Here is a 72,089-nt window from a genome sequence, read left to right as displayed (position 1 = left end):
CTGGTGCCCCTCAGGAGACAGAAGCTGGAGGATGTCTGGTCATTTGTTCTGACACAAGCTGTTGGGGAATTATATAATATTTTTAACCAGTTGATGAAAGAAGATCCAAAACCAAATTTGTGTAAAGTTGCAAATAGAAATTTCCAGTTAACTCTGTCAAACGCTTTTTCTGCATCTAGAGAAAATATTGTAGTTTCAAGGTTTTTACTGTATGAGTAGTCTATCAAATTAAGTAATCTACGTGTATTTGTTGATGAGTGCCTACCTTTTATGAAACCAGTTTGGTCAGGATGAATTAAGAGGGGGGTTATTTTCTCTAGTCTCTTTGAGAGAGCTTTGCAAATTATTTTAAGGTCTACATTTATAAGGGATATTGGACGATAGCTTGAGGGATATACAGGGTCTTTGCCTGGTTTTAGCAGGAGATTAATGTTTGCAGAATTCATATTTGGTGGAAGTCTGCCATTTTCTTTGATTTCCAACAACGTTCTGTAAAAAACTGGTGCTAGAATCGTCCAGAATTCTTTGTAGAATTCTGCAGGAAAGCCGTCTGGACCTGGAGCCTTATTATTGGGCATACTTATCAGGGCTTCCTGGAGTTCACCTGGCGTCAGTGGCGAATCCAGTGCCATTGCTTGAGTGTCTAATAATTTTGGGAGAGTTATGTTGTCTAAAAACTGATCAATTTCCTTTTTAGATGGGTTTATTTGTGGTGAATACAACGTTTTATAGAAATCCCTGAAAATGTTGTTTATTTGTTTAGGTTCATATATTGTGTTCCCAGATGAATCTTGAACAGCACATATAGTTGTTTTTTCTTTATTTATTTTTAGCTGGTTTGCTAGAAATTGACCGGATTTATTACTATGTTCATAATTTTGTAAGCGTAGTCTTTGTACTAAGAATTTTGTTTTTTTATCAATTATCTCATTTAATTCTAGTTTTGTTTTGCGTATTTTGTTCAATGTTTCCTGATCTTGGTGGGACGCGTAGGCTTCTTCTAGTGATTTGATGGTTTTTTCTAATTCCTGAATATTTTTGTTTTCTTTTTTCTTTTTATGTGATGAGAAAGAAATTATTTTACCTCTCATCACGGCTTTCCCTGCTTCCCATAAAACAGAAGCTGATGTTCCGGGAGTGTCATTAAAGTCTAAATATGAAGTCCACTCTTTTTTAAAATATTTAATAAAGTCTTCATCTTTAAGCAGTGATGTATTAAATCTCCAGTTTTTACTTGGCGTAGTATTATTCTTGTGCATTAGTGTTAAAGATACAGGAGCATGATCGCTGACAGCTATAGGGTGAATCTCAGTGTCTGAAATGTCACTCAGCAGTGAGCTGCTGACCAAAAAATAATCCAGACGAGAGTAGGAGTGATGAACATGTGAGAAAAAAGTATATTCCTTACTGGTGGGGTGAAGGGAGCGCCATGCATCGCAAAGACCAAAGTCGCTCATATACTGTTTGATTATATTTGTGGACTGCCAATTACGCTGAGTTCCTGCTGTATTGAGCCTATCCATTTCTTCATTTAGTCCAAGGTTGAGGTCGCCTCCAAGAACAAGTGTGCCATCTAAGTGTTCAGAGAGTGCACTGAAAAAACTGTGAAAGAATGAGGGATCATCAACATTTGGACCATATACACTTACAATACATAGCTTTTTATCAAGTATAGATAGTTTAATGATTAAGAATCTGCCCTCTGGATCTATAACTGTATCGAGTACTGTGAAATTAATATTTTTATGTATTAAAGTTGCTACTCCCCTTTGTCTAGAATTATAACAAGCTGAGAACACATTAGGAAACTCAGGTGTTTTAAGTTCATTCGAACCTCTAAGAGGTCTGTGGGTCTCTTGTAAAAGGACAACATCTGCCTGTAGTTTTTTGAGTTGGTTAAATATTTTTAACCTCTTTTCTCTGGAGCCAGCTCCATTTACATTCCATGTAACGAATCTCAGTGCACCCATAGATGTCTGTGTATAACTAGGGGTGTGCGCTGTGTGTGTCGCTTAGACAGGTGGAGAGAATACATCACTTGTTCATAAATAAAGAGAGGGAGAGAGAGAAAAAGTGTGTGGCGGGATGCTCCCTGAGTCTGACTATGTGTTTGCATATTTACTAAGATGAGTACGCTTGGCTTAAATGTGTGTATCCTATACAACTGTGTGCGCTGTCTGAGTGATGTAAATGTGCTGCCGTTGAGCGCATGACTGTGCGTGATCGTGCTGTGCGTATGTGTCGAAATAAAGGATGTTGTTTGTGGATGAGTGTGGAAGCAGGTGATCGAAGCAGTGAAAGAAAGAAAAAAGAAAGAAACCAAGGACAAGGGTGAGCAGCATAAAAACAAGAGGGGAAAAGGAGAGAAGAAAAAACAAGAAGAGAGAAAAAAAAAAAAAAGAAAAGAAAAGAAAAACCGGAAACATTCTAATCAAACCATTGACGGAGAGTGATGGTGTTAATACTGCTATGATATCACACCTAAGATGCGATTTGATACTGGTAAGTTAAACAGATGTTAATGCAAGTTAGTGTGAGTGGGTGGGGAAAGGGTGTAGCGGATTCTTATCTGGTGTGAAGTTAATACAGAAGAGAAAGTTGAGAGACGCAAGACCCAACACTCTGGATGAGCTTAAGGCCGATATCGAAGCATCCTGGGCCTCCATAACACCTCAGCAGTGCCACAGGCTGATTGCCTCCATGCCATGCCACATTGAAGCAGGCATTTCTGCAAAAGGATTCCCAACCAAGTATTGAGTGCATAACTGAACATAATTATTTGAAGGTTGACTTTTTTTGTATTAAAAACACTTTTCTTTTATTGGTCGGATGAAATATGCTAATTTTTTGAGACAGGAATTTTGGGTTTTCATGTGTTATGTATGCCAAAATCATCAATATTAAAACAATGAAAGGCTTGAACTACTTCAGTTGTGTGTAATGAATGTAAAATATATGAAAGTCTGATGTTTATCAGTACATTACAGGAAATAATGAACTTTATCACATTATGCTAATTTTTTGAGAAGGACCTGTACAGTGGTCCACTATTTCCGTATCGACCTTGAAATGAAATAGGGATCACAGGTATCTGCTGATGATTCTGCTACATATCACCCTCAATGATGCATCCAACCACGCTACCCCGCAAAGATTGACAGCCCTTTGGTGGCCAAGATCTGGTTTGCCAGAGGTGGCCCACACGTGGGCCAGCACAAGGCCAGTTGCAGACACACTGATGGTCTTGTATTGGTCCATGCGTGGTCCACTTCTGGCAAACCTGGTCTGGGGCACCAAAGGGCTGTCATTGTTTGTGGTATGTGGGCAATGTGTAAGTTTTGTGCAGCCACGGGCCAGGTACAGACACACTGCTAGCCCAGTACAGTTTCAGCTCTGACCCCAGATGTCAGTCTAATGTGTACCTTAATCAAGCCATGTAGTAACAACATACACACTCACACTTTTGATATGCAGACTGGAGGAGCCAGGGATCGAACCATTATCGACCTGCTTTACCTCCTGAGCTACAGACACCTGGTGGCAATCATGAGTAAACCCTCACTAGGTTTTGGATAAAGTGTATACTCACAAAACTGCATTTGAAATGTTGGCTACCATAGCAGTATAACATTGCAACATGGCAGTTGGGTCTTCTAACTAAAATAGGAAAATAGAAACATAAGTGCCCTCATTGCCAGACCTGGCCCACGTCTGGCTGAGATACTCCCTGCCACGACACCAGTCAGTCAGAAGTGCCAGCTTGATGCCGGATCCGGGCCAGACCTGCTTTTTATGAGCCTGGGCCCCATAAACCAAACCACAATCACGCTAGATGTGGCATGACATCAGATAAACAGTGCCATGGACGCCAGCCCTGACCCATATCTGGATGACATGCCACTAACCATGCCAGAAGTCAACCAGCAGTGCCAGCTTGACACCAGATCTGGGCCACTCTCTCTGCTATGTGTGTGGTCACCTTCAATGCTTACAGCTGACCTTCTTGACAGACTCTTTACCATCCACCTTTCTCCAGCTGGATGCAATAAAAGGCATGCTGAAGCAGTTGTCAGTAGTTTCTGGAGAGTCTACCTAAGAGATGCAGATGGTAAATGTAATGATTTAAGTATTGTGTGTTCAATTTATAAAAAAGTGCATCTTGTTATTGAATGAGTTAAAAGTAAAAATGCTTGCTGTGTTTGTTTTTTTAATGCCATTATTGACAGTATTACTTTTCCTTTAAATCAAGAGGAAACGCAGAAACTGGGGACAATTCTTGCCTTGCCTTTTAATCAATAAATTGATAATCAAAACCCAGCCCTACTAGCAGGCAGGGCATACATGGAATGCCATAACCAAGTGGCTGGAAAACTTTACAGAAACATCTGTGCTGAATACGGCCTGGAAGTCCCAAGGTCAAATTGGGAGACTCCCACTAGGGTTTTGGAGAATGACCGAACTAAAATCTTGTGGGACTTCCAGATGCAGACGGACAAAATGGTGATGGCTTACCAACCAGACATAGTGGTGGTGGAAAAAAAGAAGAAGACAGCTGTGGTGATAGACGTAGCATTTCCGAATGACAGCAACATCAGGAAGAAAGAAACTTGAGAAATACAGAAGTCTGAGAGAAGAGATCGAGAAGAGTGGTGGGTGAAGGTAACAGTGGTACTAGTGGTAATTGGAACACTAGGTGTGCTGACTCTCAAGCTAGGGGAGTGGCTCCAGCAGACCCCAGGAACATCATCTGAGATCTCTGTCCAGAAGTGCACAATCCTAGGAACAGCTAAGATAAGATAAAATGGCCCTCAAGCTTCCGGTCTTCTGGTAGCAGACTTGAGCTTGTAGTATAGACCTCCCTTATGGGCGAGAGGGGAATTGTGTTTTGTTTTTGTTTTTTTGTTTTTTTGCCAATTTCAAATGTGATTTATGCTAAAAAGAAATTCTAGGTTCAAAATTGAAACTTGTTTTATAATATAAGTAATAAATTCAAATGAGTGATACTTCGCACTAACAATATTCCCAAAGGAAGATATGCAAATTATGTTCGTTAACTCAATTACATTATTTACATTTAAAATTCCAAACGAGTAATCCTCCATTCCAAGTACACTATTGGTAAGAAATCACATGATTAAAGCAGAGGGCATGATGGGTTGGAAGATCTGAATGCTAAGATCCCCGTAGGTTATATGCAGAGCTGTTAGTGTTTCAGTTGAAGATTGTGGAATTACATAGAGGTAAGTTGGGATAAAATTCACTAAGTCCTTCCAACTGTAAGATCCCAATCCCTAATCTCTTTTGTAACATTTAAATACTAAAATTCCAACTATTAAATATAAATCACTAATGTTTAAAAGATTTTAATTTCCCTGTTTCCCATTATTCTTATTTCGTTTTTTGTTTTTTTGTTTTTTAAATTTTTTTAGGTTTCCTTTCTTAATTCCTACGTGAATGGTGACATATTGTCAGAGTCAAGAAAGCAGTGAGTAACAAAATGTTTTTATTTTGTTTATACTTTTAAACCTTGTAGCACCACACATTAAGACCTATGTAATTGTCTGTGAGCACCCATTGAATTTATTTTAATCGTACTATCTACATATCATTTTGAGTGAAAATTTTTTTTAGGCTTCATCTGCCTACTAGGCAGATTATTTGTGTCAAATCAAAAAGGAACATAGCCCTACAGTTAATAAGTACACATATAGAAATCAGCGCATAGAGACATTGACCCTTTAAATTCTTTAACAACACTAACATCTTTTTCAACAGTTCTGCTTTGCTGAAGGGCTCTGTAATGATTAATCAAACTGAATCCATTTTTAGAAATTTGTTTAAAAATAAGTGAAATATAAATAGAGACATTGACCCTTTAAATTCTTTAACAACACAAATCTGCGATGCTTCCAAATCGTAAATAACCGTCCCTTTTAAAAGGGAGTTCTTCCTTCTTACTGCCATCAAAATGCCATCAAACTCCTGATTCTAATTCAAAGTGGTAGGCTTTTTATATATATCAAGGTTTTCTTATATTTCTCTTCTTATTTTTCAAGTATTGGGACGTATACTCCTCAATTTGAAGACTTGTGGGCAAAACATTAATTCAGCTGTTCTGATATTTATTCTTCTCTACAGGAAAAATGCCACGTCAGATGACAGAATGCCCAATATGCTTGGTTCCATATGTTGCAGTTGGGCAGCATTTTAAAAAATACCACCATGTTGTAAACAAAGAAGAATTACATTTACTGCTAAATTACTGCTCTACAGTGTAAGTCACTGTCATACAGTATATGACAAAACATTGCAACAATTTAAAGTGGTAGTTGTAAAAAACTGGATGTGATATGCAGTTACAGGGGCAGGCTGGACTGTCCAGTATGTAAAGTTAAAAGCCGTATAAGACTGGACAAGCACTTGGAAAATGTCCACTGTGAGATTGAGGTTAGTGTTTTGTATAGTTTACATTTTGTTGTAAAATTAGAATGCATTCTTATGCGACATGTTTCACTAACTTTCTCAAACATTGCTGTCCTATTGTTAATACCCTTTCAGAAATCAGATCAGAAGAAAGTAATAAGGACAGCGAAACGACTGGCTAATCTGAAAGCCCTCAAAGCTCTCAGGCGTTCAAATCCACAGCCTCCAATGGTGACCTCACTGGACATAGAGCAGCTGACTGAAAGCAGTGATCAAGAGGAGCAAAGTGATAGCAGTGATACCAGTGAAGATTGTGTGGAGATTAGAGAAGACAGCTCAGTCCATTCCCCTGTCAATCAGTCAGATGATGCTCAAGTCCAACATCAGAAGTGCAAAAACTGCAAAGAACTGTATTTGAAACTACAACAACTGAAAAGTAAACTGAAAAGACTGAAATCCACTAAGGATAAACCTGGCCTCAAACCTCTCAACCCCCCAAAGCGCCAGAAATTTGAAAGACATAAACCTGACCCAACAGCCCGGCTTCCTAAATTTGGTATGAATTATTTAGCAAAAGTGTTTTTTGTTGTGTAGTGTAATGTGAAGTTAGATAACTGGTTGTTCTATGTATTATTGTAGGCTCTATCTTAAAGTATAAAGTGCCTTGAGGCAAATGTTGTTGTGACTTGAATGGAATTTAATAGAATTCTATCGAGGAAGTCAAATCCTGCTAATTAGCAATATCTTGCTAATATGATTGTGAACCAATTCAATAAGAAGAATGTTTTCTGTACCTCATCAGTTTGTCATGACACTTCTAATTGCTATGTTGTTACTAACTTTATTTTAAACAGAGAAAGTCCTGAATGCTTGGTTTCAGCACATTTGTGGGACAAGTAAAAAGGACGTCGAAAATGCCAAACAACGGGTCCATCATGTCCGTGCCTGGGCATATTTCATGTCTCACAATCAAGTCCCTGCAATGACGTTTGCATTTCTTGACAACAGAGAAAGACTGACTGAGTACATTTTTACAAATTTCTGTGATATATTAGTCCAGTAATCTCAATAATACTAAAGTGATTACTGATTTGTGTTTTTTGTGTTTGTTAGATGGACATCTGATCTAAATAAACATGCCGTGACAACCAAAAGGATTCGGATTGGAAATGTGAGGGCGTTCTTGAAATTTCTGATTGATGCACAACTTCCAGAGGTCAGAGCCTCCCGTAAGGCTTTAAAGTGGACTTTATTTGCGCTTCAGTTGGAGATGAAAAAGAGCAGAAGGGAGTTACAAACCCACAGGCAAGACATCCAAACCAAAAAATCACGTAAGATCCAACTTTACTACTTATTCATCACTGTCGTTACCCAGCATGTGTAATAAATACATTATTTATAAATGTCATGATGTCATTACTGTGATGTAGTGAGGAAGGAGGACTCAAAATGTTATAATGTAAGGTATAAATTGTATACAAGTATATATTTTCTCTGCTATATACATACAGTGGGATGCAAAAGTTTGTGCAACCCTGATAATTTTCATGGTTTTTCTTTATGAATCATTGGTTGCTGGGATCAGCAATTTCAGTTCAACATATCATATAGCGGACGACCACAATGATATTTCAGAAGTACCACTGTTTACAATGTACAAAATAGAAACTAAACAGAAACTAGGAAATGAAAAGTTGTTAGGCTTCATTTTCTAGATTCTGTTTACTTTCTTTTTATCTACTTTCTACATGGGAAAACAGTATGTCACCACAAGGAAACAGAGGCACACCATGGATACTTATTTGTATACAAAGGTCAGGAGGAAGAAAAGAAAGCAGAGGGAATCTACCACAGATGTAGAAAACAAAATTAAGCAGGGGGTAAAAGTTAAACTAAACAACAGAAAATTGGCACCAAAAACAGGAGACGTCACCAGTAACTAACCAGTGGGAACACATAACTAAACATACAAATGCAGAAAGAAAAAACATAAAATATCTAAACAATAAGCAAGCCAGTAATCAAATTAAAGATACCTAATGATAAAATGAACTATACAGGCAAAAAACAACCACAAAGACTAAAATGGTAAAAGAAATGAGACTATCAAAATTTAAGATATTGATAGTTCTTTTTTTTCACATGAATGTGTTATATTCAGTACTAAGCTTGGTAATATGGAAAATTTAGGAAGTAGGATAAATAAATTGAAAGGGTTAGTATTCTGGATTGGAAAGTAAGATTTAAGTTCAAAATGGCAATCCAATTCATTTTCATATACTGTGAACACTGGTCGCCAGTTCTTCTTCCATACAAAATAATTTTTTGAAAAAAATTAGGTCTAAAATACAACCTGTTTTATATTTACATCATTGCGTGCAGCATGGATGAGCATGACTGGAGCTGCAGGAACATAAACACATTCTGTGTCTTTTAGAAATGCTTGTAGATCCTGCCCACATCACTGATTTTCTCAAGAAAGCCACCACACACATCCCTGAAGCACTCGGTAAGCGTTCAGTTCATTTCTCCATAAGGAAAACTCTAATAACCCCAATAAAATCTCTGTTAATGAGAAATTATATAATATTTACTTACCAGCTGTAATCTGTATGTATATATAGTTCAGAATCTCAGATTTACAGAAATATATGACAGAACTTTTTGCTTTCAATTATAACAGACTGCTCATTTATAATCACTTGTTGGACTTTTGATTTTTGTTCAAATATATAATACATATACAAACAGTAGCATTTGTGATGTTTATATAGGATTATATTAGGGGGAGTATATAGCAATATAAGGGATATACTCCCCTATCCCTTGTGTCTTACCGTGCAACCTCTATGTTACTCAATAGTCGAGCTTGAGAAAAGTCCCACAACTGAGAACCTAGACTGGTTCTATGGTCTTCTGGCTGGATTTGTCATCTGCACAACTGGGCACAGAAGAGGCGTCATATCAAATATGACAGTTGAGGAAGTTGGCACTGCTGAAGCGGATGGTGATGGCCGGCGGATAATCAGAGTAAAATCATTAAGAAATTTTTTCTCTCCCTGATTAAAGATTTTTTCTTACCAGCGACATCAATGACTGTGTGCAACATAATTTAGTTGCTGATTCTTTTACAGGTAAAAGAACACAAGACCAAAGAAACATTTGGCCATGCACTTGTTCCCCTAACGAAAGACGAATACATATGGTTTCACCGCTTTGTGTACCACCGCCACAGATACCCTGGTGGATCATCACAATTGATTTTTGCCAACACCAATGGAGGGCCTTATTCTAAGATGCTGACATCATTTCAAGATGCATGGAGGAAGTTTGGTATCCCAGGAAAACCAACCTTCTCTATGATTAGGAGCAGCATCAGCACTTTTGTGAGTAGTTTCCACTTTATGGTGATTCAGTGTTTTTTCCTTCCTATCCTTTTAATAGTAATAATAATGATAATAATGGATTGCATTTATATAGCGCTTTTCATGGCCCTCAAAACACTTTACAATTCCACTATTCATTCACTCTCACATTCACACACTGGTGAAGTGTCACGGCTGGGGAGCAGTCGTGTGGAGTATTGAAAAAAGGATCCAAAATGCAGGTACTGGCTGGGGTGCGAGCGAGTGTTTATTTACAGTGGTGATAAGCATAAGAAAACACAAAACACTGAGCCGGCAGGCTCAGGACCATGACAGTACCCCCCCCCCCCCCTCAAGGGCTGGCCCCAGACAGCCCAACAGAAACACAAAAACTGTCCAAAAGAAAAACTCCCCCAAAAACCAAAAAACAGAAAACGACCCGACCAGGGCGGGCGGTGGGGGTCGAGGACGGAGGGACAGAGTCCGAAAGGCCCAGATGGCCAAGTTCAGGGGGCCGACCCGGAGGCCGACAGCGCCGGAGGCCAAAACAGTTCAGTTCCGGAGGCCGACCATGCGAAAAGCAGCGGTAGCGGGGCAGGTCCGAAGGCGAGCCACGCAGTAGGCAGTGGCGAGGAGACAGTTCTGGGGGCCGACCGTGCGGACGGCAACGGCGGCGGCGAGAAAGCAGTTCAGGGGGCCGACCGTGCGGATGGCAACGGCGGCGGCAATACAAGTCCGGAGGCCGGCCACGCGGAAGGCAGTGGCGGCGCTCAGGAGGTCGTCCACAGCGGAGAAGAGGCCCAACAAACGGCCTGACAGATGACCGACGATGTGGAGGCGGCAGTTGGGGACCTGAAGGCGGCGGGACCCCCGCAGCATCAGGCAAGGCGGAGGTTGGACCAGACGAGGCAGAGGCTGCAGGCAACGCTGGAGCTGATGTGGGAGCTGGACCAGACGAGGATGAGGCAGCTGAAGCTGGGCCAGGCGTGGAAGAAGACACAGAGGCGGAACCTGACGGCAGCGGGACGGCTGCGGGCGGTGATATGGATGTTGCAGGAGATGATGCTATGGATGCTGCACGCGGTGATTTGGATGTTGCAGGAGATGATGCTATGGATGCTGCAGGCGGTGATGTAGATGCTGCAGGCGAAGCGGATGCGGAGGCTGGACCAGGCGTGGCTGAAGCCGATGCGGAGGCTGGACCAGGCGAGGATGAAGCCGGAACTGGATCAGGCGACGCTGAAGGCGAAGACACGGAGGCTGCAGCTGGCGAGGATGAAGACACGGAGGCTGCAGCTGGCGAGGATGAAGACACGGAGGCTGCAGCTGGCGAGGATGAAGACACGGCGGCTGCTGCCGGCGACGCTGGTGAGGCGGCTGCTGCCGGCGGTGTGGATGAAGCTGCTGCTGCTGCCGGCGGCGTGGATGAAGCTGCTGCTGCTGCCGGCGGCGTGGATGAAGCTGCTGCTGCTGCCGGCGGCGTGGATGAAGCTGCTGTTGCCGGCGGCGCTGAAGCAGATGAGGAGGCTGCTGCAGGCGGCGTGGATGAAGCTGTTGCTGCTGCTGCTGCAGGCGGCGCTGAAGCAGATGAGGAGGCTGCTGCAGGCGGCGTGGATGAAGCTGGTGGTGGAGCAGCTGGTGGCTGGACGGGCTCCTCGAGCCCCCCAGCTGACGAGGAAGGTTGCTGGACGGGCTCCTCGGGCCCTCCAGCCGACGAAGCAGGAAGCTGGCTAGGTTCTCCTGAACCCCCAGCTGACGAGTCTTGGGGCTGGACAGGCTCCTCGGGCCCTCCAGCTAACGAGGCAGAAGGCTGGATGGGCTCCTCAGGCCCTCCAGCTGACGAGGCAGGAAGCTGGCTAGGTTCTCCTGAACCTCCAGCTGACGAGTCTTGGGACTGGACGGGCTCCTCGGGCCCTCCAGCTGACGAGTCTTGGGGCTAGACGGGCTCCTCGGGCCCCCCAGCGAAAACAGCCTCAGAACCAGTGGGCACCGGGGCCCCTGGCACACACAGGACAGCACGAGCAGGTGCGGGGACCTCTGGCAGAGACAGAACTGAACCAGCAGGTGCGGGGACCTCTGGCAGGCACAGAACAGAACCAGCAGGTGCGGGGACCTCTGGCAGGCACAGAACAGAACCAGCAGGTGCGGAGACCTCTGGCAGAGACAGAACAGAACCAGCAGGTGCGGAGACCTCTGGCAGAGACAGAACAGAACCAGCAGGTGCGGAGACCTCTGGTAGGCACAGAACAGAACCAGCAGGTGCGGAGACCTCTGGCAGAGACAGAACAGAACCAGCAGGTGCGGGGACCTCTGGCAGAAACGGATCAGGACCAGCAGGCACACGGGCCTCTGGCAGTGACAGAACAGGACCAGCAGGCACACGGGCCTCTGGCAGTGACAGAACAGGACCAGCAGGCACACGGGCCTCTGGCAGTAACACCGGTAACTGAAACTGCGCAGGGCACTGGCTTTGCCCAGGCAGCGCTGGCACGGTGCAGTTCTTAGCTGGCGTCTTGGCCTCCAGGGGTCCAGAGTCGGCTGAAGGCAGAAACTCAGGCTCTGGGGAGGCCCTGGGGCGAGTAACAGTCTCTAAATTAGCCAGTTTCTGAGAAACTAGAGTGGTTTTAATGGGTTTGTCTCTCCGCTTAAACTGGGTGCTAGGAACGGGATTCAAAATGGGTGGCACAGACACAGCCTCCAGTATGGAGGGAGCGGGTGACCGGGCTAACGGAATAGATGCAGGCTGGGCTAATGAACTGGCTAAAGGCTGATGTACTGGTTGAAGTGAGACTGGAGTTGGTGGTGTAATGGATGAAACACAGTCCGTTACTGTTATGGATGTTTTGAAAATGCCAACTTGTGAGAGGTCAGTTACCACGAAGGTAGGTAAGCGCCGTGTACTGTCTCTACTCTCACCATGAACAGCCCCAGAAAACACAGTCTCAGAAGCACCAGCGTCCTTTAAACTCACCACAGCTGGTCGCACAGTAGTCCCTGAATCCGGCTGTGGGGTAAAGCGCCGGCAGCGCGAACGTTGCCTCCCCACCGCTGACGGCTCCGACAGGCAGGGAAAAACCTCTGGGGGGTCGGGCCGTGAAACCTCCGGTGGGTGAAGCTGAGACTGCTGCTTCGTGACGGTCGTGGTCCGCTGTTGCTGGGCAGAATCCACTACTTCCCGAGCTTGCACCGCCTCCCGGGCTTTATGCAGCTCAGCGATTAAGTCTGTAAATCCCCGGACCTGGTGGAGATAGGGATTTCCGGCCAGGATAGCCTCAATGGCATTTATCCCCACAACCTTCGCTCGTGTGTTGGAGGTGTGGGTTACCCAGTCCACCAGGCGTAGGGCGCGTGTGAGGTCGCCCTCCCCGGGCAAGTCCGCTGGATTCATCTTGTGGTCGCGTCGTACTGTCACGGCTGGGGAGCAGTCGTGTGGAGTATTGAAAAAAGGATCCAAAATGCAGGTACTGGCTGGGGTGCGAGCGAGTGTTTATTTACAGTGGTGATAAGGTGACAAAAACAGGAAGAGCAGAACGGGGAGTAAACAAACCTAAACTGGGAAAACTAAAGAACAAAACGTAAACCAAACACTCACAGGAGGAGGAACAAAATGCACAAAGAAAGATGGCGGAGAGACGCAGAATGAACACCGGGCTACACCGAGTAATGCAGACGGACATGGAGTTAAACAGACGACGCGACAGAGAGCACAGGAAAACACAGGGCTTAAATACACAGGGGAATAATCAGGGAATGGGCAACAGGAGGAAGACACAGCTGGGAGAAATTAAGGCTGACGGGACAGGGGAAACGTAAACTGAACACACTCACATGAGACAGAGACCTTCAGAATAAAACAGGAAACTCACAGACACAGAACTGGACAAGACACTGAACTAAGCAGACTGATTCACAAACAGACAGTGTGACACCATGGACAAACAGAGGGAACACAGAAGTGGGAGCAGGCAGGCAAAGAACAGAAACCTAACACATGGCAAATCACAACAGAATACATACTCGGAATGAACAAAAGCATAAGAAAACACAAAACACTGAGCCGGCAGGCTCAGGACCATGACATGAAGGCAAGCTACAGTTGTAGCCACAGCTTCCCTGGGGCAGACTGACAGGGGTTTTAGAGGGATGATATAAAACAGTCACCCTTCCTTTAAAAAAAGGGTTCTACTCCCAGTGTTTAATGTTGAAAAGACATTTCTTTTTCTTTATATTGTCTTCTGTTGTATTTCTTTTGTGGTTCTGTCCTTAGCTCTGCAAATCTTGAAAATTTCAAATGTTAGTGCAATTAATAACATTATTTAATGTTTACATTTGTAGAGTGGGCGATCCTTGGGAACCCAAAGCAAGGTACAAGTCCACCGGATGATGTGCTATTCTGACGCAACTGCGGCGAGATTTTATGAGGCAGATTTAAACTTTGACGAAGCCTTCAAGTGCCGCAACAATGCTGCAAAGGCACTTGCTGTGAACAATAGAAGCAGAGACTCTGAGGAATCTACAACCTCAGAAGACAATGAAGATGTGTTGCAGAGAAGATATGCTGGACTGAAGAAAAGAAAGTCTAGTCAAAATGCCACAAGAGGAGAAATTGTGAAAAAGAAGACAAAACTGCATGCAAACACCAATGACACAGACAGCAGCAAAGATGAAAGTAACAATGAAGTCAGGAAAGTCATTGACCCGGCAGCAAGAAACACATCTGGAAAACACCCACATAAACAGAGTGGCAGGGGAAGAGCAGGAGTGAGGGTAGAAGAAGACACAACAGGTGATGAAGATATGCCAGGGATGGTGACTACAGAGCGTAGTGAAGGTGAAGATTATGATGATAACTCTGAACACATTGACCTTACAGCAGCAGGTACATTGGGATCCACCAAAGGTAAAGATAATGCTAAAGAAAAAGAAAAAGCCACAAAGGACACAGGAAACTTGTATAGTCGTACTCAATTTCTTAAAAAGAAGTTTAAATGTTGGGAATATCCTAAAATTATCTTAGAAAGAATTGCAATCCAAACACAAATACAAAACGTTGTTATACCAAACGAAACAACTGAGGGTGTGAACCAAACACAGACAGAGACAAGAGATGAAGACAATGAAGCCTTGAGGCCAGAAAGCTTGAGTGAAAATGAAAACAGTATACAAAAAGTGACTACAGATAATGAAGAAGACAAAGCTGAAGATGAAAATGGTCCCTTGGTGAACACAACAGACAGAGACCAAGACGTTTCCAGTGGACTAGTGAGAAAAAGTACAGAAAAAATAAAAGGAATGAGCACAGAGGACATAGGCAGAGATAAACATGGACCACAGACAAAGACGACAACCGAGGAAAACTGCAATTTGAGATCAGAGGGAACAACAGAGGAAGGAATGAGAACACAGACAGAGACTACAGAAAAAGAGAAAGGATTGAGCACAAATGGCATAGCTGAAGATGAAAATGGGCAACACACAGTGACTACAGATAAAGACAAAGCACTGAGCACAGAGGACACAGACATAAAGGAACAGGGACCACAGATGGAGACCATGGGTAAAGAAAAAAATGATTTGAGAGCAGAAGGAACAACTGAAAACAAAGACACAGTTAGAGTAAAAGAAGATGGCCCTGGGACTAGTTATGAGTCGGCAGTGGCACATCCAAAAAAGTGGAAAAAGTCTCCAATGAAGAAAAGCTCTTTGGCAAAGTGTGATGAAAGCAAAGAAACAAAGCAAAAGGGCAACAAGCAAGAAAGAAAAAGACCAAAGAGCCTGACTGCAAGACAGTTGTTAAGTCCAAAGATGCTCAGAAGTCACAAGACTAAAGAGGCACCTAAAGATACCAACAAAAGACAAAAAGTCATCCAAAGACTCAGAGAAGTTACAAGAAAAAATACGGAAAAGAACAAAGGATTGAGCACAAATGACATAGCTGAAGATGAAAATGGGCAACATACAGCGACTACAGACAAAGACAAAGCACTGAGCACAGAGGACACAGACATAAAGGAACATGGACCACAGATGAAGACCACGGTTAAAGAAAAAAATGATTTGAGATCAGAAGGAACAACAGAGGAAGGAATGAGAACACAGACAGAAACTACAGACAAAGACAGAGCACTCAGCACAGAGGACACAGACATAAAGGAAGAGGGACCAATGATGGAGACCATGGGTAAAGAAAAAAATGATTTGAGAGCAGGATTTACAACAGAGGAAGGAATGAGGACACAGACAGAGACTACAGAAAAAGAGAAAGGATTGAGCACAAATGACATAGCTGAAGATGAAAATGGGCAACACACAGTGACTACAGGGGAAGACAAAGCACTGAGCACAGGGGACACAGACATAAAGGAACTGGGACCACAGATGGAGACCATGGGTAAAGAAAAAAATGATTTGAGAGCAGGAGTTACAACAGAGGAAAGAATGAGGACACAGACAGAGACTACAGAAAAAGAGAAAGGATTGAGCACAAATGACATAGCTGAAGATGAAAATGGGCAACACACAGTGACTACAGATAAAGACAAAGCACTGAGCACAGAGGACACAGACATAAAGGAACTGGGACCACAGATGGAGACCATGGGTAAAGAAAAAAATGATTTGAGATCAGAAGGAACAACTGAAAACAAAGACACAGTTAGAGTAAAAGAAGATGGCCCTGGGACTAGCTATGAGTCGGCAGTGGCACATCCAAAAAAGAGGAAAAGGTCTCTAATGAAGAAAAGCTCTTTGGCGAAGTGTGATGAAAGCAAAGAAACAAAGCAAAAGGGCAACAAGCAAGAAAGAAAAAGACCAAAGAGCCTGACTGCAAGACAGTTGTTAAGTCCAAAGATGCTCAGAAGTCACAAGACTAAAGAGGCACCTAAAGATACCAACAAAAGACAAAAAGTCATCCAAAGACTCAGAGAAGTTACAAGAAAAAATACGGAAAAGAACAAAGGATTGAGCACAAATGACATAGCTGAAGATGAAAATGGGCAACATACAGCGACTACAGACAAAGACAAAGCACTGAGCACAGAGGACACAGACATAAAGGAACATGGACCACAGATGAAGACCACGGTTAAAGAAAAAAATGATTTGAGATCAGAAGGAACAACAGAGGAAGGAATGAGAACACAGACAGAAACTACAGACAAAGACAGAGCACTCAGTACAGAGGACACAGACATAAAGGAAGAGGGACCAATGATGGAGACCACAGCTAAAGAAAAAAATGATTTGAGAGCAGGATTTACAACAGAGGAAGGAATGAGAACACAGTGACAACACAAGGTGGTCATGTCCAGAGTGAGAATGTGAATGTTAGATCCTGTTGATCTCAGAGTTCTTTGGTTGCTATTTTGGAATTATACTAAATTTTCAAGACCTTTGTGATCATGTGAGTTTTTCTGTTACTGATTTTACACAATTGCACTGTTTTTTGTTTTTTGATTTTTTTTTGTTTGTTTTTTGTTTTTACATTTTGCTCACTTTGATCATGCAGGTTTTTTTGTTCAGTTTAAGTATTGTTTTTATTTTTTTACTTCTAAAATAATAGTTTGTTTGTTTTTTTAAAAAAAGACAAATATTGATATACATATGTTGTTGATAACAAATGGCAAATGGAGAAAAATAAAATCAATAAAGATTTTTCTGTTCAATTTGAAAATGATGTGTCTTTGTTCTACAATCATTAGTCATGGATTTCATTTCCAAGCTGTAAATCCAAATAACTCACATTTTATATAGGCATGATATGCAGATGTTATTAATAACATTAGCTGAATTAACACAAATAAAAGTCCTCACAAATTATACCTGATTCCAATTAACAACATTGTGATGCGTTTAATGGTAAGCCCAATTACAATTTCTTCTATCTAAATAACTAATTATTAAGTTTTTTTCAATCTAATTTTGGCAAAGGAATATTGTCAGGAGTTTTCCTGTAAAGCAACACAGATCAGAATAAGTGACACTCAAACAAGTTTGCAGATTCTCGTGTACACGGGTGAGAGCTCCAAGAGACCCACACCCCTGCAACGGTTGTCATCTTTTATTTATACTCAAGCATAACACGTTTCTCAGAACTGTACAGGAAAGGAAAAGCAGAACTGTGCTGCGTCTCAGAAATAAAGATAGGCCTGTACTGCGTACAGCCTTCTCGTTGAACTCTGCACAACGTAACTTCTTTATTAAAGCTGAATACAAAAAGAGCCACCACATCTAGATAATAACATGTACTCTTAAGCATAAACATAATAAAATCTCTTGACAAATATCTAATTATTTCATTTCCCCCATCCTATTTCCTAAATCAACCCATAGAAAAGAAATCTTAATCAATTATTCAAAGATATTAAGGGATTTTTTTTTAACTTTTTTCTGTATGCAGTGTGTCTTTGGAAATCGATCCCCCCCCCAAATAAGAATAAAGTTATGTTGAAACCAAGCACACCATTGTTTTTCTTGTGACATTACCAATAAGTTTGATGTGTCACATGGCCCTCTTCCTATTGAAAAAACAAAAGTTGTATCCAAGATGGCCGACTTCTAAATGGCCACCATGGTCACCACCCATCTTGAGCAGTTTGCCCCCTCACATATACTAATGTGCCACAAACAGGACTTTAATATCACCAACCATTCCCATTTTATTACGGTGTATCCATATAAATGGCCCACCCTGTAGATTGTCTGATTGGCTGAAAGACTGTCTCGTCATTAACTTGGGTGGGAGGAACAATGATGTCAGAGTGTGATGAGAGTCCAGCAAACTGGCAACGATTTGTTTTAAGGTAAGTCAATACAAATCCCTAATTTTTTCATTTTTTATCACCCCAATCCCTCGTCCTCCCAATTATGTAATAAAAATAGCTAAACTTCCATAATTTTCATCCTTGTCCCTAGACACTCCAGTATTATAATATAAATCACTAATGCTTTGAACATTGTGCTGATGTCCCCTGTTTGACTGAGAAACATGCCACTCTATGTGCACCAAACATCTGAACTTAATTTTATGTATTTGTTTATATTTTATGTATTTGATTGTATTTTATCTGTTTTTAAAAATAATTTCAACACGGGGGTCAACTGGATTCATTTTTATAGGTTGTTCAGTAAGTAGTAAAACTCTCTGATCCTGATTAATAATATATTTTATTATTACCGCTAATAATAATAATAATAATAATAGCAACATAGACAACACCTTCGTTTATGTGGACATTTGTACAGCACTTTATTTAATAGCACAGAATCAAAGTTTATTGATTTCATTTACAAGGTATAATTTCAAATTAAAAGATGCCTAATGGTAGCTGTGCAAATCTTATTGTATTAGTTACACATAAAATTCTGTTTTCCAAGATCCAGTATCCTATTAAAGACAGCAGAATTCATTTGTCTAAATGCCTGAACAATCATTGTGAGTACAACAGCAAACTTTGAAGGAGTGGCAGTGAAAACAGGCTTGAATTAGGAGTCCATGTTGTTACCTTTTAGCAGAAGATGGAGAAGAGGGGTTTATTTGAATGCTGGTTCAACCAGAATTCCATCAATCCAAATGAATAACTCTTTCATTTTTTTCATCATATCCCCTAAATCTTCCATTTATACAATACAAATGACTGATGCTTTAATTTTTTCATCCCAATCCCTTGATCTTTGAATACAGAACTACATTACATGAACCACATTTAATCTGACTGTTAATTTTTGCATGTGATGTTTTACAACAGAGCACCACATGCCCTCAACCAGGTGGCTTCTTCACAAGAACAAGACGATGGAAAAAGAGGAGAATACTTCGGATCCCAGGGACTCAGTGTATGCCTTGCCTGTGAGAGGAAGATGGCGTTTTGAAATATTAAATGCAGTGAACAATGCACTGGAGTTACTGGAACAAGATGGAATTAGTGAGGTTTTTGCAGTTCTTCAGGGGTCTCAGTCTCAGAGCAATGATGTGCCAGCCACTGTAAGTTCATGTAGTAACACAAAAAGTCATTAATAATTGAAAAGGCTTTTCTTTGACTGTTAGTGTTAATCACCTACCTTGTTGCCACATCACACTGATCAGATGGAGATTCCTATCGCCTTGGTCTTTCACTGACATCAGTATCATCAGATTTTTTTTTTATTAAATTGCTACATACCTTTAGATGTTCAATAGCCAGATAGGAAATTAGCCAAACTCTAAGTTGCAATGTATAAATTATAAAAATACTATGCGATGTTCCTGCAATTGTTGCTTTCTTTCTTAAGATTGATTCAGCTGTTAAAGAGCCTCAGTCCAGCAATTATGATGTGCCCACCAATGTAAGTTATACAGAAACACGACTATGAAGAAATGAAATATCAGCTGAAATGAGTTACTGCAACAAATACTAAGAATCCCCTCTCTTCATTTATCTTTGCAGGCAGATGATGTTACTGATGGGAAAGGAAAATGACTGCCAATAAAGACACATAAACATAGCTACACACACACAAGCATACATGCACCTGCACACAGATGTTCATATACAACAATGCTAAGATAAAGTTCAATAAAGTTCTTGTTGTTCAATGGCAAAATCCTGTGTTTTCTTTCTCACACTGATGGAAGATGGGAAAAGTCAACAGTCATGGTATTTAAAAAGAATATAATGCAAGGATTTGCAGCTGAATCATAACGTGAGGAGCAGCATTGTAATGTATTCCTTCTTATATAATACTATTTTAGACCTACTGACTACTCGAAGGACTTGAAATGATAAATTAAGAGTGTGAACAGACTCCTCCAACACATCCTCTTTGATGCTGCTATTGATCATCTATGTGCAATATTTCAGTCTTTCCATGTTCTGTACAATATTTTTGGCTCATGTGCAATATTTTGGTCTTATTGGAATCACCATCCCCACCTCAAATGACCATAGCCCCTCCTCCCTTATTTTATTTATTCAATTTTGCTCTTGTATACAGCCCCACAATGTTTCTGTTTCAATGTTTACTACGCATGCACCATGTATATTACGCATATCCCATGTGTATAGTCCACTCACACATATATGTATACATATATATTTATTTTTATTCATTTTTCCGCTCATTGTATATTGTTTTCCCTTCTTTAATTTTGTACCTTGTGTTCCAGCTAGCCAATTTTGCTGTGAAAGTAACGGCACAATGACCATAAAACTCTCTAAGTCTAAGAAATTAAAAATCCTATTTTAACTGTAAATTAAAATCCTTATTTAAAACAAGTTAATTAATTTCTTTGACAATGTGTAATTCCGAATTAAAATTATACTAAACTTCGCAAAACAGATTAATTGAATGTTATTTATTATAACTACAGAAAAGACTCCAAGTGAATCATCTTCAATTCCAAGTACTAGTTCCTTGTAATATAGGCTAAATTAATCATGTGATTGGCATTAAGGTCTGTGTAGCCATGAGTTTGGGGGGGAGGTCAGTGATGTCAGTGTAGTGAGAGTACAGCAGACTGGAAAAGATTTGTTTCAAGGTAAGTCCAATCAAAATCACTAATGCTTTCATTTTTTATAATAATAATAATAATAATAATAATAATGATGGATTGCATTTATATAGCGCTTTTTGGGAACATCAAAGCACTTTACAATTCCACTATTCATTCACTCTCACATTCACACACTGGTGAAGGCAAGCTACAGTTGTAGCCACAGCTGCCCTGGGGCAGACTGAGAGAAGCGAGGCTGCCATATCTCACCATCGGCCCCCCTCTGGCCATCACCAGTAGGTGGTGGGCGAAGTGTCTTGCCCAAGGACACAACGACCAAGACTGTCCGAGCCGGGGCTCGAACCGGCAGCCTTCCAATTACAAGATAAACTGCCAACTCTTGAGCCTCGATCACATCAAAATCCCTCGTCCTTCCAATTATAGAACACAAACAGATAATCCTTTGATCATTTTTAGTCCAGTCCCTAGACATTCCAATTATACATTCTAAATCACTGATGCCTCCAATATGGATTGTCTGAATTGCTTATAGACAATGGTGTTAGAGGGTGATGTCAGCAGAGGACAGAGAAGAGTGACTGGGTAACTGATAAGTATAATGGCCATTCCTTCTATCCAAATGACTAATTCTCCTGGCTTTTTAAAAAATCTTAATCCCTACAGCTTCGAATTTTAGAAACCAAATCAATAACTCTTCCATTTTTTCACTCTAAGTCCTAGATCTTCCACTTATAGTATAGAAATTACTAATCCTTCCAGTTTCCCTGGCAGTGTGTCGTGGAGTGGAGTGGGCAAGAGTGCTGAAGACAAATGTGAAAGGAGCAAACGAGCGGAGCATGTTTGGACTCTCTTTTCTTTTCCCCCTGGACCACTAAAAGGCCCTGTCCCCGTAAACTGTATATAATTTCATGTGGTGTGTTTATAAATAAACTTGTGACTGTAATTCTACTTCAGCTAGTCTGCGCCTTAGTTGGTTTCCAACTGCATGACCGAAGGAGCGAAAGAGTCCATGTTAGGGGTGTAGCGGGTCAAGCACAATGCCTGAGGCCTTACTGATGCAGCGGTTTTGAAAGATGTCCTGTAGCAGAGGGAGAGATGCTCCGAAAATCTTGGCAGCTGCTTTAACAATCCGTTATTTTGCTGAGATCACCAACACTGCAGTTTCCAAACCACACGGAGATGCAGCTGGTCAGAACACTTTCTATGGTGCCCCTGTAGAACGTGGTGAAGGAGGCAGGACGGAGGTTTGCCCGTTTCAGGCATCTCAGGAACTGGAGGCGCTGCTGGGCCTTTTTGGTGATGGAGGTGGTAATGGTGATCCAGGTAAGGTCATCTGAGATGTGAACTCCCAGGAACCTGATGCTGTTGACAGTCTCTACCATGGAACCGTGGATGCTGAGTGGTCTTGATGCATTTTCAATCATCCAGGAAAGTAAATCTCCAAAAGTTGAATATGTTCATCTGGACGTAGGGTTTTGTGGGAGAAACGTTTCATCACTCATCCAAGTGACTTCTTAAGTCTCAGCTGACTGCAGGTTTCCCCAAACCTTATAAATAGTACATTTGCATAATGACTGAAACCAGCCCACTGAAGGAACAATGGGCTGGGAGGTCAGTTCCTTTATCATAATTATGCAAATTCCCATGACCATTGATCAACAATCACTGACCAAAACCCACTGATCAAAGCCTCACAGCCCATTGTTCCTTCAGTGGGCTGGTTTCAGTCATTATGCAAATGTACTGTTTATAAGGTTTGGGGAAACCTGCAGTCAGCTGAGACTTAAGAAGTCACTTGGATGAGTGATGAAACGTTTCTCCCACAAAACGCTACGTCCAGATGAACAGATTCAACTTTTGGAGATCCTGAGTGGTGTGTAAGTGGAGCAAGTCTTCCTGAAGTCAACGATCCTCTCCTGGGTGACAGATTGTTTTCACTGCACCAGAACGTCAACTGCTGAACCTCTGTATGCTGACTCATCATTGCTGCTGATGAGTGCAACCACGGTTGTGTCGTCAGCGAACTTGATGATGTGGTTAGAGCTATGTAGGGCAGGGCAGTCATGTGTCAGAAGGGTGAACAACAGAGGGCATACAGAAATCAACACACAGAGACATTGACCCTTTAAATGCCTTAACAACCAACAGCATCTTTTTCAAACAGTTGTTCTTTGCTGAAGAGCTCTGTAATCATTATACAAACTGAATCCATTACAAGGTGACATAAATTTCTTTCACAAAATTACATAAACCACTGAATAACTGTAAATTGTAGTTGAAGATGCTTTGGGTGTCAGTACAAAGACTCTATATCATTTTATCTACTTTATTTAGTCTTAGCCACAACACTGGCCATAATTTAACTAAATCGGCTTGACCTAGTCGATCCACTGATGGTCCTGGATTGTTGATTACCTGACAAAGCGACCACAATGAATGCATCTTCAACACAAGGTGTCTGACAAGGTGATGGGCAACACAGGGGCATCACAAGGAACGGTCCCCTCCCCTTTCCTCTTCACTCACTACACCTCAAACTTCAGCCACTGCACTAAGACCTGACATCTTCAGAAGATGGTTGAATGCATCATTGAGGGTGATGAGATGGAGTGCTGGGTGCCGGTGCACACTTTTGTCACATTGAACTGCAGATGATTCTGCTGTTCAATTTAAGAAAGACCAAAGAATTGGCTGAAGACCAGGAAACTTGTGATCCCTGTTTCTATCCAAGGGGTGGAGCACTGTAAATATGGCAGCACAGGAACAAGCACGGAGCACAAGATCCATAGAGGCTGGGGTCTATCACACCAGGCAAGACCCCAGGTGCAGGCTGTGTAAAGATGCCCCTGGGACAATCCAGCACATAACAGCAGGGTGCAAGATGCTAGCAGGCAAGGCATACATGGAACGCCATAACCAAGTGGCCGGCATAGTGTACAGGAACATCTGTGCTGAGTATAACCTGGAAGTCCCGAGGTCAAAATGGGAGATGCCCCCAAGGGTGATGGAGAATGACAGAGCTAAGATCCTGTGGGACTTCCAGATACAGACGGACAAAATGGTGGTGGCTAACCAACCGGACATAGTGGTGGTAGACAAACAGAAGAAGATCGATGAAGCGGAGGGTCCCAGTGGTAATCGGAGCACTAGGTGCAGTGACTCCCAAGCTAGACGAGTGACCCTCAAGCTCCCAGGCCTTTGGTAGAGGACCCGAACTTGAAGGATTGACCGCCCACAGAGGCGAGTGGGGAATTTTTTATACATATGTATGTATATATATGTGTATATATATATATATATATATATATATATATATATATATATATATATATATATATATATATATATATATATATATATGCAAAGGATCGACTGCCCTTACGGGTGGAAGAGGAATTTTATTCATTTATTCTTTGCCAATTTACAAAAGCGATAAATGGTAAATTCTAGGTTCGAAGTTTAACCTTGTTTTATCATATAATTTATTAATCCAAATGAGGGATACTTTGCACTAAGAACATTCCCGAAGAAGGATATGCAAATGATGTTTGCCATGTCAATTACATTAATTACATTTAAAATTCCAAACGAATCATCCTCCATTCCAAGTTCAGATATACGCTATTGGTAAGAAATCACATGACAAAAGCAGACGGCATGATAGGTTTGACAATCTGAAAGCTAAGCTCCCCATAGGTTATATGCAGAGCTGTTAGTGCTGTCAGTTGAAGATGGTGGAATTACACAGAGGTAAGTTGAGATAAAATTCACTAATTCCTTCCAACTGTAAGATCCCAGTTCCTAATGTCTTTTGTAACATTTAAATACTATTAATTCAACTATTAAATATAAATCACTAATGTTTAAAAAAAAATTACATTTCCCTGTTTCCCATTATTCATATTTCTTCTAGGTTTCCTATTTGTTCTAGGTTTCCTTTCATAATTCCTCAGTGAACGGTAAAATATTGTCACAGTCAAGAAAGAAGTGAGTAACAAAATGTTTTTTATTTTATTTTTGTTCACACTTTTACACCTTGTAGCACCACACATTAAGACCCATGTAATTGTCTGTGAGCATTTATTGAATTTATTTTAATCGTACTATCTGCATAACATTTTGATTGAAAAATGTTTTTTAGGCTTTGGCAGCCTGCCAGGCAGATTATTTTTGTCAAATTAAAAAGGAACAAACGCCCTACAGTAAATAAGTACACATACAGAAATCAGCGCATAGAGACATTGACCCTTTAAATTCTTTAAGAACACTAACATCTTTTTCCAACAGTTCTTCTTGCTGAAGGGCTCTCTAGTGATTAATCAAACTGAATAAATTTTTGGAAATTTGTTTCAAAATAAGTAAAATTTAAATCAATTATTAATCCATCCAAATCTCCAATTCTTCCAATCCTATCATTCCCCAATTCTTCAAAGTCTTGTATCCAAAGTAATAACTGTTCCAAGAATTAAATACATAACACTAAAAGTATAAACAAGACATTTCGCCAATTAAACTAATTTTTTTAAATTATTTTGTAATTATATCCTGAATCCTAAGTATAGTTTAGTTAGTTTCGTTTAATTATTTATATAGCACATTTAATTACAACAGGAGCGTTGACCAAAGTGCTGTACAAGAATACAACATACATAATAAAATAACTGTACAAGAATACAACATACCTTATAAAATAACTTGGAGTATTAAAAGCAAACACCAAATATGAATTAACAAATAACTCTCATGCTGTATTAAAAGCCAGTAAATAAAAATGTGTTTTAAGATAAGATTGAAAAAGATTGACAGTAGGAGCCTGTCTAATGTGTAGGGGTAAATTATTCCACAGTTTAGGCGCTACAACTGCAAATGCTCGATCACCTCTATGAACCAGCCTCAACCTTGGTACAGCTAAAAGCAAAAGATCACTTGATCTAAGAGATCTAAGGGGGGTATAAGTCTGCAAGAGGTCAGACAAATACCCAGGAGCCTGTCCATTCAGGGTTTTGTAAGTCAACAATAAAATTTTAAAAATAATTCTGAAGCGGACAGGGAGCCAATGAAGGGAGGCAGCACCGGGGAAATGTGTTCACGTCTTTTAGTACGTGTCAGAAGACAAGCTGCAGCATTCTGGACCAACTGCAGCCTTGCCAGGCAGGTCTGGCTAACTCCAGCATATAAGGAGTTACAGTAGTCCAGCTGGGATATAATGAAAGCATGAATCGCCTGTTCAAAGTTTTTTAAAAGATAAAAATCATCTCAACTTAGATAAAAGCCTCAGTTTGAAGAAAGGCCGCTGTGCGACTGAGCTAATCTGTTTTTCAAAGGTGAAATTGCTGTCAAATATAACCCCCAAATTTTTGGCATGCGATTTGACAAAAGGCTCAAGACTGTGCAGGTTAAAATTAGAGGTGCTGGGATTGCCGCTTGGTCCAAAAATTATCACTTCGGTTTTGTTCTCATTGAAGTTAAGGAAATTAGAGGCCATCCAGGATTTAACTTCACCGAGACACTGAAGTAAGGGTTCTAGTGAGGCAGGACTGTTTCCCTTCAGTTGAAGATAGATCTGAGTATCATCGGCATATGAATGAAAACAAATGTTATATTTTCTAAAAATTAGACCTAGAGGCAGCATATAAATGGAGAATAAAATTCGCCCCAGTATAGATCCCTGGGGAACACCACAAGTAAGGGGAGCTGAGGAAGAGATAAAATCGCCAAAGCTCACAGAGAAGGTCCTGTCAGACAGGTATGACCTGAACCACTCTAATGGGGTGCCCTTTACGCCACAATGCTCCAACCATGTGATTAAGATGCTGTGGTCAACAATATCGAAAGCAGAAGTCAGATCTAAAAGCAGAAGCACAGCTGAGTCACCTGAGTCAGTGGCTAATAAAAGATCATTAAGAACTTTTAAAAGTGCAGTTTCTGTGCTGTGAAGAGTTTTAAAACCAGACTGAAAACTTTCAAGAACATGGTGTCCATTTACAAAAGATTGCAGCTGAACAAACACAATCTTTTCCAAAATTTTCAACAGGAAGGGGAGCTTTGAAATAGGCCTGAAGTTAGTGAGGACAGAGGAGTCAAGATTAGGTTTTTTAAGTACAGGCTGTACAACAGCATGTTTAAAACAGGCTGGCACAACACCTGAGCTAAGGCTGCTATTAAAAATAGCTAAAATGTCAGAACTGACAACCTTAAAAATCTTTTTTAGAAGATGTGTTGGAATAATGTCATTTGGACACGATGATGTCTTTGTGCCACTACATACTTCCTACACCTGATCAAGACACACAGGCTCAAACTGATCAAAAATCACAGCAGAGCAGGTGAATATTTTAGAAACGTCATGTGAAGGCAGGGTGATCATAGATCGAAGCTGTTTTATCTTATTGATAAAAAACTGCAAGAACCTTTCACAGGTGTCTGAGAAACTATTAATACAAGAAGCTGGGGAAATATTCAGGCAAGGTCAATAATTGAAAAAAGAACCCGAGAATTATTGGAGCTATTCTCAATAACATTAGAAAAAAACCTTGACTTTTCTGCTTTTACAATGTCCTGATACCTGTACAGACTGTCTCTCAACATGAGAAAGGACACCTGCAGCCCATCTTTTTTCCACTTACGTTCAGCCTTCCTGCACTCTCGTCTGGCTGAACGAGTGGCCTTATTTATCCATGGGTCTGGTCGTGGTTTCGAGTTTATAGTTTTAAAAGGAGCGACCTCATTAAGGACAGTTTTGCATTTATCATAAAAATTAACTGTCATTTCCTCGGTACCAAAGCCAAGGGGAGATCTTAATTTTTTTTAAAAGCAATAGAAAATTGTTCTGTTGTAGACTGGTTAAAGACACGACAACGACGTGTTGAAATAAGAGGTGTAAAATTCTTTCTGCTGTGTTACATTACTATGCTTGGGCACAAATACTATGATTTGGCAGAAATACTATAACATAGCAGAAATACTAAGATTTAGCACAAATACTAGAATATAGCAGAAATGCTGTGTTTGGGCACAAACAGTATGATTTGATACAAATACTATGCTTTGGCACTAATACCATAATTGGGTACAATTCCTATAACATAGCAGAAATACTATGATTTTGCAGAAATACTGTTTTAGCGGAAATACTAACTTTAGAAATATAATACCTGATCAAAACTTTAAAAACACTTGCTATAGAATTTAAAAAATTTTAATCACCTATTAAAAGTGGCAGTCTTTTTATTATGTCAAGGTTTTCTTTTCATTCCTTTAATATTTGGTCAAGTATTGAGAAGTGTACACCTCAATTTGAAGACTTGTGGGCAAATAATTATAAATAATTCAACAAATAATTCACCTATTCTGATGTGTATTCTTCTCTACAGGGAAAAATGCCACGTCAGATGACAGAATGCCCAATATGCTTGATTCCATATGTTGCAGTTGGGCAGCATTTTAAAAAATACCACCATGTTGTAAACAAAGAAGAATTACATTTACTGCTAAATTACTGCTCTACAGTGTAAGTCACTGTCATACAGTATATGACAAAACATTGCAACACTTTAAAGTGGTAGTTGCAGTTACACTTGTCAAACTGGATGTGATATGCAGTTACAGGGGCAGGCTGGACTGTCCAGTATGTAAAGCTAAAAGCCGTATAAGACTGGACAAGCACTTGGAAAATGTCCACTGTGAGATTGAGGTTAGTGTTTTGTATAGTTTACTTTTTTTGTGAAATTAGAATGCATTCTTATGTGACATGTTTCACTAACTTTCTCAAACATTGCTGTCCTATTGTTTATACCCTTTCAGAAATCAGATCAGAAGAAAGTAATAAGGACAGCGAAACGATTGGCTAATCTGAAAGCCCTCAAAGCTCTCAGGCGTTCAAATCCACAGCCTCCAATGGTGACCTCACTGGACATAGAGCAGCTGACTGAAAGCAGTGATCAAGAGGAGCGAAGTGATAGCAGTGATACCAGTGAAGATTGTGTGGAGATTAGAGAAGATAGCTCAGTCCATTCCCCTGTCCATCAGTCAGATGATGCTCAAGTCCAACATCAGAATTGCAAAAAGTGCAAAGAACAGGATTTGTTACTTCAACTCCTGAAAAGGAATCTGAAAAGTCTGAAATCCACTAAGGATAAACTTGGCTTCAAACCTCTCAGCCCCCCAAAGCGCCAGAAATTTGAAAGAAGTAGACCTGACCCAACAGCCCGGCTTCCTAAATTTGGTATGAATTATTTAGCAAGAATATTGTTTCTTCTGTAGTGTAATGTGAATTTGTATATCTGGTTGTTCTATTTAGCAACTCACATCCCGCTAATTAAACAGATACTACTAATTAGCAATATCTTCCAAATATCCTTGTCAACCAATTGAATTAGAAGAATGTTTTCTGTACTTCATCAGTTTGTCATGACACTTCTAATTGCTATTTTGTTACTACACTTTATTTTAAACAGAGAAAGTCCTGAATGCTTGGTTTCAGCACATTTGTGGAACAAGTACAAAGGACGTTGAAAATGCCAAACAACGGGTCCAATATGTCCGTGCCTGGGCATATTTCATGTCTCACAATCAAGTCCCTGCAATGACATTTGCATTTCTGGACAACAGAGAAAGACTGACTGAGTACATTTTTACCAATATCTGTGATATATTAGTCCAGTAATCTCTATAATACTAAAGTGATTACTGATTTGTGTTTGTTTGTGGGCCTTTTTTAGATGGACAACTGATCTGAATAAACATGCCGTGACAACGAAAAGGATTCGGATTGGAAATGTGAGGGCGTTCTTGAAATTTCTGATTGATGCACAACTGCCAAAGGTCAGAGCCTCCCGTAAGGCTTTAAAGTGGACTTTATTTGCACTTCAGTTGGAGATGAAGAAGAGCAGAAGGGAGTTACAAACCCACAGACAAGACATCCAAACCAAAAAATCAAGTAAGATCCAAATTTACTACTTATTCATCACGGTCGTTACCTAGCATGTGTAATAAATACAGTATTTATAAATGTCATGATGTCATTACTGTGATGTACTGAGAAAGGAGGGCTCAAAATGTGATAATGTAAGGTATAAATTGTATACAAGTATATATTTTGTACACTGCAAAGGTATACATTGTACAAAATAGAAAGTAAACAGAATGGATAGGAAATGCAGAGTAACACAAGAGGAAACAGGCGGGCAGCAAAACAGTTTGTCACCACAAGGAAACAGTGGTACACCAAAGCTACTAATTCAAAAGTAAGAAGGAAGTAAAGACAGCTGAGAGAACCTACCAGAGATGTAGACAACAAAATTGTCTACATCTCTGGTAGGTTGAAAGTGAGGGGTAAAAGTTAAACTAAACAAGAGAAAAATGTCACCAAAAACAGGAGACGTGACCCGTAACTAACCAGTGGGAACACATAACTAAACATACAAATTCAGAAAGAGAAAACATAAAATATCTAAACAATAAGCAAGCCAGTAATCAAATTAAAGATACCTAATGATAAAATTAACTATACAGTCAAAAAAAACCCCACAAAGACTAAAATGGTAAAAGAAATGAGACTATCGAAATTTAGGATATTGATTTTTTTTCACATGAATGTGTTATATTCAGTACTAAGCTTGGTAATCTTGAAAATTTAGGAAGTAGGATAAATAAATTGAAAGGGTTAGTATTCTGGATTGTAAAGTAAGATTTAAGTTCAAAATGGCAATCCAATTCATTTTCATATACTGTGAACACTGGTCGCCAGTTCTTCTTCCATACAAAATAATTTTTTTGAAAAAAATTAGGTCTAAAATACAACCTGTTTTATATTTACATCATTGCGTGCAGCATGAATGAGCATGACTGGAGCTGCAGGAACATAAACACATTCTGTGTTTTTTAGAAATGCTTGTAGATCCTGCCCACATCACTGATTTTCTCAAGAAAGCCACCACACACATCCCTGAAGCACTCGGTAAGCGTTCAGTTCATTTCTCCGTTAGGACAACTCTAATAACCCCAATAATATCTCTGTTAATGAGAAATTATATAATATTTACTTACCAGCTGTAATCTGTATGTATATGTAGTTCAGAATCTCAGATTTACAGAAATATATGACAGAACTTTTTGCTTTCAATTATAACAGACTGCTCATTTATAATCACTTGTTGGACTTTTGGTTTTTGTTCAAATATATAATACATATACAAACAGTAGCATTTGTGATGTTTATGTAGGATTGTATTAGGGGGGAATAAGTATAAGGGATATACTTCCCTATCCCTTGTGTCTTACCATGCAACCTCTATGTTACTCAATAGTCGTTCTTGAGAAAAATCCCACAACTGAGAACCTAGACTGGTTCTATGGTCTTCTGGCTGGATTTGTCATCTGCACAACTGGGCACAGAAGAGGCGTCATATCAAATATGACAGTTGAGGAAGTTGGCACTGCTGAAGTGGATGATGATGGCCGGCGGATAATCAGAGTAAAATCATTAAGAAATTATTTTTTCTCTCTGATTAAAGATTCTTTCTTACCAGCGACATCAATGACTGTATGCAATGTAATTTAGTTGCTGATTCTTTTACAGGTAAAAGAACACAAGACCAAAGAAACATTTGGCCATGCACTTGTTCCCCTAACGAAAGACGAATACATATGGTTTCACCGCTTTGCGTACCACCGCCACAGATACCCTGGTGGATCATCACAATTGATTTTTGCCAACACCAATGGACAGCCTTATTGTAGGATGTTGACTTCATTTCAAGATGCATGGAGGAAGTTTGGTATTCCAGGAAAACCAACCTTCTCTATGATTAGGAGCAGCATCAGCACTTTTGTGAGTAGTTTCCACTTTATGGTGATTCAGTGTTTTTTCCTTCCTATCCTTTTAGAGGGATGATATGAAACAGTCACCCTTAGTTTAAAAAAAAGGGTTCTACTCCCAGTGTTTTAATGTTGAAAGGACATTTCTTTTTCTTTATATTGTCTTCTGTTGTATTTCTTTTTGTGGTTCTGTCCTTAGCTCTGCAAATCTTGAAAATTTCAAATGTTAGTGCAATTAATAACATTATTTAATGTTTACATTTGTAGAGTGGGAGATCCTTGGGAACCCAAAGCAAGGTACAAGTCCACCGGATGATGTGCCATTCTGATGCAACTGCGGCGAGATTTTATGGGGCAGATTTAAACTTTGACGAAGCCTTCAAGTGCCGCAACAATGTTGCAAAGGCACTTGCTGTGAACAATAGAAGCAGAGACTCTGAGGAATCTACAACCTCAGAAGACAATGAAGATGTGTTGGAGAGAAGATATGCTGGACTGAAGAAAAGAAAGTCTAGTCAAAATGCCACAAGAGGAGAAATTGTGAAAAAGAAGACCAAACTGCATGCAAACACCAATGACACAGACAGCAGCAAAGATGAAAGTAACAATGAAGTCAGGAAAGTCATTGACCCGGCAGCAAGAAAAACATCTGGAAAACACCCACATAAACAGAGTGGCAGGGGAAGAGCAGGAGTGAGGGTAGAAGAAGACACAACAGGTGATGAAGATATGCCAGGGATGGTGACTACAGAGAGTAGTGAAGGTGAAGATTATGATGATAACTCTGAACACATTGACCTTACAGCAGCAGGTACATTGGGATCCACCAAAGGTAAAGATAATGCTAAAGAAAAAGAAAAAGCCACAAAGGACACAGGAAACTTGTATAGTCGTACTCAATTTCTTAAAAAGAAGTTTAAATGTTGGGAATATCCTAAAATTATCTTAGAAAGAATTGCAATCCAAACACAAATACAAAACGTTGTTATACCAAACGAAACAACTGAGGGTGTGAACCAAACACAGACAGAGACAAGAGATGAAGACAATGAAGCCTTGAGGCCAGAAAGCTTGAGTGAAAATGAAAACAGTATACAAACAGTGACTACAGATAATGAAGAAGACAAACCTGAAGATGAAAATGGTCCCTTGGTGAACACAACAGACAGAGACCAAGACGTTTCCAGTGGACTAGTGAGAAAAACTACAGAAAAAATCAAAGCTTTGAGCAGAGAGGACATAGGCAGAGATAAAAATGAACCACAGACAAAGACGACAACCAAGGAAAAAGGCCATTTGAGAGCAGAAAGAACAACAGAGGAAGGAATGAGAACACAGACAGACACTACAGAAAAAGACAAAGCAGTCAGCACAGAGGACACAGACATAAAGGAACAGGGACCACAGATGGAGACCACGGTTAAAGAAAAAAACCTTTTGAGAGCAGAAGGAACAACTGAAAACAAAGACACAGTTAGAGTAAAAGAAGATGGCCCTGGGACTAGCTATGAGTCTCTGGTGACACACCCAAAAAAGAGGAAAAAGTCTCTAAGGCGGAAAAGCTGTTTGGCAAAGTGTGATAAAAGCAAAGAAACAAAGAAAAAAGGCAACAAGCAAGAAAGAAAAAGACCAAAGAGCCTGACTGCAAGACAGTTGTTAAGTCCAAAGATGCTCAGAAGTCACAAGACTAAAGAGGCACCTAAAGATACCAACAAAAGACAAAAAGCCATTCAAAGACTCAGAAGAAAAGATACGAAAATGATTTTTGGTTGTTGTTGATTTTACTCTGTTCTTCTGACAGTTTGTGTTCCTACATTTTGAAAACTATGTTATCATGTGAGGTTTTGGTTACTTATTTTACACAGTTTTTTACACAGGTTTTTTTTTTCTAGATTTTACTCACTTTGGTCATGTGAGAGTCTTCTTTTTTGTTAAGGTAAGTTATTGTTCTTATTTTCTACTTTTAAAATAAAACTCATTAAAAACGGACAAATGCTGATATATATAAGTTTTTGACAACAAATGTCAAATGCAATTATAAAGATTTTTCAGTTCAATTTGAAAATCATGTGTCTTTGTTCTACAATCATTGGTCATGGATTTCATTTCCAAGCTGTAATTCCAAATAACTTACATATTATTCAGGCAAGGTTGCTAAAGGATGATATGCAGATGTTACTTTTTTTTGCTTTTTTGTGTATGTAGTGTGTCTTTGGAAATCAATGTTCTCCACAAACAGAATAAGAACATCCAACAATGTTAGATGTGTTTTAGTGTGTATCCTCTATGTTATTGGTTTTATGTGATCCTGTAGATCTCTTTTTTGTACACTGTTATGACCTGAGTCAAAGTTCATCACACATAACACAGAACTTTATTCCAAACAAACTATGTTTTTTCTTTCACAATGTGGATTTCCAAATGAGTCACATTTCACACTAATGCGGTTCTTAAGGAATAAAATGCAAATTAGTAGATTTGATTACACAGTTACTATAATGACACATGCAATTCCTCACAAATCATCCTCAATTAAAAGTTACCGTGTCTTATAACAGACAGCATAAATCGATCGTCTGATTTACTGGTAGATAGTGATTTCAGAGTGATGTCAGCTGAAGTCTGGAGAAGAAAAATTTGTTAAGTGGTGAGTCCAGTCTGGATTCTTTCTATCCTAATTACTATTGATTCTTCTTTTTTTTCATCCCAATCACTAGGGCTACCAATTTTCCCATACAATCAACAATTCTTCCAATTTTTCCACCCTAATCTTTAGATCTTCCACTTATTCAAGATACATTGGCTGAACCTCAGGAGCAGGACCACGCCTCCAAACATACCCCTTCTGGGTCTTATCTATATGGCCCCCCTCTTGTACAAGCTGTTCGTTCTTGTTTTCGTGCCCCACCTTCCCGTTTGCTTTTTTCAATTCTTTCAATTCTTCATGTCTCATTAGTACATTGGAATCTACCACGCTGGGGAGCTGCCTCCAGTCCCCTTCGAGGTTATCCCCGAAAAGCAGCTCAATTCATATCCAAAACATTCACCGTTACATAACGCTGTGAAACGCTTGACAGAGGCGGTTGCACTTTCTCCTTCTCCCTCTCACTTATCTTACCTGCTTGGCTTCTCATGTCTTTTGTATGGTCTTGCTCATTCTCTAACCCTAAGAGAGTCTCCCAGACTTGTTCTCTAAAAACCTAAAGAAGAATTATGGATTTGATCAACTGATCCCTTAACGAAACTGACAACTCCTGGGCTTGGGAGAGCTCGATTGTCCTGTGGAGACATTTGCTGCTGGATACTCGATGGTCGGTTGAGTCGGGTGACTGGCGACACTCTCAGTGGAGGACATTGAATGACATCTACCAATTCGGAACCATGATAACAGAGTTTTGGCTGATTGGAGCTAGCTTGGACCTGGCTTATAGAAGAACAAGAAGCGGCTACAGCTGTTCAAAATCCCACAAGGCTGGCCGACAAGACAGACGATGGGCAGGGCTGTGAGTACTCAGACTGTGTTTTTTTAAATGCAATATGGATAAGATCTTGGAGAAGCTCATGGCTCTGCAATATGAATAACATCCTGAATAAGAACAACGAGAATTTAGAGACCTGATGACCAGTGACGGACATTAGACCTAATGTAAAATTGGAAGCAATCTTAATGCTCACAGGGGTCAATTGGTTAACTTTCTTGATTATTCATTTTAAATTCTGACAATAGGTTGTGTGAATAAGCAGAAAAAAATGCAATTTTTTGGGATTAACAAAGTTATCTGACTCTGATCATTAATATAAAATACTACAACAACTAATAATAGCAACTCAGATAAAAAGCCATTGTTTATGTGAACATTCATACAGCACTTTAATCAATACTACAGAGTCAAAGTTTATTGATTTCTTTTACGAGGTATAATTTCAAATAAAAATATTTCTAATGGTAGCTGTGCAAATCCTGTTAATTAAGTTAAGTTATATTAGTTACACATAAAATTTCTAATCGGTATTTCTACTTTCCAAGGTCCAGTACCCTATAAAAGACAGCAGAATTCAGTTCTCTGATTGGCTGGAAGATTGTTGTGAGTATAACAGCAAACTTTGGGGGAATGGCAGTGCTCGGCCCCTTGCCAGCCCAGTTGTGGGTCTGCAGTGCCCACTATCCTGGGTTTTGGCACCACTGTAACAAACCACTGCAGGCCCAGTGACATTTTCAAGCTTTTCAGCATGGTTTATTCCACATCTCCGCAACATCCCTTGATACAGGACCCTGCACAGCTTTTAAGGTGGTGAGGCTAGATCGTAGATGCAGCACAGGTGCGTCAATCTCACGTACTGTGGTACTGCAAGCCACGACCACATGAGATTTTAACCATACATTTGGGCAGCACTTTATATTTTTTTCTTCATTTAAACCATTTTCTATCCATGGCTGGTTAGGAATCACCAGTAAGCCTAACACGAAACTCTTCTGTACTGTTGGAGGAAACCCAAGTATCCACATGGACAACATTCACTCAAAAGCAAGTGAGCAAGTCAAAAAGACACTTAGATCCACTGGATAATGATAACAGGAAACGTGTGAGATCAATTTATTGATTTAACATTTCCTTTTTTCTATCACTGTTAATGTGGTTCATTCCACCTACCTTGTCCTAATCTCCAAATCACACTGATCAGATAGAGATGTCTATCCCTTTGATTTATATCTTACATCACAGCATTCACTCTTTTCCTGTCATGCTTTCCTGCATTGCAAAATAACTTCATATGTCCAATAGTCAGATAAGAAATTAGTCAAAATATAGGTTGTAATCTACAAATTATATTAAACTGTGTTACATTCCTAAAATTCTTATTTTCTTTCTTAGATGTAGTTAGTGTACCAGTGAGTTCATAAACACGTCTGTTTGAAGTTATTTTATTGGAGTATCTACCAGCAAGAATTTTGAGAATCAAAGATCATTTTAACTAGGTGTGATTTCAAAAGAGTTGCACTAACCAAATTCCTAAAAGCTGTTAAGATATTAATTTAATTTCATTTAATTTTCATCTATTTCAATTACAAAAAAGAATCCAAATGAGTCATCTTCCATTCCAAGTATTGGTACCCTCAACTATGTTGGCAAATTAGATCATGTGATTGGCTGAAGGATCTGATTCGTCATGAACTTTGGGGGGAGGAGCATTAACGTCAGCGTGTGGTGAGAGTACAGCAGACTGGCAAAGATTTGTTTCAAGGTAAGTGCAATCCTAACCACTAACTCTTTCATTTTGTTATGATCCTAATCCTTAGTCCTTCCAATGATACAATACAAATAGCTAAACTTCCATAATTTTCATACCTGTCCCTGGACATTCCAGTTATATAATATACATCACTAATGCTTCCAACATTGTGCTGATGTCCTCTGTATGCAGTGTGTCTTTGGAAACATGCCACGCTATGTCCACCAAACATATGAATTGTATTTAATATTTTTGTTTATTTTTTATGTATTTTCTAAAAAAATATTTTCTCATTCAACACAGTATTGCAAGTCCTTAGTCAAGTGGGCTCCTTACAAGAAGAGGAAAATGGATAGAAGACCGAGGACTCCAATTCCTGAGGACCCTGTGAAAAGCAATAAACCACCACTGGTGGAAAAAGATGACCTAAAGTCACAGGATGAAACTAAGAAGTTGGAGATTTCTGAAGCCATTAAAGAGCCTCAGTCCAGCAATGATGGTGTGCCAGTGAATGTAAGTTAACAGAGTAACACAGCCAACAAGAAATGAAATATCAGATGAAATGAGTTACTACAACAAATACTAAGAATCTCCTCTCTTCATTTGTCCTTGCAGGCAGACGATGTTGCTGATGGGAAAGGAAAATGACTGCCAATAAAGACACACAAACATAGCTACACACAGACAAGCATGCATGCACCTGCACACAGATGTTCATATACAACAATGTTCAGATAAAGTTCAATAAAGTTCTTGTTCTTCAACGGCAAAATCCTGTGTTTTCTTTCTCACACTGATGGAGGATGGGAAAAGTCAACGGTCATGGTATTCAAAAAGAATATAAAGATTTGCAGCTGAATCAAAACATGAGGAGCAGCACTGTAATGTAATCCTTCTTATATAATACTGTTTTATACCTACTGACTACTTGAATCACTTTAGATTAAATGTCCAATTTTAACTGTAGATTAGAACAACACTTAAAAAAAAGAAGTTTATTCATTTCTTTTAAAAGGTGTAATTCCAGATTAAAGTTACAGTACACTAATAAGATTCACAAAACAGATTCACTGAATATTATCTATTATAATTACAGAAAAGACTCCAAGTGAATCATCTTCAATTCCAAGTACTAGTACCTGGTAATATAGGCAAAATTAATAATATGATTGGCTCAAAGGTCTGTGTAGTCATGAGTTTGGGTGGGAGGGGCAGTGATGTCGAGGGTGGTAAGAATACAGCAGACTGGAAAAGATTTGCTTCAAGGTAAGGCCAATCAAAATCACTAATGCTTTCATTTTTACGATATTAATCTCTAGTCCTTCAAATTTTTAGAATACAGATCCATAATTCTTCCAAAATTTTCCATTCTAATATTCAGATCTTCCACTTATAGAATAAAAATCACTAATTCTTCCAAGATAGTAATGATTATTTCCTCTGTATGGGGTTTATCTTTGGAAACTTGGCTTCATCAAATGCAGAAGAAGGAAGAACAATGTCAGGTATGTGCAAATGTTAGTTCTACATATGTTTGATTCCTGAGATTCAGTGGTCCCACATGGTATTCCGAAGATTTTCATTTGTGTTTCATGCAGTGGAAATACAGCTGCAAAATGCAGACAATGAAGCACGCATTGGTCTGAGCCTACAAGATGAGAATCCTACAGGAGAACTTTGCAGGCAAGAGCAGTTTGTCTTTGTTATACAGAGATACTTACCACAATAAAAGAATACATCCACTAACATCTTATCCTCATAAACGTTTTAGGTGTACATGTGGGCAACTATTGGATCCATTGACCTGGTGGATACTACTTGCAGTTGCTGCTGCAACCATATTATTCTATATGGTGGTGTTGCTCCTGCTCCATTCCAACAAATACATCTAAGTAAATAAATGCAGATTAAAAGGAAGTTCAGTAAAGTTTATTTCTTTACAAATATCAAATTGTGTGTCTTCATTCTCACACTGGGTTAATGCGGGATGTCAAAGTTTGTGTAACATCAAGATTTATGGTGGTTCAAACTGCAGACAAGAAAAGAAAACCAAAGGTGAATCAAAATGTGATGCTCATTGTTGTTCGCAAGACTAAGTAAAAGATGCAATGTAATATATTTGTACTAATCTTTAGCTGTTAGAGAACTAAATGCTGACAGGGGTCGTTTGGATTCATATTTGTGGTTATTAATTTTTATAGGTTGTGTGAATGAGCAGACAAAAATGGCCCTATTTGGGATTAATAAAATTATCTGATCATGATTAATAATATAAATACTACTAATAATAATAATATTAGCAGCTTAGTGAGAAAAAAATTGGGCAGTTGTGCAACATTTTATTTAATAGTACAGAGTCAAAGTTTATTGATTTCTTTTACAAGGTATAATTTCAAATAAAATGATTCCTAATGGTAGCTGTGCAAATCTTGTTATTAAGTTAGTTGTATTAGTTACACATAAAATTCCTAATGGGTATTCCTATTTTCCAAGATCCAGTATCCTATAAAAGACAGCAGAATTCAGTGCCCTTATTTGCTGAACGGTTGTTGTATAACAGCAAACTTTGGGGGAGTGGCAGTGGAAACAGGCTTGAATTAGGAGTCCATGTTGTTACCTTTTAAGAGAAGATGGAGAAGATGGATTTATTTGAAGGTTCTCCAATCAGAGTTAGTGGATCAAGCTGGAACCAGGGAGGTTGTTGCAGCTCTTCAGGGGTCTCAGTTTCAGAGCAATGATGTTCCATCCACTGTAAATTCATGGAGCACAGGAAAAAAACAAAACATTAATAAAAATAAAAAAAAGATTGCAAAAGACACTTAGAATCGCCGCTATGAATTTGTCTTTGCAGCCGAGGAGTTCTAATTATGGGAAAGAAAAATAAATGCTAGGCAAGACATACAAACATGACCACCACACACACACACACACACACACACACACACACACACACACACACACACAAAGATCAAAAGCTATGGCGACAGCGCCAAGGAAAACCTCCCTTTTAACAGGAAGAAACCTCCAGAACTACCAGGCTCACGGAGGGGCTGCCATGTGCTGTGACCGGCTGGGATTCTGTCTGCATATCAGAGATTCAAAATGTTCTATTCATAATACTATTTCATTTGTAGTATTTTCTTTTCTATGTCTATTTTAAATGTCATTGTTTTCCTGTCACACTTAGTGTGGTTCATTCTACCTACTTTCTCCTAATCTCCACATCACACTGATCAGATGGTGATGCCTTTCACCATGGTTTATCTCTGACATCAGCACCAACTATTCTGTTGTTCTTATAATTTTTTTCCTACATTGCAACATAACTTTGTATGTCCAATAGCCAGATAAGTAATTAGTCTAACTATAAATTGTTATCTACAAATTCTATTAAACTGTTACGTTCCTGCAGTTGTTAATTTTTACTTACATGTAGTTAGTGTACTGCTGCCAATAAGTTCATAAACACGTCTGTTGGAAGTTATTTTATTGGAGTATCTACCAGCAAGAATTTCGAGAATCAAAGATCATTTTAACAAGGTGTGATTTCAAAAGAGTTAAACATTGCACTAACAAAATTCCTAAAAGCTGTTAAGATATTAATTTAATTATATTCAGTTTATTTTAATTGCAGAAAAGAATCCAAATGAGTCATCTTCCATTCCAAGTATTGGTACCCTCAACTATGTTGGCAAATTAGATCGTGTGATTGGCTGAAGGATCTGATTCGTCATGAACTTTGGGGGGAGGAGCAATAACGTCAGCGTGTGGTGAGAGTACAGCAGACTGGCAAAGATTTGTTTCAAGGTAAGTGCAATCCTAACCACTAACTCTTTCATTTTGTTATGATCCTAATCCTTAGTCCTTTCAATGATACAATACAAATAGCTAAACTTCCATAATTTTCATCCCTGTCCCTGGACATTCCAGTTATATAATATACATCACTAATGCTTCCAACATTGTGCTGATGTCCTCTGTATGCAGTGTGTCTTTGGAAACATGCCACGCTATGTCCACCAAACATCTGAACTGCATTTAATGTTTTTGTTTATATTTTATGTATTTTCTAAAAAAAATATTTTCTCATTCAACACAGTATTGCAAGTCCTTAGTCAAGTGGGCTCCTTACAAGAAGAGGAAAATGGATAGAAGACCGAGGACTCCAATTCCTGAGGACCCTGTGAAAAGCAATAAACCACCACTGGTGGAAAAAGATGACCTAAAGTCACAGGATGAAACTAGGAAGTTGGAGATTTCTGAAGCCATTAAAGAGCCTCAGTCCAGCAATGATGGTGTGCCAGTGAATGTAAGTTAACAGAGTAACACAGCCAACAAGAAATGAAATATCAGATGAAATGAGTTACTACAACAAATACTAAGAATCTCCTCTCTTCATTTGCCTTTGCAGGCAGACGATGTTGCTGATGGGAAAGGAAAATGACTGCCAATAAAGACACTCAAACATAGCTACACACACACAAGCATGCATGCACCTGCACACAGATGTTCATATACAACAATGTTCAGATAAAGTTCAATAAAGTTCTTGTTGTTCAACGGTATACAACAATGTTCAGATAAAGTTCAATAAAGTTCTTGTTGTTCAACGGCAAAATCCTGTGTTTTCTTTCTCACACTGATGGAGGATGGGAAAAAACAACAGTCATGGTAGTTTATTCAAGTTTATTCATTTCTTTGAAAATGTGTAATTCCAGATTAAAGTTATATTGGAGCGATCATGGCTCAAGAGTTGGCAGCTCATCCTGTAATCGGAAGGTTGCGGTTCGACCCCCGGCTCGGACTGTTTTGGTCGTTGTGTCTTGGGGCAAGACTACTGGTGGTGGTCAGAGGGCCTGGTGGGGCCAGTGTCCGGCAGCTTCGCCTCTGTCAGTGCACCCCAGGGACTACGTAAAGCGCTATACGAATACAGACCATTTAATAAGATTCACAAAACACATTAATTGACTGTTATTTATTATAATTACAGAAAAGACTCCAAGTGAATCATCTTCAATTCCAAGTACTAGTACCTTGTATTATAGGCAAAATTAATAACGTGATTGGCTGAAAGATCTGTGTAGTCATGAGTTTGGGTGGGAGGGGCAGTGGTGTCAGAGTATGGTAAGAGTACAGCAGACTGGAAAAGATTTGTTTCAAGGTAAGTTCAATCAAAATCACTAATGCTTTCATTTTTATGATATTAATCTCTTGTCCATCCAGTTATAGAATATAAATCACTAATGCTTCCAACATTGTGCTCATGTTCTTTTTGTACTGATAGCCCTGCAGATTACTTGAAGGAGTTTAGATTAAAAATCCAATTTCTAACTATATATTAAAACAACACTTTATAAATATAGTTCATTGATATCTTTGACAAAGTGTAATTCCAGATTAAAATGGAGGTACACTAACAACATACCTAAAGGATGATATGTAAATGCCATTAATTAGGTTTGTGAGATTAATTACATATAAAATTCCAAACAAACCATCCTTGATTTCAAGTTAGTTTAGTAATGGATTATTTGATTTGCTAATCAACACTGATGTGAGCAGAAGTCCTGAGAAGTGTGATTTTGGTCCTATCCAAATGACTCTGTTATTTTTTTTTTTAAACAAAGTCTCTAAAGCTTCCAATTTTAGAATACAAACCAATAATTCTTCCAATTTTTCCACTTTAATTTATAGATCTTGAATAGCAATTACTAATCCTTCCAGGATACTAATGTATATTTCCTCTGTATGCAGGTTATCTTTGGAAACGTAGGGTCTTTTGTTCCTTCTTAATCTGACTTTGAGAATGTCAGGTATGTTCCAGTGTGTGAGATCTACACCTGTTGATTTCTCAGATTCAGTGGTCTGAACTAAAATGTCTTTTGCCCTTCATGCAGTGGAAATACGGCTGCAAAGTGTTGCTCACAATCACTCAACCTTTGCTCAACTTCAGAGCCCACAAGATGAGTTTCCTACAAGAGAACCCTGCAGGCAAGTGCAGTTTGCCTCTTCTTAATCCACCAATGTTTTCCATAATATATAAAATTTATTTGAGTAATCTATGTGCACTTTCTTTTCATAAACTTACTTTTAGGTGCACATGTTGGAGATTAATTGATTCATGGACCTGTTGTATGCTTCTCATCACTGCTGCTGCAATCACTTTATTCTTTGTGGTGGTCTTGCTACTGCTCCATTTCAAGAAATGCATATAATTACACACACACACACACACACACACACACACATTAAAACGAAGCCTAATAAAGTTTTTTTTTCTTTAACAGTGTTAATGTGCTGTGTCTTCATTATTACACTTGGGTTGGGTTAGGATAAGATAAGATAAGATAAGATAAGATAAGATAAGATAAGATAACCTTTAGTAGTCCCAGACATCGGAAAATGTGTTTAGTTACAACAGAAAGTGGACAGTGAGAATATACAAAGCAATAATTAGAAAAACACTTAAATAGGATAAGAATAAGATACTGTACACAATAGAGGTAAATAAAATACTATATACACTAGAATAACATGGAATACAAATGCTATATACAACTGAGTATAATACAACAATGCCAGAAAAGAGTATTGCACTTAACGTTATTGCTATTGCACATGTGTGAATGTGTGTGTTTTATCAGATGAAGTCTTTGTTCTGGAGTCTGACAGCAGTAGGGAGGAAAGACCTGTTAAATCTCTCCATCCCACACCGTGGGTGTCGCAGCCACTGAAGGAGCTGTTCAGTACTGTCAGCGTCTCCTGCATGGTGTGGCAGATGTTGTCCAACAGGGATGACAGTTCTGCAGCACTATATACATATGAACAGTATTAACAGAGAAAAAATATATAAAATGCACAAATATACAAACCGGTGGGTGAGGAGGTGAATGACAGTATCATCCGCTGAAGTGGGTCCAGTGATGAGCTTACCAGGTGACGAAACTGAGCCAGGACCAGAGGCTCCAGGGTCTTCATTAGGTGGGATGTCAGAGCCACCAGCCTGTAGCTGTTGAGGTCCTTGGGGCGTGAAGTCTTTGGCACTGGTACAACACAGGAGATTTTCCAGAACTGTGGGACTCTCCCCAGCCTCAGGGTCAGGTTAGAGATGTTCTCCATCACCCAACACAGTTGGTCTGATGCCAACTTGGTTTTAATCCTCCTCATTTCCCTCCTAACCTGGGTGGTTGAGAGAGACAGGCTGGAGCCTTGTGTTAATGTGTGCTGGATGCTTTTGTTGGGGGTAGGTAGTAGTGAGCAGGGTGAGTTGAGGAGGTATGAAGTGTCTGAGGTGTCAGAGGTGGAACAGCAGCAGTGGTGGTGGGTGAGTCTGCAGCCGATGTTGAAAACTGCCTCATAGAGGAATCAAATCTGTTAAAGAAATGATTCAGTTCATTTACATTCCCCCTGATCAGAGAATTCTGATCTTTGTGGCCCAAGATGGTTCTGAGGCCTCTCCAGACTTCGCAAACTTTGTTTTGCTGAAGCTGGTTCCCCATCTTCTGCCTGTAGCTGTCCTTCCCATTTCTTATCAGTCCTCTCAGCTCCTCCTTGTCTCTGGATTTGAAGAGATTTGTCTCTTCAGCTTGAGGACAGCTTTAGGCTACGTCCACACTAGCCCAGATAGATTTAAAAACTGCGTTTTCGTCTGAAAATGCTCAAAGTCAAAGTCAAAGTCAGTTTTATTTGTCAATTTCTTCAGATGTACTTGCCATACAAAGGAATTGAAATTACGTTTCACACTGTCCCATGCGTAGACATAGACAACAATAAAGTGCAGATGCACAACATTTAGGTAACATACAGGATATAACAAGACAGGACCTACACATAACATATAATAAAGTGTTCCACAGTGCGCCCTGGAAAGTAGTGTACTAGTCTACTTGACGTAGTCCCAGGTTGTGGTTGGTAAGTGTTTTTGTTTTAATGCAGCATAAGACTGTAGCAGCAGTAATAGTAATATAAATAATATAAATAGTGCTAAAGAAAATACTAAAAATACTAAAAATATATAGCAGCAGGTGTGTGCAATTGTAATGCAGAGGTAGTCGTTTCCAGTCAGGAATGTGGAGAGTGTTTCCTTGTTGTGGAGTGTGTGTGTGTGTGTGTGTGTGTGGGGGGGGGGGGGGGGGGGGGGGGTCCAGTCTGTCTTCCTATACTCCTGTCAGTCTGGTGGTTCTGCTGGCTGGGAGCCGGGAGGGGAGAGAGTTCAGCAGTCTCACAGCCTGGTGGATGAAGCTGTTGGTGAGCCTGGTAGTGCGGGAGCGGAGACTTCTGTATCTTTTTCCGGAGGGCAGGAGGCTGAACAGACAGTGCGCGGGGTGGGTTGCATCGTTGACAATTGTGATGGCTTTGCGGGTAAGGCGGGTGGTGTAGATGTCTTGCAGGGAGGGGAGTGGTACACCAACTATCCTCTCAGCTGTTCTCACAATGCGTCCAATACGTCCAAACTAGCGTTTTCAGTGGTTTTCACAGAGTTGCGCATCCACATTGAAATGGCAGAAAATGCTTACATTCCAGTACTGCTCATGCATGAAATGCAAGAAGATTCGACCTGCCTCATTTCTGTCTGCTGCTTATTTACTTTCTGGCTTTTTGAAACGTTGCGGCAAAATGTTGAGGAAAAGCACCACTTTTTTTAAATGGACTAAGAATGAGGTGGAGTTGTTGCTGCGAGTAACACAAAAATACAAAGTTGCAAAAGCGAATGACAGTTAAAGAATTTGAAGAAAAGCTATCTGGAGCATGTACAGACTGATATAAATCTTGAATAGGGCTGTCAAAACTGATTTAGTTTAATTGGTCACATGACTGCATCATATGACTAACATGCATCATCATTTTAGAAAGTCTCAGTTTTCACTGTCTGCACTGAGACGTTAAAGCACCGTTTTCAAATGTAGCGTTTTCAAAATATTACATTGATGTTGATGTCCTCACCATGGTCGTCACAGATCACCTCCCACAAAGTAGACACAAAACAGTCCTTAAGAGCCTCCTCGCTCTCCTCCAACCATCTATGCACTGTGCGGGTGGCTGGTGGCTCCCTGTGCACTAAGGGCTCATACACAGGGACAAGGTGCACCAGGTTGTGATCAGATCTTCCCAAGGGAGGGAGAGGTGCTGAACTGTATGCCTCTTCTAGCTGGCATACAGTAAGTCCAGTGTTTCATTGTTGGCTTCATTGTTGGATCAAATAATAGGCATGTACTATTAACACTGAAAACAAGGCCATTTTGAGTTGTGGGCATGTGCCATAACAGCCGGAAGTAAGAGAATGAGAAAAATCATCTTTGCGCCAGCTACAAGATTGATGGGATTCAAACTGTATATATTGGAATAAAATATAGGTGAATCAAAATACGATCAGAATGGCAATAATACTTTATTCATCCCTAAGGAATTTATGTTCACAGTCACTCCAAGACAGTAAGAACAGTAGCTGACCAAATTAAATAAATACAATATTTTATAAGGTTATAAAATCATTCTAATAGATATAAATAGTTCTGATTTTAAATACCCCAGTATATTGCACAGATTAAATATATGTGATTGACATTGGGGTGATGTAAAAGTATAAAACTTCACTTTCTGTGTAGAGAATGTGCAGATAATAAGGCTGTATAACTATGGCAGTGTGTACTATGCTTTAGTTGGAGAAGTTGCACAGAGATATCCACAGGCAGATTTCTTATGTCGTTCAGTGGTGCATTATGGGTAATCTCAGCCTCTCACTGAGCATACTCCTGTCACCAGCACGTCATGGGGTGGCTGGCATTGTCCAGCATTGTCCTTGTTTCAGACTGTCCCACAACATTATCGGCCTTGTGGACCAGTTTATTGAGCCAGTTGGCATCTGCAAACTCCAACCTGCTGCCCCAGCATGCAATAGCAAAGAGGATGGCACTGGCCACAACAAACTCATAGAAAATCGTCAACCACCTCAGAAAATTACTTGGGCCCTCTCGAGTGCAGTGGTGTTTTTTGCCCAGTCCAGTTTATTTTCAGTGTGTACTTATATTTACAGTGCTCCACTATGTCTGCATTGACCCCTTTGATTAAAACAGGGGTCACAGGTTTCCTGGTCTTCCTAAAGTACAAAATCAATTTTTTGGTCTTTTTCACTTTAAACTGCAGAGGATTTTGCTCAGACTACATGACAAAGGGGTGCGCCACAGCCTGGCACTCATCACCCTCAGTGATGCATCCAACCACCACAGAGTCATCAGAAAACGCCTGATGATGGCAGGTCTCTGTGCAGTAGCTGAAGTTTGTGATGTAGAGGGTGAAGAGAAAGGGGAGAGGACCGTCTCTTGTGATGCCACTGTGTTGCTGATCACCTTGTCAGACACCTTGTGTTGAAGATGCATTTATTGTGGTTGTCCTGTCAGGTAATCAACAATCCAGGACCAAGAGTGACCTGACTATGTTGAGAGTGATTTAGGAAAATTATGGCCAGTGTTGTGGCTAAGAATAAATAAAGCAGGCAAAAATAATGCTTTACATAAAGCATGTGTAGTCTTACCCACACTAAACGACTAATTACATTTATTCACTGATTTATTTGATGTATTAAAGGGTGTAATTCCAAATGAACATTTTTCTCATGTTTATGTTATGGATATTTATATATACTAATGTATGCTGAAAAGACATTCTAAGTTATAAATCCAAATGAGTGATACTTCACACTATCAAAATTCCTAGAGGAAGATGTGGAAATCAATCAAATTATTGGTAAGAAATCACATGACCAAAGCAGAGAGCATGATTGGTTGAAAGATCTGAATGCTAAGATCCCCATAGAGTATATCCAGAGCTGTTAGTGTTCATTAAATTGAAGATGGTGGAATTACATAAAGGTAAGTTTAGATAAAATTAACTAATTCTTTCCAACTGGAACATCCAAATCCCTAATCTCTTGTGTCCCATTTAAATACTATAATTCCAAGTATTGTATATAAATCACTAATGTGATTTATATTATCATTCTTGTGTGTGTGTGTGTGTGTGTGGGGGGGGGGGGGGGGGGGGGGGGGAGCCTTTCATAATTAAAGTCTACAGTCAAGGAAGAAGTGAGTAACAAAATGCAATACTTGTTCATACCTTTATACCTTGTAGCACCACACGTTAAGACATATGTAATTCTCTGTGAGCACTTATTGAATTTATTTTAATAGCCATTCAACCACACTAACATCTTTTTTCAACAGCTCTTCTTTGCTGAAGGACTCTGTAATGATTAGTCAAACTGAATCCATTTTTAGAAATTTGTTTCAAAGTAAGTGAAATTTAAATCAATTATTCATCCACTCAAATCTCCAATTCTTCTAATCCTTAAGTATTATTCCCCAATTCTTCCAAGTCTTGTATCCAAAGTAACAACTATTCCAACAAATAAATACATATCACTAAAAGTTTAAACAACATATTTCCCCATTCAAAGTAATTATTTTAGTTATTTTGTAATTATATCATGAATTTAGAGGTATACATCTTAACCTTTAAGAATTTAAGATTAGACACATAATGAATTTGTTTTAAACATACTGTCTGCAAATTGTTTTACAAGTCAAACATTATTTTGTAGAGAGACTATAGATTTGTCCTTTGGACGTGAAGGGGAGTTAAGCTCAACAGTGAGTAAACATTCATATACACATTAGTGGAACTGCATATTTACACATATATTTCTTTATCAAAACTTATACTTATTTATTTTTTGAAAGAGACAGCTTTTAAAAAAAAAAAAAACAACTGTCAGGAAAAATACTGCTTTAAAAAATTGGAATCACCTTATTTAAGTTCAATATAAATTCACGGAAGTGTTATGAAAGCTCTAAGTCAAATGAAGCCATTTTAAATGGTTCAGCATTGGCTGCATCTGCTGAGGATTCATGTGTACATGTATTTTAAAATAATGATGTCAAGCGCCTTGATGGAATTGAAAAATCAATAAATGTTTTTCACCTTTTAGTGTCTTAATTACAATCATTAATTCAGAGAAAATGTAGCAAATTAACCTACCATTCTGAATTACACCAACCCCTGAACAGGCTCTTCTGGGACAATTTGAGGCCAAAGGGTCGAAGGGATCTAAGGGTTCTTTTATTTTGAGAATGAGAAGTTGTAATGAGACAATTCAGAGGTTATAATATTTTCAAAAATAAGATCAAAGATTGGGTTAATTTTACCAATTTAAAAGACTAATTCATTCACTAGTATCGCATTCCATAGGTATTCCAGGTGGGTTCTCCAAATAACTGGTCCATAACTTAAGAAAAAATACAAAAGACTTGAAACTTATTTTAATCACCTATTAAAAGTGGCAGGCTTTTTATTATGTCAAGGTTTTCTTTTAATTCCTTTAATATTTGGTCAAGTATTGAGAAGTGTACACCTCAATTTGAAGACTTGCGGGCAAATAACTATAAATAATTCAACAAATAATTCACCTGTTCTGATGTGTATTCATCTCTACAGGAAAAATGCCACGTCAGATGACAGAATGCCCAATATGCTTGATTCCATATGTTGCAGTTGGGCAGCATTTTAAAACATACCACCATGTTGTAAACAAAGAAGAATTACATTTACTGCTAAATTACTGCTCTACAGTGTAAGTCACTGTCATAAAGTATATGACAAAACATTGCAACAATTTAAAGTGGTAGTTGTAAAAAACTGGATGTGATATGCAGTTACAGGGGCAGGCTGGACTGTCCAGTATGTAAAGCTAAAAGCCGTATAAGACTGGACAAGCACTTGCAAAATGTCCACTGTGATATTGAGGTTAGTGTTTTGTATAGTTTACATTTTGTTGTGAAATTAGAATGTATTTTTTGCAACATGTTTCACAAACTTTCTCAAACATTGCTTGTCCTATTGTTTATACCCTTTCAGAAATCAGATCAGAAGAAAGTAATAAGGACAGCGAAACGATTGGCTAATCTGAAAGCCCTCAAAGCTCTCAGACGTTCAAATCCACAGCCTCCAATGGTGACCTCACTGGACATAGAGCAGCTGACTGAAAGCAGTGATCAAGAAGAGCGAATAGATAGCAGTGATACCAATGAAGATCGTGCAGAGATTAGACAAGACAGCTCAGTCCATTCCCCTGTCAATCAGTCAGATGATGCTCAAGTCCAACATCAGAAGTGCAAAAAGTGCAAAGAACAGGATTTGTTACTTCAACTCCTGAAAAGGAAACTGAAAAGACTGAAATCCACTAAGGATAAACTTGGCCTTAAACCTCTCAACCCCCCAAAGCGCCAGAAATTTGAAAGAAGAAAACCTGACCCAACAGCCCGGCTTCCTAAATTTGGTATGAATTATTTAGCAAAAATGTTTTTTTCTTCTGTAGTATAATGTGAATTTTTGGAACTGGTTGTTCTATGTACGAACTCACTTCCTGCTAATTAAACAGATACTACTAATTAGCAATATCTTCCAAATATCCTTGTCAACCAACTGAATTAGAAGAATGTTTTCTGTACTTCATCAGTTTGTCATGACACTTCTAATTGCTATTTTGTTACTACACTGTATTTTAAACAGAGAAAGTCCTGAATGCTTGGTTTCAGCACATTTGTGGGACAAGTAAAAAGGACATCGACAATGCCAAACAACGGGTCTATCATGTCCGTACCTGGGCATATTTCCTGTCTCACAATCAAGTCCCTGCAATGACGTTTGCATTTATGGACAACAGAGAAAGACTGACTGAGTACATTTTTTAAAATTTCTGTGATATATCAATATGGTCTTTAAATGATGCAGCAGTATACTATTGACTAACCTCATATTGTGGATGGATCTCGGTGGTTCTCCTGACTGAAGTTTGGTCCGTTTACAGCAACCTGCCATGCGATTGCATTTGTCCCTAGGGCACTGGGCACTCTTACATTAACTTTTATCTAGTGAAAAAAAGTCCTCCATTCGTTAGCGTTTGTCCGCCAGCTTTACTGTTTATGTTATGCTAACATAGCTTTGTCGCACTAGCGATCATGTAGCACATCTTTATATACCAGCTAGTCCAACTTCAGAACCCTAAAAAACTCGCTGCTTTTACTTTCTTATCTTCATTTACGCTGGAAGTGATTGCAGTACGTTTTAATTTGTTTCATAAATCTCTCAGTCAGAACATGGTATATTATATTTAGATGGAAGCTAGCAAGCTAACTCCCTGCTAACTTTTAACTCCGTTGAATATCATAAATTCTGTTTTCATGGACGCCTGGATGTTAAACTTACTTGTTACACCTGGTAGAGCATCCACACTGATCATTTTATTACAGATTAAAGAACTTAGACAGTTTTTCAACTCTCTGTAATGCTGCAGTGATCATTTGACTTAGGGACCTGCAGCGGAGTTTGGGCCCAGACATGGCTTATGATGTCAGACTTAAAGACCAGATACAGTGATCTCAATAATATAAAAGAACTGATTACTGATTTGTGTTTGTTTGTGGGCCTTTTTTAGATGGACAACTGATCTGAATAAATATGCTGTAACAACCAAAAGGATCTGGATTGGAAATGTGAGGGCGTTCTTGCAATTTCTGATTGATGCACAACTGCCAGAGGTCAGAGTCTCCCGTAAGGCTTTAAAGGGGACTTTATTTGCACTTCAGTCAGAAATGAAGAAGAGCAGAAGGGAGTTACAAACCCACAGGCAAGACATCCGGATCAAAAAATCACGTAAGATCCAACTTTACTACTTAGTTGTTACCTAGAATGTGCAGTAAATAAATTATTTATAAATGTCATGATATCATGACTGTGATGTAGTGAGGAACAAGGACTCAAAATGTTATAATCTATAAGTATAAATCTAAGTATAAATTGTATATAAGTATATGTTTTGTGCATTGTATACGTACAGTGGTATGCAAAAGTTTGTGCACCCCTGATGTTTTTCAGGATTTTTCTTTATAAATCATTGGTTGCTTGGATTAGCAATTTCAATTCAATACATCATAAAAATCTGTATTAGGTCTAAAATACAACTTGTTTTATATTTACAACATTGCGTGCAGCATGAATGAGCATGACTGGAGCTGCAAGAACATAAACACATTCTGTGTCTTTTAGAAATGCTTGTAGATCCTGCCCACATCACTGATTTTCTCAAGACGGCCACCACACTCATCCCTGAAGCACTCGGTAAGTGTTTAGTTCATTTGTTCATAAAGACAACTCTAATAACCCCAATAATGTCTTTACTTACCAGCTGTAATCTGTATGTATATGTAGTTCAGAATCTCAGATTTACAGAAATATATGACAGAACTTTTTGCTTTCAATTATAACAGACTGCTCATTTATAATCACTTGTTGGACTTTTGATTTTTGTTCAAATATATAATACATATACAAACAGTAGCATTTGTGATGTTTATATAGGATTATATTAGGGGGAATATTTACCAGTATAAGGGATATACTCCCCTATCCCTTGTGTCTTACCGTGCAACCTCTATGTTACTCAATAGTCGTTCTTGAGAAAAATCCCACAACTAAGAACCTAGACTGGTTCTATGGTCTTCTGGCTGGATTTGTCATCTGCACAACTGGGCACAGAAGAGGCGTCATATCAAATATGACAGTTGAGGAAGTTGGCACTGCTGAAGTGGATGATGATGGCCGGCGGATAATCAGAGTAAAATCATTAAGAAATTATTTTTTCTCTCTGATTAAAGATTCTTTCTTACCAGCGACATCAATGACTGTGTGCAATGTTATTTAGTTGCTGATTCTTTTACAGGTAAAAGAACACAAGACCAAAGAAACATTTGGCCATGCACTTGTTCCCCTAACGAAAGACGAATACATATGGTTTCACCGCTTTGCGTACCACCGCCACAGATACCCTGGTGGATCATCACAATTGATTTTTGCCAACACTCATGGAGGGCCTTATTGTAGGATGTTGACTTCATTTCAAGATGCATGGAGGAAGTTTGGTATTCCAGGAAAACCAACCTTCTCTATGATTAGGAGCAGCATCAGCACTTTTGTGAGTAGTTTCCACTTTATGGTGATTCAGTGTTTTTTCCTTCCTATCCTTTTAGAGGGATGATATGAAACAGTCACCCTTAGTTTAAAAAAAGGGTTCTACTCCCAGTGTTTTAATGTTGAAAGGACATTTCTTTTTCTTTATATTGTCTTCTGTTGTATTTCTTTTTGTGGTTCTGTCCTTAGCTCTGCAAATCTTGAAAATGTCAAATGTTAATAACATTATTTAATGTTTACATTTGTAGAGTGGGAGATCCTTGGGAACCCAAAGCAAGGTACAAGTCCACCGGATGATGTGCCATTCTGATGCAACTGCGGCGAGATTTTATGAGGCAGATTTAAACTTTGACGAAGCCTTCAAGTGCCGCAACAATGCTGCAAAGGCACTTGCTGTGAACAATAGAAGCAGAGACTCTGAGGAATCTACAACCTCAGAAGACAATGAAGATGTGTTGGAGAGAAGATATGCTGGACTGAAGAAAAGAAAGTCTAGTCAAAATGCCACAAGAGGAGAAATTGTGAAAAAGAAGACAAAACTGCATGCAAACACCAATGACACAGACAGCAGCAAAGATGAAAGTAACAATGAAGTCAGGAAAGTCATTGACCCGGCAGCAAGAAACACATCTGGAAAACACCCACAAAAACAGAGTGGCAGGGGAAGAGCAGGAGTGAGGGTAGAAGAAGACACAACAGGTGATGAAGATATGCCAGGGATGGTGACTACAGAGAGTAGTGAAGGTGAAGATTATGATGATAACTCTGAACACATTGACCTTACAGCAGCAGGTACATTGGGATCCACCAAAGGTAAAGATAATGCTAAAGAAAAAGGAAAAGCCACAAAGGACACAGGACATTTCTATAGTCGTACTCAATTTCTTAAAAAGAAGAATACATGTTGGGAATCTCCTAAAATTATGTCAGAAAGAATTGCAATCCAAAGAAAAATGCAAAAAGCTGTAAGACCAAACGAAACAACAGAGGGTGTGAACCAAACACAGACAGAGACAAGAGATGAAGACAATGAAGCCTTGAGGCCAGAAAGCTTGAGTGAAAATGAAAACAGTATACAAACAGTGACTACAGATAATGAAGACAAAGCTGAAGATGAAAATGGTCCCTTGGTGAACACAACAGACAGAGACCAAGACGTTTCCAGTGGACTAGTGAGAAAAACTACAGAAAAAAATCAAAGCTTTGAACAGAGAGGACATAGGCAAAAATAAAAATGAACCACAGACAAAGACGACTACCAAGGAAAAAGGCCATTTGAGAGCAGAAGGAACAATTAAAAACAAAGACACAGTTAGAGTAAAAGAAGATGGCCCTTGGACTAGCTATGAGTCTCCATTGGCACACCCAAAAAAGAGGAAAAAGTCTCTAACGCAGAAAAGGTCTTTGACAAAGTGTGATGAAAGCAAAGAAAGAAAGCAAGAAGGCAACAAGCAAGAAAGAAAAAGAGCAAAGAGCCTGACTGCAAGACAGCTGTTAAGTCCAAAGATGCTCAGAAGTAACAAGAACAATGACCCACCTAAAGATACCAACAAAAGACAAAAAGCCATACAAAGACTCAGAGGAAAAGAGTTTTTCGGTTGTTTTTGATTTTACTTTGATGTTTGTTTTACTACATTTTTGAAAACGTTGTGATCATGTGAGGTTTTTTGTTGTTTACTTATTTTATACAGACACTCTGACTGTTTCTTTTTTTATATATTTATTTTAATCATTTTGGTCATGTGAGGTCTTTTTGTTATGTTTAACAATTGGTTTTATTTTTTACTTTTAACTTAAAAAAAAAAGAGAAATACTGATATACATAAGTTCTTGACAACAAATGCCAAATGCAATAATAAAAACTTTTCTGTTCAATTTGAAAATTGTGTGTCTTTGTTTGCTTGCCAATCATTATTCATGGATTTCCTTGTAATTCCAAATAACTCACATTTTATACAGACAAGGCTGCTAAAGGATGATATGTAGATGTCATTAATAACATTAGCTGGATTAACACAAAAGAAAAGAAGAAAAGGATGAAGAAGATTGAGAAGCAACAAGAGAAGCTAGAAAGTTTTGCTGAGGATTGTATATCGCTGCCATTGCCCAAACTGAGCAGTCATATTTCACCTCAGTTGAACGCCTCCACAACCTCTGAACTGCCTGCCATAACCACGCCACCATCACTTCACCTGCCTGTTGCTGATACATCACCGCCAAATCTACCGGCAGTCTGCTCCACCACCATCTCCCCCGCCTGCAGCTGCTACACCATCATCACCATTGGATAAACTGTCTGCAGCTGCGGCGCTACCAGAGGGGCCCGCTCTGCCCAAGAGGGTCAGCATGCAGGAATGGCCCGCAAAGTCGGAGCTGGAGGTCAGCACGCCCCAGTGACCTGCTCAGTCGGAGCTGGAGGTCAGAGCACAGGAGGGACATCCACGTCCAGCATGGCCTGCTCATCACAAACCACCTGCCGTGCTTCGCCATTGCCCATCGGAACTGCTACATGGCAGTCCACCATAGCTCCTTCGCTACCACCAGACACGTGGTCGGACACCAGAATTGCAGCGACACTGCTACCAGGTCCTGACCGTGAAAAAGTTAGTCAGAAAAAGACATCTAATTAGTTGGTGATTGAGTATTCATTGTCAGATGTGAATGCAATTCAATTCAATTTTGTTTATATAGTGACAAATCACACCAACAGATGTCTCAAGCTGCTTAATTTCAGGTTAAGACCCGAAAATAATATTAAGAAAACAGGAAAAAACTGATGATGGCCATCAAGAGCAAAGGCTTTGAGGACAGTGGAAAGGAAAACCTCCCTTTTAACAGGTGAGATCAATTTATTCACTTCCATTAACAGACACTCCAATAACTGGATAAAAATTCTTTTTTCTGTCATTGTTAGTGTCGATCATTCCACCTACGTTCTCCACCACATCACACTGATCAGATGGTAATGCCTTTCACCCTAGTTTATCTCTGACATCAGCACCAACTATTATTTTATGTTTTTTGTTGGAAGTTATATATCTACCAGCAAGAATTTTGAGAATCAAATATCACTTTAACAAGCTGTGATTTCAAATGAGTTAAATGTTGCACTAATAAGATTCCCAAAAGCTGTTAATATATTAATTTAATTACATTTAGTTTTTTAATTATAGAAAAGATTCCAAAGGAGTCATCTTCCATTCCAAATACTGGTACCCTCAACTATGTTGGCAAATTAGATCGTGTGATTGGCTGAAGGATCTGTCTTGTCATGAACTTTGGGGGGAGGAGCAATAACGTCAGCGTGTGGTGAGAGTACAGCAAACTGGCAAAGATTTGTTTCAAGGTAAGTGCAATCCACTAACTCTTTCATTTTGTTATGATCCTAATCCTTAGTCCTTCCAATGGTACAATACAAATAGCTAAACTTCCATAATTTTCATCCCTGTCCCTGGACATTCCAGTTATATAATATACATCACTAATGCTTCCAACATTGTGCTGATGTCCTCTGTATGCAGTGTGTCTTTGGAAACATGCCACGCTATGTGCACCAAACACCTTAACTGTATTTAAGGTTTTTGTTTATATTTTATATATTTTTAAAAATATTTTCTCTTTCAACACAATATTGCAAGTTCTTAGTCAAGTGGGCTCCTTACAAGAAGAGGAAAATGGATAGAAGACCGAGGACTCTAATTCCTGAGCACCCTGTGAAAAGCAATAAACCACCACTGGTGGAAAAAGATGACCTAAAGTCACAGGATGAAACTAGGAAGTTGGAGATTTCTGAAGCCGTTAAAGAGCCTCAGTCCAGCAATGATGGTGTGCCAGTGAATGTAAGTTAACAGAGTAACACAGCCAACAAGAAATGAAATATCAGATGAAATGAGTTACTACAACAAATACTAAGAAACTCCTCTCTTCATTTGTCTTTGCAGGCAGACGATGTTGCAGATGGGAAAGGAAAATGACTGCCATTAAAGACACACAAACATAGCTACACACACACAAGCATGCATGCACCTGCACACAGATGTTCATATACAACAATGTTCAGATAAAGTTCAATAAAGTTCTTGTTGTTCAACGGCAAAATCCTGTGTTTTCTTTCTCACACTGATGGAGGATGGGAAAAGTCAACAGTCATGGTATTCAAAAAGAATATAATGCAAAGATTTGCAGCTGAATCACAACTTGAGGAGCAGCATTGTAATGTACTTCTTATATAATACTATTGTATACCTACTGACTACCTGAAGCACTATAGATAAAAAGTCCCATTTTAACTGTGGATTCAAACAATCCTTTATTCAAAAAAATGTTTATTCTTTTCTTTGTAATTCCAGATTAAAGTTATAGTACACTAATAAGATTCCTAAAGGATGATAACCAAAAGCAATTCATTAGGTTTGTTGAATTAATTACACAAAATTCCTAAGAAATCATCCCTGATTCCAAGTTACAGTGTCCTGCAATGTGTTGCAGAAATGGATTGTCTGATTTGCTAATCAAGAGTGATGTCAGAGTGATGTCACCAGAAGTCCCGAGAGGTGTGATTTGGTAAACGGTAAGTCTAATCACAATTCCTTCTATCCAAATGACTAATTCTACTTTTTTTTAAAAAATCCTTATCCCTATAGCTTCCAATTTTAGAATACAAATCAATAATAATTCTTTCAATTCCAATTTTTTCACTTTAATTCATAGATCTTCCACTTATTGAATAGAAATTACTAATCCTTCCAAGATACTAATGCATATTTCCTCTGTGTGCAGCTTATCTTTGGAAATTGGGTCTTTTGTTCCTTCTTATTACTCCTGTGAAAATCTCAGGTATGTGCTAGTGTGTTAGATCTACACCTCTTTGATTTCTGAGATTGAGTGGTCCCAACTGATGCTCCTGGAATGTCATTTGTAATTCCTGCAGTGGAAATGCAGATGCAATGCGTTGCTCCCAATATAGCACCTGTTGGTCAGATCCAGAGCCACCAGGCTGAACATCCTGTAGCAGAACGTTGCAGGCAAGAGCAATTTCTCTTATACACTGATATTTTACACATTATAATAAATCCAATGATGTTTACATTTTGTTTGTATAAACTGATAACTTTCAGGTGCAGATGCGGACATTTGGACAAACTGTTCATGTGGATAATCCTCATTGCTGTTTTTGCGATCATTGCACTCTACGTGATCATTTTGCTACTGCTTTATTACAACAACAACTTTTCATGAGTTCATCCACAAACCACTGAGCAAAAGACAATAAAGATTTTGTTGTTCAATGTCAAAATACGTAGTCTTCATTCTCACACTGGGTTAATGCGGGATGTCAAAGTTTGTGTAACATCAAGATTTATGGTGGTTCAAACTGCAGACAAGAAAAGAAAACTAAAGGTGAATCCAAATGTGATGCTCATTGTTGTTCCCAAGACTAAGTAAAAGATGCAATGTAATATATTTGTACTAATCTTTAGCTGTTAGAGTACTAAATGCTGACAGGGGTTGTTTGGATTCATATTTATGATTATTAATTTTTATAGGTTGTGTGAATGAGCAGACAAAAATGGCCCTTTTTGGGATTAATAAAGTTATCTGATCATGATTAATAATATAAATACTACTAATAATAATATTAGCAGCTTAGTTTAAAAAAAACTTTGGGGCATTTGTGCAACATTTTATTTAATAGTACAGAGTCAAAGTTTATTGATTTCTTTTACAAGGTATAATTTCAAATAAAATGATTCCTAATGGTAGCTGTGCAAATCTTGTTATTAAGTTAGTTGTATTAGTTACACATAAAATTCCTAATGGGTATTCCTATTTTCCAAGATCCAGTATCCTATAAAAGACAGCAGAATTCAGTGCCCTTATTTGCTGAACGGTTGTTGTATAACAGCAAACTTTGGGGGAGTGGCAGTGGAAACAGGCTTGAATTAGGAGTCCATGTTGTTACCTTTTAGGAGAAGATGGAGAAGATGGATTTATTTGAAGGTTCTCCAATCAGAGTTAGTGGATCAAGCTGGAACCAGGGAGGTTGTTGCAGCTCTTCAGGGGTCTCAGTTTCTGAGCAATGATGTTCCATCCACTGTAAATTCAGGGAGCAGAAACACAACAAATCATTAATAAAAAAAAAAAAAGATTGCAAAAGACACTTAGAATCGCCACCATAAATTTGTCTTTGCTGCCGAGGAGTTCTAATTATGGGAAAGAAAAATAAATGCTAGGCAAGACATACAAACATGACCACCACACACACACACACACACACACACACACACACACACACACACACACACACACACACACACACACACACACACACACACACACACACAAACAGTTAAGAGGTCAAGATTAGTCAGAAATATATATCTAATTGGTTGGTGATTGATTATTCATTGCAGGATGTGAACTCAATTCAATTCACTTTTGTTTAATGCCATATAGTGCCAAATTCCACCAACAGTTTCTTCAAGCTGCTTTGAAAGGTAACGACCCTTACAACAATATCAAGAAAACAGAACAAAATGACTATGGCCTTTGTGAGCAACACCTATGGTAACAGTCGTAATGAAAACCTCCCTATTAACAGGAAGAAACCTCCACCACTACCAGGCTCACAGAGGGGCTGCCATGTGCTGTGACCGGCTGGGATTCTGTCTGCATATCAATTCAATTCAATAAAACTTTATTGATACCAAAGGTTGACCCCGAAGGAAATTGGTTTAAGGCTGCCGACCTTTTGCCAGCGCCATCTTACCCTTCCGAACATACATACATTACACAAACATAACATGGGGAAGACAGGACAGAGACGCATAACAATGGAAAATCCACAACACGAGGAAAGACGAGGAGAAAAAAGAACTCCCCCCAGTCTGAGCTCACACAGGGAGATCAGTTTGAGAACAGAAAGAAACACCTCAGTACATGAATCATCACATCTCACAACATAGAAGACATAAGCTTCGAAGGCATTTGGAGGGGGTGGGGGGGTGGGGGGAAGTGTAGGTCTGTGTGAGTGTGAGTGTGTGTGTGTCCTGCCGAGAGAAAGTTTCCCTTCACTTGGTTAGGTAAAAGTCAACAATCTTCGGTTGACGCGGGTGGTCTTGAATGAGGAGGGAGATACAATAAACGGTCTTGTTATCAAAGGAGAATTGTTATTCCCGTCAGCTTTTGCCTTAAGCATCCAGTCGGTGACAAGGGGGCGGCATGAGGTGAAGATGGTAGTTGTTTTGGTTAGTGCGAACAAACTGCTTCCAATTTATAGATGCTCTAATATCCGTCACTGGTCACCAGGTTTCTCAATTCCTGTTGTTCTTCTCCAAAATCTTATCCATGTAGCAGAGCCATGAGCTTTTCCAAGATCTTATCCATATTGTGTCAAAAAAACACAGTCTGAGTACTCACAGCCCTGCCCATCGTCTATCTTGTCGGCCAGCCTTGTGGGATTTTGAACAGCTGTAGCCGCTTCTTGTTCTTCTATAAGCCAGGTCCGAGCCAGCTCCAACCAGGAGTTTGTCAGTCTCGTTAAGGGACCAGTTGATAAAATCCATAATTCTTCTTTAGGTTTACAGAAAACAAGTCTGGGAGACTCTCTCAGGGTTAGAGAATAAGAAAGACCATACAAAAGACATGAGAAGCCAAACAGGAAAGATAAGGGAGAGGGAGAAGGAGAAAGTGCAACCACCTCCGTCAAACGCCAAGAGATTCAAAGTGTTCTATTCATAATACTATTTCCTTTGTAGTATTGTCTTTTCTATTTCTATTTTAAATGTCATTGTTTTCCTGTCTCCTAATCTCCACATCACACTGATCAGATGGCAATGCCTTTCACCATGGTTTATCTCTGACATCAGCACCAACTATTATGCTGTACTTATAATTTTTTCCTACATTGCAACATAACTTTGTATGTCCAATAGCCAGATAAGTAATTAGTCTAATTATAAATTGTTATCTACAAATTCTATTAAACTGTTACGTTCCTGCAGTTGTTAATTTTTACTTACATGTAGTTAGTGTACTGCTGCCAATAAGTTCATAAACACGTCTGTTTGAAGTTATTTTATTGGAGTATCTACCAGCAAGAATTTCGAGAATCAAAGATCATTTTAACAAGGTGTGATTTCAAAAGAGTTAAACATTGCACTAATAAGATTCCTAAAAGCTGTTAAGATATTAATTTAATTTAATATAATTTAATTTTAGTCTATTTCAATTACAGAAAAGATTCCAAACGAGTCGTCTTCCATTCCAAGTATTGGTACCCTCAACTATGTTGGCAAATTAGATCGTGTGATTGGCTGAAAGATCTTTCTCGTCATGAACTTTGGGGGGAGGAGCATTAACGTCAGCGTGTGGTGAGAGTACAGCAGACTGGCAAAGATTTGTTTCAAGGTAAGTGCAATCCTAACCACTAACTCTTTCATTTTGTTATGATCCTAATCCTTAGTCCTTCCAATGATACAATACAAATAGCTAAACTTCCATAATTTTCATCCCTGTCCCTGGACATTCCAGTTATATAATATACATCACTAATGCTTCCAACATTGTGCTGATGTCCTCTGTATGCAGTGTGTCTTTGGAAACATGCCACGCTATGTCCACCAAACATCTGAACTGCATTTAATGTTTTTGTTTATATTTTATGTATTTTTAAAAATATTTTCTCTTTCAACACAGTATTGCAAGTCCTTAGTCAAGTGGGCTCCTTACAAGAAGAGGAAAATGGATAGAAGACCGAGGACTCTAATTCCTGAGCACCCTGTGAAAAGCAATAAACCACCACTGGTGGAAAAAGATGACCTAAAGTCACAGGATGAAACTAGGAAGTTGGAGATTTCTGAAGCCGTTAAAGAGCCTCAGTCCAGCAATGATGGTGTGCCAGTGAATGTAAGTTAACAGAGTAACACAGCCAACAAGAAATGAAATATCAGATGAAATGAGTTACTACAACAAATACTAAGAAACTCCTCTCTTCATTTGTCTTTGCAGGCAGACGATGTTGCAGATGGGAAAGGAAAATGACTGCCATTAAAGACACACAAACATAGCTACACACAGACAAGCATGCATGCACCTGCACACAGATGTTCATATACAACAATGTTCAGATAAAGTTCAATAAAGTTCTTGTTCTTCAACGGCAAAATCCTGTGCATGCATGCACCTGCACACAGATGTTCATATACAACAATGTTCAGATAAAGTTCAATAAAGTTCTTGTTCTTCAACGGCAAAATCCTGTGTTTTCTTTCTCACACTGATGGAGGATGGGAAAAGTCAACAGTCATGGTATTCAAAAAGAATATAATGCAAAGATTTGCAGCTGAATCTAAACATGAGGAGCAGCACTGTAATGTACTTCTTATATAATACTATTGTATACCTACTGACTACCTGAAGCACTTTAGATTAAAAGTCCCATTTTAACTGTAGATTAAAACAACACTCAAAAAAACAACACAAGTTTAATCATCTCTTTGAAAAGGTGTAATTCCAGATTAAGGTTACAGTACACTAATAAGATTCACAAAACTGATTCACTGAATGTTAGGTAGGCCAATCAAAATCACTAATGCTTTCATTTTTATGATATTAATCTCTTGTCCTTCCACTCTTAGAATATAAATCACTAATGCTTCCAACATTGTGCTCATTTTCTCTTTGTACTGATTGCCCAGCAGATTACTTGAAGGATTTTAGATTAAAAATCCAATTTTTTAACTGTAGATTAAAACAACACTTTATTTAAATAGTTCATTAATTTCTTTGAGAAGGTGTAATTCCAGATTAAAGTTGCAGTACACTAACAAGGATGATATGCAAATGCCATTAATTAGGTTTGTCGCATTAATTACAGAAAAAAATCCTAACAAATCATCCTTGATTTCACTACTCTAAGTGATAGATCTTCCACTTATAGAATAGAAATTACTAATCCTTGCAAGATGATAATGATAATTCCATCTGTATGCATCTTATCTTTAGAAATTGGTTTCTTTTGTTCTTATTCCTACTTTGAGAATGTCAGGTATGTGCCAGTGTGTTAGATCTACACCTGTTTGATTTCTCAGATATAGTAGTATGAACTAAAATGTCATTTGTGCTTCATGCAGTGGAAATGCCAATGCAAAATGCTGACCATGAAGCACGCATTGGTCTGAGCCTACAAGATGAGAATCCTACAGGACAACTTTGCAGGTATGAAAAAGTTTTTCTTTGTTTTATAGAGATATTTTCCACAATGATACAATAAAATCAGTAACATGTACATCTTCTTATTCCCATAAACTTTGTAGGTGGACATCTGAGCGATTAATGGATCCATTCACCTGGTGGATACTATTTGCAACAGTTGCTTTAGCCATATTATTCTATTTGTTGGTCTTGCTCCTGCTCCATTTCAACAAATACATCTAATCAAATAAATGCACATTAAAACGAAGTTTAATAAAGTTATTTTTTTCTCTTTAAAAAAGTCAAAATGGAGGGTTTTCATTCTCACACTGGGTTAATGCAGGATGGCAAAGTTCAGTTTGTGTAACATCAAGATGGTGGTTCAAACTACACAAGAAAAGAAAACTACAGGTGAATCCAAATGTGATTCTCATTTTTGTTCCCAAGACTAAGTAAAAAATGCAACGTAATGTATTTCTACTAATATTCAGCTGTCAGACTATTTAATTCTGACAAGGGTCAAATCGATAAAGTTCAATAAAGTTCTTGTTGTTCAATGGCAAAATCCTGTGTTTTCTTTCTCACACTGTTGGAGGATGGGAAAAGTCAAATCTGGGAACACCATCAACAGCCATGGTATTCAGAGCAATATAATGCAAGGATTTGCAGCTGAATCATAACATGAGGAGCAGCATTGTAATATACTATCATATACCTACTGACTACTTGAAGCACTTTAGATTAAATGTCCAATTTTAACTGTGGATTCAAACAACACTTTATTCAATAAAAGTTCATTCATTTCTTCGAAAAGGTATAATTCCAGATTAAAGTTACAGTACACTAATAAGATTCACAAAACAGATTAACTGGATGTTATTTATTGTAATTACAGAAAAGGCTCCAAGTGAATCGTCTTCAATTCCAAGTACTAGTACCTTGTATTATAGGCAGAAATAATCATGTGATTGGCGTAAAGGTCTGTGTAGTCATGAGTTTGGGTGGGAGGGGCAGTGATGTGTGGTGAGAGTACAGCAGACTGAAAAAGGTTTGTTTCAAGATAAGTCTAATCAAAATCATGTTTCATTTTTTTATGATCTCAATCTTTAGTCCTTCAAATTTTATAACAAAAATCAATAATTCTTCTATTTTTTCCCATTCTTCTGATTTTTAATCTTCCACGTATAGAATAAAAATCACTACTTCTTACAAGATAGTAATGTTTATTTCCTCTGTCCTAGCTTATCTTTGAAAACTGGTCTTCATCACAGGCAGAAGGAAGGAAGACCAATGTCAGGTATGTTCAAGTGTTAGTTCTACATATGTTTGATTTCTAAAATTCTGTGTCCAAAATGATATTCCTAAAATTTTCATTTGCACTTCACATAGTGAAATACGTTTGCAAAATGCTGACGATGAAGCACGCATTGGTCTGAGCCTACAAGATGAGAATCCTACAGGAGAACTTTGCACGCAAGAGCAGTTTGTCTTTGTTATACAGAGATACTTTCTCTCTCCCTCTCCCTCATTCACCATCTCTCTCTCTCACCCTCCAGTGTGTCTCTTTGTCCTCCCCGTTTTTTCATGTGTGTAATTGCCCTTAGCCGTATCTTCCTTGTTCTCCTTGTGTATTTATTGTTTGTTTTACCTTTGTTTGCTGTCACGCCAGCCCCTCAAAGTGTGTGTTTTCTCCCCCTTCTAGTTCCCTGTGTTCCCTGTGTAGCTCCCTCGTGTCCTTGGTTTTTGATTTAAGTTTCTTGTTTATGGCTCCTTGTTTTAGTTTAGTACCTGTGTGTTTTTTCAGGCAATAAAGCTGAGTTCATCCCTCCTCGTGTATGAGTCCTGTGTTTGGGTTCTATTTCCTGTCAGCCTCACAGTGAAACATTACAAATTTGGGGCAGTATCAACAGTTATGATATTCAAACACTATGTAATGGAAAGAATTGCACCAAAATGAGTCAAAATATGATGGGCCAAAATTATAATGTACTCACATGTATATATAGTGTAATTGCAGAATTGCTAATCATTTTAGGCCTTTTAGACAGCAAGTCACATTTTAATCACACTTTAACACAAAACTTTATTCGAAACAAATTATGTTTTTTCTTTCACAATGTGGATTTCCAAATGAGTCACATTTCATACTAATGTGATTCCTAAAGGATGATATGCAAATTAGTAGATTTGATTACACAGCTACTTTAATGACACGTACAATTCCTCAGAAGTCATCCCCAATTCCAAGTCACAGTGTCTTATAACAGACAGCAGAAATCGATCATCTGATTTGCTAGTAGATTGTGATGTCAGAGTGATGTCAGCCAAAGTCTGGAGAAGTATAATTTGTTAAGTGGTGAGTCCAGTCAGCATTCTATTTATTCTAATTACTAATTCTTCTGTTTTTTTGTTTTGTTTTATTTAATCCCAATCAGTTGGGCTTCCAATTTAGACATGCAAATCAACAATTCTTCCAATTTTTCGACTGCAATCTTTAGATCTTCCACTTAGAGAATAAAAATCACTACTTCTTCCAAGATAGTAATAATTATTTCCTCTGTATGCAGCTTATCTTTGGAACTGGTCACTGTCACAAGCAGAACAATAAGGACGAACAATGTCAGGTATGTACAAGTGTTGGTTCTACATATGTTTGATTTCCTCAGATTCGGTGGTCCCAAATGATATTCCAATGTTTTTATTGAAAAATTCATTGTGCTTCATGCAGTGGAAATACGTTTGCAAAATGCTGACGATGAAGCACGCATTGGTCTGAGCCTACAAGATGAGAATCCTACAGGACAACTTTGCAGGCAAGAGCAGTTTGTCTTTGTTTTACAGAGATACTTACCACAATAAAAGAATGCATCAACTAACATGTACATCTTATCCTCATAAACATTTTAGGTGTTCGTGTGGGCAAATAATGGCCCTATTTCAGATTAATAAAATTATCTGTTCCTGATTAATATATATTACTACTACCACCATTGCTAATAACAGCAACTTAGATAACAAGGTTTTGTTTATGTGGATATTCGTACAACACTTTATTCAATACTACAGAGTCAAAGTTAGATTTTTTTTACAAGGTATACTTTCAAATTTTAAAGAAATCCTAATGGTAGTTGTGCAAATCTTATTCATTTAAAGCTTTGACCAATCAGAATTAAATCAGTCCAAATCGCGAATTCTTTCAATTTATTTATTATATTCCCTATATCTTCCAGTTATAGAATACACATGACTAATGCTTTCATTTTTTCATCACAATAACTTGATCTTTGAATATAGAACTACATTACATGAACTGCATTTAATCTGATGTACTTAATGTATTATTTTTTAACAGAGCACCACATGCCCTAAACCAGGTGGCTTCTTCATAAGAACAAGGCAATGGAAAAAGAGGAGGACACTCCAGAACCCAGGGTCTCAATATATTTGTTGCATGTGAGAGGAAGATTCAAAGAGTCATACTCAAATATTGGATGCAATATTTAAATTGCTAACTCATCGCTGGGGGGGTGTTGTGTGTCGCGGGGATCCCAGGGGCTATGTTGTCTGTCTACTAGGGTCTCCCATAGCAAATTCGACCTGGGTGAGGGACCAGACAAAGAGCAATTCAGAAGAAACTTATTAGAATATCACTGAGGGAACAGTTTCCCCTTCCCAGGATAGGGTTATCAGGGCCCCGGCCTGGAGCCAGGCTCGGGAGGGTGCCCAAGGGTGAGCGTCAGGTGGCCGGCCGTTAGTCCATGGGGCCCGGCTGGGCATAGCCTGAAAAGAGGATATGGGCCCCTTCTCCTGCAGGCCCACCACCTGCAGGAGGCGTCGTAGGAGTCGCGTGCATGTGTACCGTGTACCGGGCAGCAGCCAGGAGTGGAAGCCCTGGCAGACTGATCCCAAGACTACCAAGACTGTTAATTGGGACATGGAATGTCACCTCTCTGGCAGGGAAGGAGCCTCATTTAGTGCGTGAGGTTGAGAGGTACCGGCTAGATATAGTTTGGCTCACCTCAACGCAGGGCTTGGGCTCTGGAAACAGTCTCCTGAAGAGGGCCTGGACTCTGTCTCAGTCCAGAGTTGCCCCTGTAAGAGACGGCGGGCTGGGGTGGGTTTTCTAATGTCCCCTCGGCTTGCTGTCTGTACATACCTTACCATGTCACCATGGACAACACACTGCCAACATTTGCACAACATTTGCACAATATCCTTGGCATTAGCTCTACGATAATGCCAAGGATGCATACAGCTTCTCTTCTCTCTCCACACTGGTAGTAGGGCTGGGCCATATGATACCATTCATGGTAATACCTGTATAATGTTGGGCAATGATAAGAAAATGAAATATAAAATAGAATATGGGTGAAACACGCATGCGCAGTGCCTTTGTTTTCATACGCACATGACGGAAAAAGCATGGCGGCGACAGAGAATTACAAGGGCGAAAGCAGATCGTTGAATGAAACGGATGAACCAGAATTGGTTTGTAAAAATGCTGCAACCTCAGTGGTGTGGAACTGGTTTAGCTTTCGTCCGTCAGATACACAACAACCACTATTTTTGGTAGAGCATGCTAGCGGGCCATCATTATTACCATGTTTTTTGGAAAATACAGCACACTTAAAATTAATCCTTTATTTTTTCTGAAAATCGACAGTGCCCCTTATAATCCCATGTGCCTGATATATGAATTCTGGTTGTGTTTACTGACCTCGAACCGATTTTATGTGCTACACGGCGCTTGAAAATCTGTCAAATGTTTTAGTACGACTTTGCTAAGCTACGAAGCCGCACCGTTTGATGGATTGTCGAAGCATTACGGCTATCGTAGGCAGGAGCCTCGTGGAGTGATACGTACTGTGCTTCAACATAATATTACCGTATTGTGTGTGTATAACCTCTTTTTAAGTATTGTGGATATTATACATGGTTATGCTGAGGATAAGTCTGCGAATTTCCACTGGAAATGCCTTTTGGTATCAGCTGCTTGTTTAAGTGAAAATATCAATATATGTTTTTTTCTAATAAAGTTGTTGAGTTGTAAAGTACTTTGTCTATTGTCATTATATCATCAGTTATATCGTTATCACAAATTTTTAAATGTGTATCGTGATTTTTTTTGGTCATATCGCCCTGCTCTACTGGGTCAGTCAGATCACAATCTGAATGACCTCACCCCCTGCTCTGTGCCGACTGTGAGGTGAGAACCATCCTGAGAAGCATTAGGAGGTGGTCAGAGGAGGTCTTAGCAGAACTACAGGGCTGTTTTGAGTTACATAATTTTCCTAGGGATTAATAAAGTATTCTGATTCTAATGACTGAAAGCAGATACTGCGATAACATCAAAGTTTCAAAGATTTATTTAACAGCATGCTATGGGAAACAGGTTTGTGTCCATGATTAAGGAAAAGCAGGCTGGTACACCAAGTGAGGCACATGAGAAGAAAATTTCACAGTGAAAAGCTTAAAATGGAAAAATACAGAGTCTAGACTTGTAACCACATATAGCGTTGAAGGAATCTGATGACAAGTGGATTGAGAATTTGTCTTTGGAGCAGGGATGTCCAGCCAATGGCCTGGAAAGCTGCCGGTAACGGTGTGCTGAACATGGCTGAGACGAGGCAGGACCAGACAAGGGAGTAACAACCACAGGCGATGTGGCCGTCACACACGTTTGAGCCGGTGGTGGCGCTGCAGGCAACGGCATGGGAGCTGCAGATGGTTGCTGAAAGGACTCACCAGAGTTATCAGCGGATACGAGGTGCTGAAGCAATTCCTCAGATCCTTCAGCAGGGACTCAAGATGTATGGAGCATCTCCTCAGGCCCCCCAGAAGAGGCAGAAGACAGCTGAACGGGCCCATAGGACCCTCCAGCGGGAACAGAAGACAGCTGAACAGGCCCCTCAGATCATCCAGCAGAGGCAGATGGCTAAACGGGCCCCTCAGACCCTCTAGCAGGTACCGAAGATGGCTGAACGGGCCCCTCAGACCTTCTAGCGGGAACAGAATATGGCTGAATGGGCCCCTCAGATCATCCAGTGGAGACAGAAGACCTAAGTGATAGCAATGCTTTCCAGAGCCCCCAGCGGACAAAGGAAGTGCTTGCCGGGCTCTCCTGGGAGACACGGAGTGCTGGATTAGCTCACCTGAGTCACCAGCAGGAGCAGATGCAGGGCCAATAGGTGTGGGGACCCCTGGCTGTATAGCTAGCTGATTTGATGGTTGAGTGGATGAACTGATAACTGTACTGACTGTTGAGTTAATACCTAAACTAGTGATTGAACCATAGGCTGCGTTAATGATTGAACTGCACACTGGGGAGAAGGTTGAGCTGCACACTGAGCATGTAGCTGAACCGCAGACAACAGGGCAGGTAACTGACCTTCAGGCTGCGCTAAAGCGCAAAGAGGAGGAGACTGGGCTGGCACTGGAACACGAGCCCAAGCTGGCGACTAAACTGCAGACAGCTGAGCAGCAGGTGAGTGAGCTGAAGACTGAACCAACGGCAACACTGGAGACTGAACCAATGAAAATACAAATAGCAGGGCTGCACACTGGGGAGATGATGGAGGCTGAAGTAGGAGCTGAGTAGGATCACAGATTGACAAATGACCAGGCTCAACGAAAAAAAGTTTTAGTGAAATCAGCTCACTGTTCAGAGTGAGCAGATGCAGGTGGACAGCAGTCCCTTAAATCTTTAAAGCCAGAGCTGACAGTCTCAGGTATGGTTTCAGAAAAGGGAGTCTCTGTGATCACAGGTAAAAATCAGGGAGCCACCGTTATTCCCATTAGGCATACGAAAAAACAGCCCCAGAGTAAACAGTCCCAATGTCTGAAAAAACAGAAAAAGTATCTCTTTCACTCACCACATCTTGCTGCTCTGAAGTCCCAAAACTCTGCTGTGGAGAGACGTGCTGGCGGCGCGGCTCTGCTTTCTCCTTGGAGGTGGCTCCGACGGGCCAGGCATCTCCACATGCGGCTGGTCCGTACTTCCACAGCTGCGGCGACAGAGGTGTGGAGTTGTTATAGAGGACCCAAAATGCAGGGAGTTTTATTCAGGAGGTTAGGTGCAAACAGAGGCGGAGAGGGCATAAACAGAAACTAAGGATAGCATATACTGAGAAAATTAATAAAACTGAAAACCTGAAACCTTAAAACGTATGGCAGAAACACAAGGAGACAACACAGACGGTGCCATGAGGAGCATAAGAGGAGTCACACAGAGGGAAACATGGCTGAACCTAATTGACATGACGAGACAGGGAGAACTGAATACACTGATATAAGACACAGACCTTCACAATAAAACAGGTAATATACACTGACTGAGGAAAACCTCCCTTTTAACAGGAGAAACCTCCAGCAGTACCATGCTCAGGAAGGGTCTGCCATCTACTGTGACCAACTGGAAGACAGGATGAAGCCTCACTGTGAAAGACAGCCAGAAATTAATAATGACTAATATTCAAAATGCAAAGAAGTGTATATACACACAGCAATTGAAAAAAGAAGATGGAAAAAGAAACACTCTATGCTTCTCTTGAGCCTAACTTAAAAGCATTTCTATGATTGACGGTTTAGAAGATCATTTCCAAACTACTTAAGATTTATAAGCTATAAACTGTTCCATTAGGTCATGAATATTGCCCTAACTTCCTTTGAAAGTCATTTGACTACTAGGATGTAATTTCATTATCAGAATTCACCTACCTGACATCTCACTCTGATCCACAGCCCTCTCAACCTCCTAACCTCAAAGGATTTTTATAAATTTCTATAAGTTACATTGACTTGCACTGAGAGCCATTCCATAATTAGAATCAGAATGACAGAAACCAGCGTTTAATTTCCTAGTCAGAAGAATCAGGACTCTGCCGAGGCCCAAATCAGTAATATAGGTATGAATGATCTTCATTTAGCTTTCTGGGGCTCTTCTTCATGAATACTCCTCCATGATGTCTCCATCTCCATTGTGTTCTCTTATCGGCTGAGTTTATCATACCTTTTGTTGCAGAAGCTCCTGTGAAAAAACACTCTAAATTTTAAGGACTGACCTACCTGGAGGACTCATCTGCCTGAAGGATTCACCTACCTGACTCCCCACTGTCTATCTCCTGAACTAAAAGGATTATTATCTTTGCTAACTCATTCAGTCCAGCAGACGACTATCTGATGATGTGGTCTTGTAACATATGTCAGCGTGATAGCAGCTGCCCCGATAAGTATAAATGATATGAATTACAAACTTTAATTCAATGACACTTTGGACTGAATTTTTTCAGAAATGCTAGTCACCACACCTGTAAAGTATTGCATAAAAAGATTAAAAACCATATACTATGCCATAACATCATGATTTAAAACCATTCCAAAAGGAAGATCCGATATTCTAATCATCAAATTCATCTTGAATTCTGAATTGATCTTTAATTGACCACTTCTTGATCCTTGTATCATATAAATAATGTTTCAAGCTACTTGTAAAAAGGTAAAACCATCTTTAATCCCCAACTTTGATAAAATGCCTTTTTGGTCTATGG

The 72,089-nt window shown here is 39.3% G+C and overlaps 3 long non-coding RNA genes across 4 annotated transcripts; 2 read left to right on the top strand and 1 right to left on the bottom strand.

Moving 5' to 3' along the window:
- Positions 1-37,211: 37,211 nt before the first annotated feature.
- LOC134633026 (uncharacterized) lies at positions 37,212-38,030 on the top strand. The gene is made up of 3 exons (XR_010094654.1): positions 37,212-37,341; positions 37,633-37,842; positions 37,945-38,030. It is a non-coding gene; the product is annotated as an uncharacterized LOC134633026 (long non-coding RNA).
- Positions 38,031-39,968: 1,938 nt separating this feature from the next.
- Positions 39,969-70,654, bottom strand: LOC135933498 (uncharacterized). Of its 2 annotated transcripts, none has more exons than XR_010573769.1 (3): positions 70,416-70,654; positions 59,312-59,443; positions 39,969-40,078 (listed from the first exon to the last, which is right to left on the bottom strand). It is a non-coding gene; the product is annotated as an uncharacterized LOC135933498 (long non-coding RNA). The 2 variants fall into 2 exon arrangements; XR_010573770.1 differs by lacking the exon at positions 39,969-40,078 and adding an exon at positions 59,108-59,197.
- LOC134633048 (uncharacterized) lies at positions 41,100-41,826 on the top strand. The gene is made up of 3 exons (XR_010094661.1): positions 41,100-41,136; positions 41,429-41,638; positions 41,741-41,826. It is a non-coding gene; the product is annotated as an uncharacterized LOC134633048 (long non-coding RNA).
- Positions 70,655-72,089: the final 1,435 nt, after the last annotated feature.

This window comes from Pelmatolapia mariae, linkage group LG8 (genome assembly GCF_036321145.2).
Source record: "Pelmatolapia mariae isolate MD_Pm_ZW linkage group LG8, Pm_UMD_F_2, whole genome shotgun sequence".
Lineage (NCBI taxonomy): Eukaryota > Metazoa > Chordata > Actinopteri > Cichliformes > Cichlidae > Pelmatolapia > Pelmatolapia mariae.
Note: the sequence above shows the minus strand (reverse complement) of the source record. Positions and strands in the feature narration are given on the sequence as shown.